The sequence below is a fragment of the Haliaeetus leucocephalus genome, unplaced genomic scaffold, assembly GCF_000737465.1.
Source record: "Haliaeetus leucocephalus isolate CR32 unplaced genomic scaffold, Haliaeetus_leucocephalus-4.0 Scaffold246, whole genome shotgun sequence".
NCBI lineage: Eukaryota > Metazoa > Chordata > Aves > Accipitriformes > Accipitridae > Haliaeetus > Haliaeetus leucocephalus.
Window position 1 is genome coordinate 1 of NW_010972682.1, and position 59,409 is coordinate 59,409.

At 45.8% G+C, this 59,409-nt stretch overlaps 4 protein-coding genes across 4 annotated transcripts; all 4 read left to right on the top strand.

The window, feature by feature from the left end:
* Positions 1-173: 173 nt before the first annotated feature.
* On the top strand, positions 174-1,302 carry LOC104832377 (keratin, type II cytoskeletal 60 kDa, component III-like; the record flags this gene model as incomplete). Its single annotated transcript, XM_010568525.1, has 3 exons — positions 174-394; positions 801-835; positions 941-1,302. Coding segments are annotated over 3 exons (618 nt in total), but the record flags the coding sequence as incomplete, so codon positions are not given.
* Positions 1,303-6,346: 5,044 nt separating this feature from the next.
* Positions 6,347-10,287, top strand: LOC104832360 (keratin, type II cytoskeletal 6A-like). Its single transcript, XM_010568493.1, has 9 exons — positions 6,347-6,912; positions 7,797-8,011; positions 8,206-8,266; positions 8,435-8,530; positions 8,707-8,871; positions 9,006-9,131; positions 9,363-9,583; positions 9,874-9,908; positions 10,016-10,287. The coding sequence occupies exons 1-9, from the start codon at positions 6,403-6,405 to the stop codon at positions 10,285-10,287; spliced, it is 1,701 nt and encodes a 566-aa protein (XP_010566795.1). The 5' UTR covers positions 6,347-6,402.
* Positions 10,288-26,358: 16,071 nt separating this feature from the next.
* On the top strand, positions 26,359-42,772 carry LOC104832378 (keratin, type II cytoskeletal 8-like). Its single transcript, XM_010568527.1, has 15 exons — positions 26,359-26,607; positions 28,005-28,222; positions 28,820-28,880; positions 29,499-29,594; positions 29,956-30,120; positions 30,210-30,335; positions 30,643-30,863; positions 38,863-39,019; positions 39,675-39,886; positions 40,085-40,145; positions 40,576-40,671; positions 40,983-41,147; positions 41,555-41,680; positions 42,385-42,605; positions 42,736-42,772. Exons 1-15 carry the CDS (start codon positions 26,359-26,361, stop codon positions 42,770-42,772), a joined length of 2,211 nt encoding a protein of 736 aa, XP_010566829.1.
* A 6,187-nt stretch (positions 42,773-48,959) lies between these two features.
* On the top strand, positions 48,960-54,503 carry LOC104832379 (keratin, type II cytoskeletal cochleal-like). Its single transcript, XM_010568528.1, has 9 exons — positions 48,960-49,481; positions 50,311-50,525; positions 50,852-50,912; positions 51,585-51,680; positions 52,284-52,448; positions 52,535-52,660; positions 52,938-53,162; positions 53,685-53,757; positions 54,025-54,503. Exons 1-9 carry the CDS (start codon positions 49,023-49,025, stop codon positions 54,501-54,503), a joined length of 1,899 nt encoding a protein of 632 aa, XP_010566830.1. The 5' UTR covers positions 48,960-49,022.
* The last annotated feature ends 4,906 nt before the right edge of the window (positions 54,504-59,409 follow it).

Here is a 59,409-nt window from a genome sequence, read left to right on the forward strand (position 1 = left end):
GGGTGGTGTGCTAAGGACAGCATGAGGGAAACGTAGTCATTGAAATTCAGGTCCTTTGGAGGAGATTGATGGTTCCTGCCTATTTTCCCTCCAGTCTGTGCCCTGAGGGCTGCTCCAGTGAGGGGTGGGGGTGTTGCAGAAGGGAACTGAGAAAGTTCTTTTTTCCTCTTCAGAACCAGCAGCTGCAGGCAGCTATTGCTGAGGCTGAGGAGCGGGGTGAGATGGCGCTCAAGGATGCTCGGATAAAACTGGAAGAGCTGGAAAGTGCCCTGAGCAAAGACAAGGAGGAGCTGGCTCGCTTGCTGAAGGAGTACCAGGAGCTGCTGAACATCAAGATTGCGCTGGACGTTGAGATTGCCATGTACAGGAAACTGCTGGAGGGAGAGGAGAACAGGTAAACTCTTGACCTCTGATTTGAGAGGGATGTTATGAACTATGCTGGATGCCTTGAGTTTTGACATTAATGGTGTAATCTCAGACCAGCTCTTTTGGTTAAAATGGGTGGATATGGCAATTTGCGCTCTGGGTGGTCAGGATTGATAATTGGCATACCATGTTCACTACAGGTGGTATAACTATTTCATGTCTGTTATGTGCAAATTTTTTAATGAACCTCAAATCTGGAAGAACCTCATTGTAAAGAGGAATTGTCAATGACTTCCTGCCTTAAATATTTTAGTGATACCAAAGTTGCTGATAAGGATGAAGCAGGAAAATGTTTTGATAATGAAAATACAGTGCTGAGTTTTTACAATGCCTCTTTTGTTTGGTAATTAAAATTTACCAATTTCCCTTCGCAGGCTGTGCAACGATGGCATGTCCAACGTCAATGTCTGTAAGTATCTGCATCTGTTTCCTTGAGACGTAGTAGCAGACCACGTCTTTTTGAGACACAGCCTGCCAGTGGACAGCCTGTATGTAACCTGTGCTTCTCTTCCAGCCGTGGTAGGCAGGACCAGCATCTCTGGAGGCAGAGGAGGCATGGGAGGAGGCTTCGGAGGCGGCAGCGGCATGGGAGGAGGCTTCGGAGGCGGCAGCGGCATGGGAGGAGGAATGGGAGGCGGCAGCGGCATGGGCGGAGGAATGGGAGGAGGCCTCTGTGGAGTAGGAAGCAGCATCGGAGGTGGAAGCATGGGCGGCAGCTGTGGAATGGGAGGAGGGATGTACAGCGGTGGCTTCTCTTCTGGAAGTGGAAGGCTGTGCGGCTCTGGAGGTGGCAACTTCGGCTCTGGTGGGGGATCGTCCTCCATACGGAGATGCGTCACGACCACCTCCGTCAAATCTTCAGGAGTGAGATTCTGAGCCCCCAAGCCAGCTTGAAAAAGGAAAGAAGCAGCCCCTCTCTTCTCCCGGCAGCAGCCCAACCTCCTGAAATCCAGCTCCGGTGTCCTGCAATGAAACGAACTGTGTCCCTCACGGCCCACCACATGCCAGCACGTCTACCTGGCTCGGTCCCATCAGGGGAGTCTCGTGGCAATGCCGCATCCCGTTAGCAGCCCTGGCGAGCTGCTCGTTAGCCCCAAGCCCAGTGATGAAATAACCGTCCAAGCAAAGAAAAGTCTCACGTGTGGATGCCCAGCACGGAGAGCTGATTTACAGGAGGGAACTGCTCCGCCTTTCTTGCTGTGTTGTACATTTCTGGCTGCCTCGTGGCAAATGTGTATAAAACTCCTCTTTCTTCCTCTGTCCTCATGTCCCTTCCTCGATGGCCGTATCCCTGGGGTGCTTCTGCATGCAGTACATCCCGCTGCTTCCATTCACTAGCCTTTGGGGTGAGGGTAGGTGTGGGGCAAGCGGGACTCGTCCCGTGGCAGAGCTGGGGAGGGAGCATCTTCTCGGCACGTGGCCAGAGGGATTCACTGCCCCAGGTTGGAGCACCTGGGCAGCTTTGCTCACCTGGTAGCCCCAGGTGGGCCCTAAGCAGGAGCTCTCTCTGGAGCCATGACTTCCAGTTCCGCTTGTCCTTGCTCTCCGTGACACCTGGTAAGACCTCATACACACGTGGACTTTCTCAAAGGAGAACAAAGCTTGCTCTTCAGTGCCTGGTCCCCTGTGACATGGAACGAGATGTACTGTCTCCACCTCCCTTCCTCTTCTGTTTGTGGTATGCCCTACTTCCTTGGGATGTTGCCATTCTCAATAAATTGCAGAGAACATTCATGATGTCTTTGTGTCGTTGCTTTGGAAGCCACTTCTAGGCAAGGAGGTTTCTGCTGTTGGGGAAGCGACTTGCTGGGAAGGTGTGGGTTGTTCTGTTCAATGTGTCGTGACTGTGCTTTGAGGGAACTGAACGGGTGTGTGAACGGAGCTAGGCAAGTATCCAAGCATGGGTGATGCCTCTTGACTCGTATCAGTCATCGCAGTGCCTGAAAACACGAGCCATACCTAGAATGGTGGGGTCCTGGATGCTCAGTTCACACAATGTGCAGTAAATGTGAGCAGGCAGGAGCACTGGGAGCCTAGGATGGAGGAATTCAGGAGGCCACTAAATTTTTGGGCAGGTCCTGATATAGCCCCATCCTTGGAACCGCATATAGTCGTTTCCACAGCTGATGGCTTCATTTAGTGTGTCTGGAAACCTCTAGCGCAGAGGGGTTCAGAACCTTCTGAATCAATGAGGAGGCTACAGGCTCACCTGTGCCAATATTTAGGAGTCAGCCTTTATGCAAACTGAGGCACTCAGTGCCCCGTTGCTCGTGTCACATCTTACTGGAGTGGTCTGGTAACATGCGAATTGCTGCGGCTCTAGGAAGGGGGCTTTCTCTATCTCTCTCTTGGATTTCAGTTTTTTAGAGCAGGAAGAACCTGTGTACAGGGCATGCTGAATCACTACCAAAAAGTTATGGGATTTATGCAGGAACGCTGACAGTGCATAGTGGCGAAACCAGTAGAGACCCAAACACGTTGATTGATGATGGAAATCGGCAGCAGCAGGGTGGGAGCAGACATCAGATCAGTCTGCTGTTGTCGGTTCATCTGAGTTTCCTGCCTTGGAGTGGACTTTGGTTTGTGGTAGGGGAAGGTGGCAATGGTAGGAGTCTTGTGGGCAGCGGTGGGAGGGCGGGTTTCCAGCTGCCTGGAAGCATGGGTATGGACGTTGGCCAAGCACCTACCCCCTGGTGTAGAAGTAGGATGTGGCCAGGCAGGCTGCACAGCTCGGCACCCTACGAGCACCAGGAGTGCTTGAGAACCACTAGCTCACCCTCCCCTTCCTTCACCAGAAGCGGGAACATAAAGGCCTGGGAAGGCGTGATTCATCCCAAACCCGTGGGCTCAGGTACCCATCAGCTCCCTGAAAAGTCGATTCATTCCCCCAGTGTCTCTTCTTTACGTGGAGAGCGAGAGGGAGAGAGTTGGTCTAGCTCCAGGAGGGGGGACTGGGAGAAGAATGCTGGCGTGTTTGATCTGTGCCGTGCTTCAGTTCCTCCACCACAAGAAGAGATCAAAGAGACAGAAACCACTTTCAGCAGTGGTTCAGGAGTCCCACAACAACCTGCTGTGAGCTGCCAGTGTCCCCGTAGCAGGTCAGGAAGCTGCAGACCTCAGAATAGGTCCAGGCGAGGCAGTGGGGAATGGTTACAGGGCTCCTGGAAGAGGGACGTTGACTTGCTTTAGAGCCCCGCAGAAGTGTGCTAGAGCTGGGGAACGTGACTGGGTTTGGCCCAAACAGAAGACGATGAGAAGGCAATGCCTCTGAGAAGCTGGGGCTGTGCCAAGAGCACTTTTGGGTTTGGCTTGGGGCAAGAGTCACCTGTTTTCATTCTTACTTTTAAGACTGTGTTTCTCCTCTGCTTTAAAATCTGAAACACGGCTTTGTAGGCATTGTTGTGAGAAGTCATTGCGACATCCTCCGCTATGCTCCCTCTTGAGTTTCATGCCAGAATCTCTTTGCTGCGTGAGATCCGAAGCTGCAGCCTGGCTTGGTCTCCATCTATATTTTTCTGCAGAGTTTACATTTTGCCTGGTGTTGATGATTTTGCTGCGTACAACCCTTTGTGTAAGAGATCTGAAGGAACGGCTGGAGCCTAGGCTTGATATTGAGTCTTACCTGGAGAAGGCTGAAGTGACTCCAGGTTTGGTATAATCTTCGCATCTTGTCTGAAGACGTCAGGGTGACTCAATCTGGGCGTCTTATCTGTATGTGCTGAATGTGGTCAGCATCCAGGCATTTGGCTGACTTAACAGATCTTCTCCCTTGTCGTGGAGCCGCCATGTGGGATGTTACAACCAAGTCATGCTGCTTACTGAGAAAGGCAGCTACCATGCATTTGGCAATCTGGAGAGAGGCCACGAGAAGAGATGACCTGCTTTCTCTAACCCAAAATGGAGTTACCCTACAGCTTCCCGGGACTGCTCACCATGAGCGAGTGCACTGGGCTGTAGAATGAAGTGGAGAACTTAACCCTCTGTCTTGGGGATGACAGCTGAGGAATAAGACCCTCTTCATTCAAGCTGCTTTTGAAAGGGCAGGTGTCCCCTCCCTGCTGTAGGGATGGCTGCTCATTCTCCAGCTGCAGCCTGTTGCATAGGGCAGGCCACACACATCTGGACTACCCTTGGCCAACCATGACTTGAGTCCCCCTCAAGGCTAGGATAACCCTTGGCCAACCGTGAATTGTGTCCTTCAAGGGTAGGATAACCCTTGGCCAACCATGACCTGAGTCCCCCTCAAGGGTAAGGATCTCCACTGCCCTACGCCCCATTCTGTGAAGAGTCTGTGGTGTCCAGCAGCCTCTGTCTCAGTGGCAGTCAATGGCATTTATGTTTCTGATTGCTCTGGTGGCTTTTGAAAGTGATTCTCTGGGCTGGTTGTGTCTGTGGCTGAAGGCTGTTACCTAGTGATACTTTCAAACAACATTTAGTTGCACAAGTGTTGTGGGTGATTCTGAAAATTCAAACATACATGTATAGTACAGTTTGTAAGCTTAAATATAGTATAATATTGGATTGCTGAAATGCTTAGAAGGTTTCAAATATATTTTCCTTGGCTTTTATTGATGATTTTCTGGAACTAAGCACTAGGAAAATACTGGTTTTTTTTTTTCTTAGATTTCACATGTGTAACTAAAATATATATTTGACTAATGAGATCCAGAAGATATCTACAAGATGTCTTTCAGCTGAACTTCCTACTTCATAGCCAGATAGCTTGTCCATGAAATTAATCATTATTGTTTTCTAGTTTGAAACAGCAGCTGCTGTCTTAAAAACACATTATTCTAACATGAATTTGGTCGGCACCCCTTCTCTCCCCCACCCCAAATTTACTGTGGTCAAAGGTGTGGGCAAAGTTGCCATACCTCTTAAAGCACTCTTCATATACAGCAATACTTTAACTGTTATTACTTAAGAAAGCATCAGATCTTCTTCCACCTTTTAGTTGTCCCTTATTTCAGAACGATCAAGTATGATGAACTCAGCCTGATCATTTTCCTACCAACTTAAATAAAAAAACCCCAACCATTTTAACAAGTCACTGTTATCCCTATTTGCATTTCTCTGCTATTTGTCTGTCTTCAGTCATCATTACCGCATCTAGTGCCTGAAGCGTCCTTTCAGTCCTCTGCAGGTTCGGCAATCCCTGTGGCCACCTGAAAAGCACAAGGAAGGAGCTTGGACATCGTTGTTCTCTTGCTCATTCCACTCTGGTGCTCAGAGTCTTGGTACGAGGTTATCTCAGACTCTGGGAGACACATTTTGCAGGAATGTGCACTAGAAGAAGGCACTCCCATCCCAATTGATGCTCTTAGGAAAGGAACTAAGCACCTCCTTTCCCGATAAAAAAAAATGCTGACCGTTGTTAAACGTTAATGTGTGGTGTTTTTGCTCCATACTGTGAAACTGTCTCTTGGAAAGCCATCAGCAATTTTCCGCTTCAGAAGGAAATTTGGGGTGTGCTCGGGGGAATTGTGAAAGTCTCATTCTAGTTGGTTTTCACCAAAATGCTTTCCTGACATTGAGTGTCAGTGCAAAAGATCTAGATCCAGACAAACAGCAAAATCATTAAGAACAGATAGAAAGGTGGGAGGAGGGAAGAACATGACTACATCACTGTAAAACATATTTTTCCAGATGCCATAAAGATATGAAAGTCCACTTACTCATTGAGACCTGTTTCCATGCTCTTGCTCTTTTATTCTCTTCTGCATTGCAAAGCGTATTTCTGGGTGGAGTCAACAATTTGGCAAAAATCTGTTAACCGCACCAAGCTGATGAAGACAGTAAATTTGTTTCCTCTTCACGCCCTTGTAGACCCAGCCCACCTCCAGAAACAGATAAAAGGGAATGCCTAAAGCCGTGGAACCAGAGAAGACTGTGCACACTTCTCTCTGCATTCATCCCTCAGCAGCACAGCTCCGTTGGTCTTTTTGCTCTCCTCGTCTCTGCTTGGAAGGAACAGCCATGTCTCGGCAGTCAATCTGTAGAAGCTTTGGAGTCGGAAGCAAAAGGGGATACAGCTCTTGTTCTGCCATCGGTGGTGGCTTTGGAGGAAGTGGGGGCAGAACCAGGATCAGCTATAGCTCGTTCTCCACATCCAGGGGAATTGGAGGCAGCGGACGTTGTGGAGGTTTTAGCAGCAGGAGCCTCCATAACATGGGTGGCAGCGGAAGAATTTCCATGGGTGGCTCTTATGGCAGTGGATATGGATGTAGAATTGGTGGCTTTGGTGGAGGCTATGGAGGAGGATTTGGCAGCATTGGAGGAGGTGTCATTGGTGGAGGAATAGGCAGCTTTGGTGGTCCTGTGAGAGGTGGTCCTGGGTTCCCTGGAGGCATCCAACCGGTCCAGGTTGACCCAACCCTCCTGCGGCCGGTCCATGTTGATATTGATCCTCAGATCCAACAAGTGAAGTGCCAGGAGAAGGAACAGATCAAGACTCTTAACAATCAGTTTGCCTCTTTCATTGACAAGGTGAGAGGCTGCAACTGTATTTGCTTGGGAATGGGGACTCTGAGGAACTTTTCTGTGCTGTGGAGAGGGAAATATTGTCCTTCTTAGCTCAGTGTTCCCAGGTCTGGAAGGCTGGTAGTGTTTCCATGGAGTCTCCTAAGGAAATGTAAAAATTTTCCATCTGCAGAGAAACCAAAGGAATTTCTCTAGGTTTAGTTGATCCAAATTATTCCTTAGGTTTTGCCTCTAGTGTTCTCTGTGCAGTCAGGCCAAACTGATCATGATATAGTCAGTTATCTTAAGCGGTTCTTTAAGTCTGTCCTTTTTCAAGGATAATTTCTTCTCAAGGAACTTAGACTGTAGGAATGAGCTTTCAATTAATTCCTGACTATTCCTTATTTCAGATCAAGTACAGATGAGTATTCTTTAGACTGTCTGCACTGGGAGAACATTGGTTATGAATGTGATTCGTAGTTTTTTAAATATATGGCATATATGCCATAAATATATAGCAGATACTTATTGTATCTGGTAAGAGGAATGTTCTCTGATACTGAGACATATGGGATTTCATTTACTGTAAGGTAGAAAATGATCTGATGCTTCTGCAAATTAATGTGGGTCAAAATTTGCAATTGGAAATGACAATATACTGCAAATCTGGAGTGTAATAATTCCAATACATAAAAAATGTAGGAGGAGAAAAGAGGAGAAATTCAAGGATAATTGAAAAAAGAGGAGAAAGAAGGGATGAATCCCTCTCTTGGAAAACTGGCTTTCAACTAGCCACAGTCCTGTTGGAGATTTGGGAAATGATTCCGTTGGCCTCCCAAATAAGCAGGAGGTTTGAGTAGTGTGATGTCTCCCTGGGTGAGTATCTCACACACCTCTTTGTGGGCTTTCAGGTCCGCTTCCTGGAGCAACAGAACAAGGTCCTCTCCACCAAGTGGGAGCTCCTCCAACAGCAAGGGCCTTCAGGGCCAAGGAAGAACCTCGATGTCATCTTTGAAAATTACATCCAGAACCTGAGGAGGAGGTTGGAGTCTCTCCTGGGACAGAGGGGACAGCTGGAGTCGGAGCTGCAGAACATGCGGCAATACGTGGAGGAGTACAAAACCAAGTAAGTGCAGTGGCAGACTAAGGAAGAAATGAGCACCAGGACAGGAGAGCTAAGGCAGCTTGGAGATTCCCACACTGTCTTCCCTTTGCTGTGGAGCTCTGTAGAAGTGGGGCCGAGGTTGCCATGGAGGGAAGGGGGGTTCCACCGGTTGACTGATGAAGAGTCCAAGAGACTCGTCTTGTCCCCTTCAACAGGTACGAAGAAGAAATCAACAGGCGCACCGCTGCTGAGAACGAGTTTGTGGTGCTCAAGAAGGTGAGTCACAGAGGGACCAGGAGAGAGGGGGTTTTGTGGAGACAGGCTGCAAAGACGTTGGAAGGCGGCAGCACCAAGACGGGCAGCTTCCAACAGGAGGCACTGGTTGCCAACAACTCTTCTGGGATGGGACAAAGTTGTTGTCTATCTGTGTGATCTTTCCTTTAGGATGTGGACTGTGCCTACATGACTAAAGTAGAGCTGGAAGCCAAGGTGGGAGCTCTGACTGATGAAATCAACTTCTTGAGGTGTATGTACGAGGAGGTAAGAGCTCTCCCTTCCCCTGGGCTGGCTGGCGTTGCAATGAGGTGTGTGGTGGCCAAAGACACTGAGGTTGGACATGGAGGTCCCAGGTGGATTTGGTCTGGAGTGGCTGCCTGGACTTGCTGCTCTTTTCTGCCCTTCTCGGATGGTCAGGCTAACTCATGCCTTGGTTGTAGGAACTGGCTCAGATGCAGACAATCAGCCGGGACCTGTCTGTGGTGGTGTCCATGGACAATAATCGGCACCTGGATCTGGACAGTATCATTGAGGAGGTCAGGCGTCAGTACGAGCAGATTGCTCAGAACAGCAGAGCTGAAGCTGAGGCTTGGTACCAGAGCCGGGTGAGTTGGGAAGCAGTCAAAGCACATGAGACAGTCTCTGCTGCGTAATGCCTTCCTTGGCACAGAACAAGGGAACCGCCTGAGTTCTGGATAGGTTGTGTCACTGATGGGTGCTTTTGTCTCCATGCCATCAGTATGAAGAGCTGCAGAACACTGCTGGAAGACATGGGGACAGCCTGCGCAACACCAAGATAGAGATCCAAGAGTTGACCAGGAACGTCCAGAGGCTGCGGGCTGAGATTGAGAACGTGAAGAAGCAGGTAGGGGTTGTTCAGCATCTTGTTGGGTAATGGCATCAGGCTGGGTCATGACTGAGCTGGGTGGTGTGCTAAGGACAGCATGAGGGAAACGTAGTCATTGAAATTCAGGTCCTTTGGAGGAGATTGATGGTTCCTGCCTATTTTCCCTCCAGTCTGTGCCCTGAGGGCTGCTCCAGTGAGGGGTGGGGGTGTTGCAGAAGGGAACTGAGAAAGTTCTTTTTTCCTCTTCAGAACCATCAGCTGCAGTCAGCCATTGCTGAGGCCGAGGAGCGGGGTGAGATGGCCCTCAAGGATGCTCGGAGGAAACTGGAAGAGCTGGAATGTGCCCTGAGCAAAGACAAGGAGGAGCTGGCTCGCTTGCTGAAGGAGTACCAGGAGCTGCTGAACATCAAGATTGCGCTGGACGTTGAGATTGCCATGTACAGGAAACTGCTGGAGGGAGAGGAGAACAGGTGAGACCTGCTGTCAGGTTGGTCTGGCCAAAGTAATGTCTCTCCTTGGGACAGGTGGAGGTTTAATCATCTCTCACAACCTATTTAATGTTGATATCTGATTTACTTTCATTTTTTCCCCAAGTTTTTAAGCCCAAAATAGAAATTAGGTCCCCACAGGGAATATTTCTCAGTGGTTTTGACTGATGTTAAATGAAACAGGAAATAAAAGCAGTTGTTAGGAAATTGCACGGAGCTTAATTGCTTTCTATTATATTAGATTTACAGCTTGTGTTCCTTTCCCTACACAGGCTCTGTGCAGATAACTTGTCCAACGTAAATGTCTGTAAGTATCTGTACATCATTTTCTCTGCAGAATGGCTTTTACCCTGGGTTTCATGAGGATTCCCAGGCTGTCACTTGATGTACAGTGAGACTGTCCTTCTCTTGCAGCTGTGGTAGGCAGAACCACCATTGCTGGAGGCAGAGCTGGTGGCTTTGGAGCCAGCAGTGGCATGGGAGGGGGAGTATGTGCGGTCGGAGGAGGAAGCATCATTGGAGGCAGCTGTGGAATGGGAGGAGGAATACTCAGCGGTGGCTTCTCTTCTGGAAGTGGAAGAATGTGCAGCTCTGGAGGTGGCAACTTCATCTCAGGGGGTGGATCCTCCTCTGTGCGGAGATGTGTCACAACCACAACGGTTAAATCTTCGGGTGTAAAATACTGAGTCATGACCTCAGTCCCTCCAAGGAAAGAAGCATATTTTCCTTTCTCCAGCCAGCAGCACAGCCCCTTCCATCCTGAACCGGTATTCAGCAAAGAAATGAACTGTTTCCCTTATAGCTCAAAACCTCCTTAAATCATCCTGCCTAAGGGGAGATTTGCAGCAAAACACCATCCTGTTCGCAGAGCCCAGCTCCTCTCTGAGCTCCACCAGCCTCCAGGGATGAAAGATCTTCCTTGAGGGTACCAGGGACTGCAGAGCTCGTCTGAGCATCTTTTGCTGCGCTTCTTGCTGCTACCCCTGGCTGCTGCACTGGCTGAGGAGGAGCGTGTATAAAACTGCTCTTTCCTTTCACTTTTTAAGGTCTCTTTTTCAATGGCCGTGTTTCCTTTGCGACTTCCGCGCGTCCTGCATGTTACCCACATGCTTGTTTCAGCTATATCAGGAATTCACGTAAGCAGAAGAAACATGATAATGTCTCATAGTCAGATTCAGGAGTGAGAAACAGGTCTTTGGAGATGTCCACCTTCCCTTGGTGGAGTAATTTGGCAGCTTTAATATTTTATAGATCACTTTCCCTCTTCTCCTTCACACCTGACATATGTATGGCCTTATTGCAAACCTTCTGTTGCGTGAACCCTACTGCATGGTTGCTTTCTACCAGCACCTCTTTCCTCCAAGTTCTTTCATTACCAATAAACTGCAGAGAGATGAAAAGATATCCTTGTGTTGTCTTATCAATTAATGGTCCCCAGGGGAGGGAAAATACACTTTGTTCTTCACCATAAGGAATGGCAATGCCTACCGTGCTCTGTCCTACGGTGCAAATCACTGAATGCCATGAACTGCCCAGCTGAGGTGAGGAGGAGGAAGATGGCCCTTCCCTCTCCTCTTAGGAGGTGTTGTCTTGTTCCTCCATAGTAGACTCCCCATCTCTCTGCTGGGTGGGAGGCTGTGAGGAGTGTGGCACAAGAAGGGAACATGCAATGTCAACCTGGTGACCATGAGGTGGGGCGATTGCGCTTGTCCCAAGCGTAGCAGGATGAAGTGTCCAGCCCTTAGTTGATTGGCACCTCAGCAGGTTGGGCCACCAGCAGGGACATTGTGGTTGGGACGTAGCAATGAATGGCAGCAGTTGGTACATGGTGGTCTGAACAGGGCAGTTGGACTGGGGTGGTTTGAATATGGCCATTGGGATGTGGTGGTTTGAACGGGGCTGTTGGGATGTGGCGGTTGGGCTGGGGTGGTTTGAACATGGCCGTTGGGCTGGGGTGGTTTGAGCATGGCCATTGGGATGTGACAGATGGACTAGGATAGGTTTGAACAGGGCTGTTGGGTTGTGGCAGTTGGACTGGGGTGGTTTGAACATGGCTGTTGGGATGTGGCGGTTTGAACATGGCTGTTGGGATATGACAGATGGACTAGGATTGGTTTGAACATGGCTGTTGGGATGTGGCCTTTTGATGGTGACAGTTTGAAAACAGCCACTGGTATGTGGCAGTTGGATGGTGGCAGTTTGAATGTGGCTGTTGGGATGTGGCAGTTGGACTGGGGTGGTTTGACCACTGCTGTTGGGATGTGGCAGTTTGAACGCAGCCATTGGGATGCGGCAGCTAGCACCAGTCCTCCACACAGCTGTCATCCCAAGAGGACATGCGGCCAACCCATCCCCACCACGCAGTGGCTCAGTCCTGATGGTGCCTGGAGTTTCCACCCAGGAGCCCTGGAGGCCTCGATGGGGGACGACACCCTTGACAGGCCTGCAGCGGGCGGTTAATGCCCCAATGAAGAGTGGTTTTCCTCCACCCTTGGCTGGCACAAGGGCAAGCAGCACCATCTATCTGACGAGCAGGGCTCTTACATGGGCACTGGCACCTCATACGTGAGTGGTGGGAAGGCCTGAAGACGCTACGTGGACAGAAATTACTCATGAAAAAAAAGCAGCGTGAAAGTATGAGACACAGCCTCAAACCTGCTATTATAACTCTAGATTGCCCAGCCAGGTTAGTCATTAGCCCTCTCTAAATAACATCCCATTGCAACCAAATTAATTTGATTAATGCTTGGCTGGATTCTTCTCCAGCATTGGGAGGAGCAAGAGCCAGAGCGGTAGGTGAATCAACCCTGGTTGTACTGTAGTGCGTGCATTACCCTGGTGCAGTCTCAGTGTTTGTCAGATAAAAGTACGGAAATGGAGAAGATCCATATTGCAGAGTCCTTGCCACCTAAATGAACAAAACAAATGAGAAAGAAATGATAGTTCTTATTTGAACTAGTGTTACTTTCATGCCGCTTTTCTTATTTCCCCAAAACGTTCTTTCAGTTGACACACTTGACTTCTTAATCTGATGTTTATACGAGGTTATAATATGCTTTATTCTCTTGTTTGAATAAACAATGACACTTTTGATTCTAAAATTTATAGGCTGGGGATGGGAGAGACCAAGAAGTCATCTCCTACTTCCTCATCCCAGCGAAGAGTCCAAGGACAGGTACAGACTGAGATGGCGCAAAGCCCTAGAGCGGTCCTGGGGACTTCCTTGGGAGGATGGCAGAGAGGGTGAAGATCTCCAGTGTCTTGAAATCCAAGAAGCCAAAGATGCAGGCTTCATCCTGCAGAAAACCACAGGCTTTTTATAAGTTCCCTGAGTTTTTCCTGGAGAGGGGCCAGGCTATAACACAGAGGTTGCAGAGTTTATCTCTCCCATCTGCTGTGCTCATGAAAAATGGAGTAATGCTAATTGCTCAAGTGCATCATGCTTGAATGAAAGATCATAACAGCCTTGTGGCGGGGCTCCCCTTCATCTGCTCCATGGGGCATTCTGATAGCTGCTAGCTCTAGTGTAAAAGTAGATCCATATTTGCAGCAAAGGGACCTGTTTTGCTTAAAATGAGTGGATTTACTTGTGAAACAGCTTCAGTGTGATCAAGCAATGATACGACTTCAATATTATTTGGTAGAGCTGTTGCCATTTTGGATACACAGGATAAAAAATACAGAATAAATATATTTCTTGTTGGTTTGTAAGTTCTGGTTTTCTACAGCAAAGGGCATGTGCCATCTGTGCTAATACAAAGTCTGCTCCCAGGAGTCTCCTGCAGGCTCTGCTTAGGTGTTTACAAGAACCCGCCTCCATTTTCAGATCATTTCTGGCTTGCAAAGATTGGAGTTCAAAGTGAGGTGGCAAATGTCTTACTCCTAGCAATTATCACTGAGTCTCTATCACTCAGTCCGAGTAACCTGGGGTTGTGAGATACAGTCTGGGATTGCTGGCCTGTCCAGTCACCAACTGGTTTAGTGCAAGACCATTGGTGGCTAGATGCCCTACGGCTCTGAGGACAGTTAGGTCCCAGCTGGTGGGACCCAGAGCACTCTTCCTTCCACCGAGTACTGTTGAGGTGGAACAGAAAGGAGATCTCACCCCCAACAAAGCCAAAAGCGAACTGGATGAAGTCTACAGAGCCCTCAGTGGAGCCAAAGAGGAGCTTGGCCAGGCACTGAAGGAATATCAGGACTCATTAAGTGTGAAGGTAGCCCTGGACATTGAGATTGCCATGTGCAGGAAGCTGCTGGAAGGAGAGGAGAGCAGGTAGATGTCTATCGTATAGCCTGGTTCAGGGCATGAGTGGTGCAATATTCTTTGCATTAGAACATGGAAAGAAATATAATAGGTGCAATATTTTATGAGCTTATTGGGGAATGAATCCAGGTGGCATTATATTGGCTGTAATTAGAGCTGTAATGAGTTTTTAATTGTTAGTAATCATGTTTATTATGGGAGGGCCTCAGAAGCTACCAAGATTGCTTCCCTTGGGTTGGTGACTGTGCAAATACGGAGGAGACTCACCCACTTTGTAGTTATATTGGATATGACAGTGAACAGCTGGTAAGCAGGAAACATTTGCTTTTATGAGTGGCACAGCTTTGTTGAAAGGATGGGAACATTGTCTCCTCAGAGGTGATCTGCCTCTGCATCTTTCATACTGTTATTTACATGGCACGTATCTCCTGAGCAGCTGGAGCCCTTCATGATCCTCAAGGATGAGAAATTCAGAGCAATGGAGCTGAGGTGCAGAGAGGTTATAGGAGATTAAATGTGGAAATCAGCATCCTTTGGTCCCTCATCTACACTTCAAACACCACCAGCAACACCCTCAGCTTCCTTGCCTCCAACTCGACTTGTTTAAGTTCAAAGCTAGCTGAAATACTCACTAGAAAACCTGCTGACCTTCTCAAGAGAGGCTGAAATCATACCATGAGAGCAGCAACAGCCACCAAGTATCCGGGTTTGTAAGGAGTTTTAAAACCCAACGGTTAAAGACCTGAAAGCTGCTGCAAGCAAACACATTGACAAACATACCTAAAGCTATGTAGCTACTGAAGAAATTTAGCTAAGGAGCAAAGCGGAGCTCTTCCATTTTCTTTTGCAAGCTGTGCTCCTGTTCTTTTCTTCTAGATGCTAAAACACCTCCTTTCTTGCCTCTTCGGATCCTGGCTGCTCCTGTCTTGGATTCAGCAGGAGTGAAACTGGTTCTGTTGTCAGTCTCCAGGGATGTCTTGTGGCAGCAGGGTGAGTCTTGCTGACTGGCTTACTGGGATCCAAAGAAGTCCGTGTCCTAGAGCATCATCTAGGGCTTTACAGGAGAATTTGGACCCTTCATCTAAGTTAATATTCACCTCAACTTTGATTGTAGAGATTGTGACAACAGTCAAGCGCCTTTCATCCCAGCCTTTTCTTCCTGTTTGATGTCAGCTCTGTTCCTCTGTGAGAGTGCTCAATGAACTGCAAGCAAATCACACGCTGCTCCCGTGTTACGTGTCTCTGAACAAAATATCTGCTCCCACGCAGTCAGGTGACCCAGATGAGTGCTGCCAGTGGATGCGGTGTACCTCCCGCTCCCTCCTGGCCCCATTTCATCCAGGGCTCTCTCAGCTAAAGGTGGGACGGGTAGAGCAGGATTTGCAGAACTTACAGCAACCATATTGTCTGTGTCTGGTGCTGACGACAAACCTTCCTCCTCTTCTTCCTCCCACCCACTCTGGTTTGGATGCTGGTCTTCTCTGCCCTTCATCTTGCTTCCACACTCACTAGCTCTTCCCTAAGAGCGGGCTGATATTCCTTTAGGTTTATACTTGCGACTCCACAATCCACATTTTCTGACCACCTCTATTGCTGGTGCCCATCAGGCCTAGCTGAAAGTCTACATGACATGACATGGCATAGCATGGCATGGCATGGCATGACAACATCCACTCTTAACTACAAGCATGGGTTGAAGCAAGTTGACATCTCCTGTTGCCTGCGGACCAGGGCTTGTTGGGTAGACCTGATGAAGATAGGGTAGACAGAGCCACAAAATGCCACCAGAGGGCTTGTAGCCTGTGCAAGGGACACTGCCGCGTTCTCTCACACACCTCAACCTGCTGTTGTCCTCCAGGTCGGTGACAAATTGACTTTCCCGTAAATTATCGGTCAGGCTGAGATGGGAATTTCAGGTTGTGCAGAAAACCACTACCTAAAGGAAGGACCGGCTCCATTCTTAGTGCAGTCATCGGTCACAAGTGACAGCCTGATGAAAGATGAAAGGAGAAGTGGTGTGTTGCATTTGCCAATAACCGTGTTTGTGGCAGATCTGTCTGAGCTGCAGGTCCTCTGCCTTGCCTGATCTTTACAGGGTTTGATATGGGTCCAGAATCAACAGAAACAGGAACCGGTCCTTATCTCAGACTTGGACAGCCACTTCACGCTGGTCCTGGAGGTGCTCAGACCAGCCTCCCTTCCTCCTCCCCGACAAAACCACTCTCTGAAGTCCCTAGAAAAAGTTCTCATATTTCTGTTGTGCCTCCACAGGTGTTTGAAGTCTGCTGGAGTAAAGGCTGGGCCGGCAGCCAAGGAACCAAGCCCTTCAGCTGGCTTGCATTGCTTTCTTTTCTTGTAGACACGTAAAAAGGAAATACACTGATCCTCTGTTAGAAGGTCTGTTTTTGTACCACAGCCTTGTCCATTTGAAGTAAAGCAGCTGAACAAGAGCAAGGGTAGCTCTAGTATTATCATACCTGCCAGCAGCACAGCCTGCTTGAAACCTTTTGGGCTGAGAAAGAAATGGCTTCTGTGGCTTTGCAGTATGAGCCTCCCCACAAATGGTGGGCATAGAAGTGTTTCCTACAGGCGGGAAGTTCTCAGCTGGGAGGGCACTTTGCTGCTGAGTGGTCCTAAGGTGGTGTGGCAAATCTCTTTGGTGAAAACAGGTTGTTTGTTGGAAAAAGATATGCTAGTTCCCCTCCATCACATCTGCTAGCATCCAAGAAGTCACCCTGAACCAAGGCTTCCCGGCACCTCTCAGTCTAGATGTTGACCCTGAGGTCCAGAATGTGCAAATGCTGGAGAAGGAGCAAATCAAGATCCTTGATGAAAACATTACCTCCTTTGTTGACAAGGTAGGACTTGTAATTTTTTCACTGTGACACTTGTAAAGACTTCTGGTGGGATGTGGCATTCAGGGGTAGGTAGGTAGGTCCCTTTTCTGGAATATTAGGTAGGCAGATTGGGCCTTGGACAGGGGAGTTTATCTTGTGCTTGGATCTGACAGGCTGTGATGGCTGAGGTTACTCACACCAGGCTACCAAAGCACTGGTAAATGCAATGGGATACTTCAGGCTCTGCGCATCCTTTGGCCACGCTGAGGGCTCAGTGGTTATTTTGACACCAAGGTGTGCAGCAAACTGCTGCTCTGGATGGTTTTTAAAGCACAGACTGTGGCAAGCACCACTAGAGGGCTCAGAAAATATTTTAAATGCATAAAACATAGATCTAAATTACTCTTTACGGCAAAGGGTTAGCAATCTATCTCCCTGCATGGTACAGAGCCAGCATGCCTGTGGCTCCCAAGGGCTTTTGGTGACAATGTGTGAATGGTTTTGTTTGTACAGCACCTAGCACAGATGATTGATGGCTCCGACTGAGGTCCCCAGTGACAATAAATAACTGTATTTAGAACTTTAGTATGTTATTGACTGCTTCTGGCATGGGAAGAATTGAAAGCGGTATGACTTGGGAAAGTCTGTGACCTTTTGAGTCGTAGGGTTACTTCTAGCAGTCTGCAACTCGCTTGGCTCTTCCCAGCGGAGGTGCTTTTGCCAGTCGTTCCGGTGTGCAAATCTGCCTCTGTTCCTGCAGACTGGCATTATTCTGCCTTGGTGACAAAGTGCAGCTGCAGTCCAGGATGGAAATGGCTGATGGATGAGATAATTCCCGAGATGCTAATACTTCAGTTCCAGCCCTCATGGGCCATGTAGCAACGTTGATAATTTCCTAACATGGACAAGAGCTGCAGCATGTCCCCTAACAGAGGTGAGTGCTAAGCAGATTTTTATTCTTCCTCCCCAAACCAGAGCTTGAATGTGGACCTGGGAGAATTTCCTTTGCTAAAGAACAACTTTGAGTGGCAGCTCATCACGGGTTCTTCTTGAGGTGCCAGGACTGCCCATGGCCATCATCTGAAATGCCCTATTCCTGTACCACAATACGAGCTTCACTATCTGGAGGTTTTGAGGGATCAAACCAGCCTTCATAGATTTTACAATACTCTCCCACCTAAGACAAACCATAATAAATGTTGCCCAGTGAAGCTTGCCCTAAATCTTACAGACTTATGTTGTGTGCAACAATAGCAAGACCCATGTCGTGCACTCCCATGACAAACACTGCTGCAGTGCAGCCTGGGCCCCTGGGCAAACTATTTTCCATCCCCAGCTCTTCCCTGAGATTTATAGCCAGCACGTTAACAGATCCCTTGGGCCATAAGACAGGGAGCCAAATACTGTCTCCTACCCAAACAGCTTTTCCAGAACTACAAACCCCTGGCTAGTGCTGCGCACAAGCAGGCACAAAATGTGCGTGGTGCTGAGAAGTGCTGGTGGGAGGCGATGGCGTGCTGCCCTCCCTGGGCCCATTGCCCCACCAGTTCGAAGGTGCACATTAGCAAGCCGTGCCCAACTTACCATGCAAAACCTGCTGGCCCAGACCCAAACAGTGCTCCGCAGCAGTGGCTGTGATCAGAAAGTGATCAGACGCTGTTCTGGCATGCAGCGAGAGCGAGCTGGCTGCCAGTCTCAAGTTCTTTGGAAAAAGCTGAATTAAGGGCTTGGCTGGCAAATTACGTTGTGCAGTTGCTGTTGTGAACTGGAGCTTTTAACTGGGAGATGCCATGAGACAGGAACTTGTTGGTTTGTTGGGGAAGGGCCAGGTCCTGAGTTTTGGACACCGTATGGCCTTGGGATCTGGTTAAAGAAGTGTGGATGTGGGACTGGGACAAAGTGTGCATGGTGGGATGGGTCTTCCAGGGACAGTACCATTTATGATGGTCTGAAGTGCTCCTTAGAGTAAGGTATCTCATGATGCCACAGGTCTCTTGAGAGGATGAATGCTGGGGAATCTTGTACCTTTGCGTCAAACTCAGTTGCTGGTCCTTGTCACATCCGCCGCCAATCAGACCATTGCAAACCCAGGAGAGACTGGTGGAATGGGGCTTGTTTGAAACTGTGGACATACACAGTATATCTGGCAGAACCCCTCTGATGGAGGAGTCCTCTTGGCTAAGAAATGCCACTCTTTAAAACACATTATCTGTAAGGTTGTGCTAAGACACTTTGAATAACTGCTATTATGTGGGGAAAGAAAGATTCAAGGATGGATTCTGCAGAGAGGGAATCACCTTCTGGAGGTGGTGGTCTCTCTTCACCGGCTCTGCAAAGAGCCGAAATGGCTAGATTAGCCAAAATACTTATCTTCAGAGTTGGGCATCAAGCGATGCCTACGCTAGGTGACTTTTCTTCAGGCTCTTCCATTGCTGGGCAAGAGGTCTAGTCTGAGAATCACCAAAGTTCTGGTGCTTTTTGTGTTGCTTTATCCTTTCTCCACCTGTTTTGTTGTCCTGTGGATGCTGTTGTTGCTGCTGCAGAGCTAATGACAGCAATTGAGGTTCCAATAACTCAAAAGAGTGATTTACTCAATTGATCACAAATTCTGACCTTGATTGGACTAATTATCAGCTCTAAGCCAACTGGGAGGCTAGCCCAGGTGATATGTAAGTGTGATTGGGTGTGGTGAACTTCCCAGATGTGATGACACTGCCAGAGAAGGCAGCACTGGGACCCACTTCTTTTGTAGGTTGGTAATCACATTGTTTACTGGATTCTGAACATCTGCCAGAATTATTTCCAGCTGTTTCAACTTCCTGTGGGAAGGGATGTTATTAAAATTGTTCTCAATCATAAACAGTGTCTTTTGATGCTTGCGATACCCCTCTTAGCATGTTCTCTACCTCTATTCTCTGACCAAGTGAGGTATTGTTTCCCTGTCTACCTAGGAAAGGCTGATCCACTGAGCATGAAAGGCTTTTCTTTGTCTCCTTAAATTTTGTAGAAGTGGAAAGGACTACTGGGGTGTTTAATGCCTTTGGCTGCTAAAAGAAACCTTGCAAACAGGAGGACGTGGCTCAGCTGAATGGGTTGAGTGTCACCTAGGAGAGGCCAGCCTCTCCCTCTCCATGGCTTTAGTGGGTCAGGTGAAGTGAAATGAATCCCACTACCTATTCCCTACTTGATCAAGAAGCTACCCTAATATTTTTCCTTTATTTATGTGATGGATGCCACATACGTTGACTATTTTTCTGCTGAAAAGCAGCTGCACATAGGAAAAAAGTCATGTTTTCTGATGACACCTGGTGCATTTAACCTACAGTTCAATCCAGTTTCCTCTTCATCTTCATTTTTCTCTTTCTTTTTTTTTTTTTCTCTGCAGGCCGTATCTCTCCTCCTCCTGAAACACTTTGGAGATTTCATCTCTGCCTTGCTCCAGCACCACATGCCCCAGCTTGAGGGCATCAGCTGCAGGTTTGCTGTGTGTGGAGGAACCAGGACTTGCTCAGCCTTTAAGAGATGCCAGGGATGAGCATGATATTTTGCATTAGGTTAGCCAATAAAGTAAAAAAAAAGCAATAAGCTTCTACTTTATCCACTCACTGCAATTGTTAATAATGACAGCAATAGAAAAATTACTTCACTCTTTTCACACATTATATTAAATTGATACTTTCACATTCTTGTAGGGGAAATAAGACATCAACAGATATCATAATTATGATTATTATTTTCTGAATAGATAATATTATAGGTGCTTACAAGTAAGTTATTGACTTGTTTACCTTTCTGCTAACTCAGAATAATTAGCAATTTATTAAAATAGCCATTAGTCAGTTGTTAACTGGATTGCAAGGTAAAATAATATTTTGTTTTGCATTAGAAGAATACTTGCTGGTCCAGATGTAAGACTAAAACCAAGTCTTAACACAGCCCACCTCTCTCCCCATTCAAAGTGCCTCAAGCGGGCAAGACAAAGATGGGAAGTGACCTACCCCACACCAGGTAGCATTCGTCCTGCCTAACTCTGACTTTCTGCAAGTCAAAGGTCTAATCTAAAGCCATCATGCAGGCTCCCCACACAGTCAAGGAGAGAGGATTGTAGCTCCAGGGACAGCTCTCCTTTGTCCTCATGGGCTTTCCACCACTTCCCACACTGTGTCTCCTTAGCTTGCCTTGCTGCCATTGCACTTATGAACTGAGCACTTGGTTCCAACCTCTTACAGGTGGCCACCTTGTTCTACTTGTTGTCCTTTCTCCACTCAAAAAAGAATCAATCACATGCAAGCAGAGATGCTCTGTTGCTTCTTACCATCTCAAAAGCTGTGGTCCACTGGTCCCTTCCTTATGTCCATATTATGGAGCAGCTCCTGATGGAGAAGCCAATGACAGGTACTGTGCCAAGTTCCTCCTTGTCTATCCATGGAGCTCATGTCTTTTGGAGTGGCCAGCTCTGCACCCTCACCTTCGGTCCTGGCCTCCACCCCGGTTCTGTGCAATTCAACCACAGCATTTCCAGAAAATACTTCTGTTTAGCAAAGACAAAAGAACATTTTCCCCCTAAAACCATTCCCAACCAGCTGAACTCAGTACCCTCTTATATCAGTCTATGCAGGACAAAGCCCTCCCATCTTAGGGGCTTCCCAGACCGCCTCTAATTATAGTTTCCTCATCAGGAAGCTTCACTTTTACTATGAAGGATTGACAGCTCATGTAATTCTGAACATGCCCTGATACGGGGCTTTTTTCTGTGGTGTAATAGCAACTTTCAGTCTTACCCAGATGTAGGTCTGGGTGAGGGAAACTTCATCTGATCTCTGGGATCATATTCCTGCTCCTACCTTGAAGTGTCTGTATAATCAGTACAATATATTTGTGCAGGCAAGGTGCTCTCCAAGCTGGAGAGCCTCAGAAGTAAAGTAGCATAAACCTTTGGTAGAATACCAGCATTTCACATTTTTTTTTTTCCTGCCATTACAAGGTTTTTGACACTTCTCTTCCTTTTGTTCTCTTCTCAGAATCTCCTGTTGCCTCCACTGACCACAGAAAAAGGTTATTTTTAGTCCCTATGACAGAAGGTGTGAGAAAATGAAAGTCTGTGGGATGAAAGGCATTTTTATTAGTGTGCCTATGTGATTTCAGTCCCATTTTCTAAGTGACTTAGGGCTCTACTTATGCAGGTATTTAGGCAACTAGTGATCAACATCTACTATTTCAATCCTATGTGTGTGTGTCTATCTACTTTATCTGGACAGCTATTAAATCTAAGTACTGTATTTATTAATGTACTACTGTACTACACTGCTGTGTGTCCACTTGTACGGGTGTGCAGGGGTTATTTAATAGTAATAAGTATATTACTGTACTTACTTATCTACCCTCTGCTCTGCCAATGTAAAGATCACTAGTTTATGTTTGGCAGTGATGAAAAGTAGCTAGATCTTTCTTCTGAGACATCTGCAGGATTTTAGTGGTTTAGGCTTTCTGTTTTGAGTCGATTAAAATGGTCCTGCAAGAATGTAGAGGCATTTCTTTGAGCATTAGCCTAGGTACAAGAATTTATTATTCCCATTTATTATTTGGGTTGACTGGACGTGGACAGAGATGGATGTGGGTTGTGGAGGTTGGCAGGTTCCTGCATCAGTTGCACTCAAAGAGCTAAAGCTTGGGTCTGTCTGTGAATTGTCTTTATAGTTTGAAAATGCGAAGCCTTGGTGCAGTTGCTGTGACATAGGTCTGATAGAGGATGGCTCAACTCACATTACTTTCACCACCTGAAATTCGGGAGCTGAGTGAGCTCTCCAGGTTCCTTTATGGTCCACAGAGGGAAATGAGACCATCTGGAAAAGCACGCTCATGCCACCTGTCTCAGAGGCTTTGCCAGATAGGAGGAACATCATCACCTGCTTCACGGACTTTTCTGGATGGGAGGAATTACACGTGGATGTTCTGTGCTTCCTCCAACAGCTATAGAAGAAGCCCAGGCAGTCAATTTTACATGAATAACTTTTGGGATGCAATTTAAATTTATCTTAAAAAATCCCCAACAACAAAAAGCCCGGTTTACCATGTGGCTATCTCAACAGCCCCTGAAGACTTCCACTCCCTGGTAGATTCTGTGATAACCCATCTCTGTGGTAAGGATGTTGGTTGAACCTGTGGTCCTTTTGCTCCATGCATGTTGGGAACAGTTTTGCTGTTTCTTTTAAAGGATCAGAGCAGAATCCACCCAGGTACATCCAAGAGCGATGCCAACTCATTGCAGGGAAGAGGAAGGTATCACAGGAAGCTCCCCCTTCATCTGCAGAATGCATGAACATCTCTCTGGGTGCATCATTCTTTCTGGAGCCAGCTCGACAGGTTCAGGTGTGGCTTGGTTTGTTGTGCCAAGGCTAGGCTGGTGCCAGCAATGATCACAACAGCAGCCTACATGCTGCACTCTGGTTTATGTGGCATGTGGGGTAGGTTGGCTGCTCTTCTCATGCAGGGTTTGCAGGAGGCCTCCTCAAGCAGGACGCAGCTGCCTCGGAGATCAGCGCAGTGGTTCTGTATGAATTGCCACCTGGTTTGCTTCATGCAGCGAGTTGATGTATGTATGTAGGGCAGTAATTTTGGATCAACATCTCTCTAACCATTGTTCCACAGGCAGCTGGCTTATTTGGTCTGTGGGTGTTCCCTCCCCTAGGTCATAACGCTTCCTTCCAAGATCCATGTGATGATCTAAAGTATTGCCTGATGCAGTGTGTGTTGGAATAAGCCACACTCAAAACTGAAAGAGTGGGGATGAAGATGAATTGCACTCAAAGTAGTCATTCATAAACTCAACAGACAGGCAGACAACAGCAACCCTTTAGAAACTCTTGTGTATGTTGCTGAGGAATCGTTAAGGCAAGCAAAAGGGACATTTTAGCTCAGATCTCACAAGGAAATCATGGGTCATGTCCACAGTCTCACCTCCTCCTGACGGGAAGTCATATATTGTCCTCCCAATCTTTATCTGAGCCTAATAATGGCTCCAAGGTCACACAGGAATTTCGGTCTCAGCATTGTTCAGACACAGTTAGTCCTACACAGAATTTTGCAGAGAGTGGATACAGTTCTGAAAGCATCTTTTAGCTTGACTGAAATATGGGAGTGAAGGAGGACAACTGACTTTGGTTTCTGTTGAGATGCGCCAGTGTCTAGAAAATATTGAGCCCAACTAAAAGAGAACAGGGAAGATTTTTGTGTATTATCCTAATGCTTTGGCAAACCTTACCCAGATGTGTTGAAATAGATCTGTTTCCAGATTTCCCCCCTACTCAATTTAAAATTATGATCATTACACATTTTTTCTGTTCACTGTAATTATTCTTTACAGCGGGACACTGAATTCACGATTCAAGCCAGATTTTTATATAGGTATATAAAAAGGGGAAATTCAGTCAGAAATTTGGTTGAAATTCTCAGTAAAATGTAGGTAACTAGTGAAGATTAATTGCAAAAACATAGCGCAAATGGAAGGTCTGGGTTACCAGTTGGCCATTCCTGGTATAAGGCTAGAAGAGATCCAGTTTGGTAGGGAAAAGTAGTACTTCTTGTCTGGTTGTCTGGAAAAACACTGTGTCTACTTCTGGGAAAACCCTTCATCTGGTCGCTGAGTGCCCCAAATCTTGTCCGCTTCTAGATATATCAGCTGGTCTAATAACAGCTGGTCTAATAACCTCTCCCTACAAACCTTTCATTTAGGGGATTTACGAGGTGCTTTCCAAGTGGAGCCAGAGCAAGGATTACAAAGCCCTGACCACATAACCTCTATATAACTGAAGGGTTCATAGTGTGGCTTTATCCAGCACCTTTGGAAGGAAAAACATCCCCTTCGGGTGAAGCCCAGCTTCTCCTAATGTCGTGTAGGGGACAAAGGGGAGGTTCTTGCCATGTGGAAATTGTTCCACCAGTGCTTTTGGGGACAGTGTATCAGATCTCAGTTATCTTCTAGAGCTACTAGTCAAGGCTGAAGGCTCTCAGTGGCATTGTCAGCAGCAGGATTTGGCTCCCAAATGTTTTTTAAATGAATTCATGGCCATTGAGTCTTGCACCGGAGTGTGCTCAGACTGGAAAGGTGGAGTCTTGCATGGAGATGAGGAGAGGAAAGAGAATCATAGACTCATAGAATGGTTTGGGTTGGAAGGGACCTTAAAGATCATCTAGTTCCAACCTCCCTGCCATGGGCAGGGACACCTTCCACTAGAGGGATGGATCAGGCAGATGCTCAGTAGGACAATCTGGGTAGAAAAGCCTGGAGCCCAGCACTGTATTTGGTATCTCAGCTATCCGGTGGCGCGGCCTTTAAAAACCAACAATCCACAAACAGGTAGTTTCAGTTCGTGGTCTAACTATTCCCACATGGAAGACCAGGAGCAGCCAAGAGCAGAAGGGCCAAGAGTCCTAATGTATGGAAGTGATGGGTCATCTGTTCCCTAAGGTGACCTCATCTTAATCTTTAATAGTCAAATGTCTACTTTAATTGATTAAAGTTTATCTCAGAGCTTTCTCTTTTACATTTAAAACTCTGTATCCATTTACTTAAAGCTAAAATGGATACTGAGAGATTCCATTTTTTCTGGTTTCTAGATGCTATTTCACCTTTATGAGCCAAAGGCAAATTTTTTTTTTAGGCATTTAGCAAGAAGACCAGATCTCAACACCTTCCCTCTCCCTGCAGCCCTGCAGAAGTAATACTTACTCTTGGGTGGATATACTGGGAATGACAGAAACGAGAGAATGGGAAGCTAAGGGAGCAATAGTCTTTGCTTTCTGTAGTAGGTACTCCTGATGATGTGGTGAAGCAAGGTGAGCTACCCTGAAGTCAATATGAGGACAATATCAAGGCCTTCTGTCTCATGAAATAAAATGCCAAAAGAGGTGGGGAAATTGGAGAGAGAACAAACCATGGTAATGTGCATGGATAACTGCATGAACTGTAATTAATGATGGAGGGCAGGCTAATGAGATAAGGAAATCTCATCTGAACAAAGCTCATGAGTCAAGCAGGATTTGGGGAATTTCACAATTCCTCCACTGGTGTGTGGTGTTTACTCTGACCTCTCTTCAGGCGGCCGTTAATTGCTGCCTGATGAACCAAACCCAATAACAACATTAACAGACCTGCTAATTACCACGGAATGGAGACTAACTCCTCCAGAACGTATAAAGGAGAACTTCTGTCACCCCCACCAGAGGAGCTGAGGATCCTTCCCTCTCATTTCTCCTCCTGCTTCAGAACCTACCGTGCCTGTGCTCTCGCCTTCTCTTAACGCTCTGAAAGCGACGCTATGAGCCAACATTTCTACCGATTTGGGGATGGGAGTTTCAGTTCTTTTTCTGCTCACTGTGGCAGACTGGGTGGTGGGAGAAGTCCATCTACCGTAAGCTATTGTGAAGACAATAGAGGAGAAGAAAGGTACAGTGGTTATGGGTATGGTTATGGCAGCAGGAGTCTCCACAACCTTGGTGGGTTTAGGGATGTTTCTAGTGGTGGATGCTATGGAGGAGAAGGAGGAGGATATGGGAGGTGCCTGGGATTTGGTGGTGGGAGACATCTTGATAGGGGCTTTGGTAGAAGAGGATATTTTGTGGGAGCTTTTCAAGGTGGTGAAGCAGGGCTTGGTAGCATGTGTGGCAGAAATTCAGGCAGGGAGGTTCTTGGAGGAGGCTTTGGTAGAAGTGCCTTTGGTGAACAAGGGGCTGGACAGGGTTTTGGGCAGGCTGGTGTTGGCAGAGGCATCGAGGCAGTCCGTGTCAACACCAACCTGCTGAGGCCAATACAAGTACAAGTTGATCCCGAGTTCCAGAGAGTGCGGTCAGATGAGAAAGAGCAGATCAAGGCTCTCAACAACAAATTTGCATCATTCATCAATAAGGTGAGTCCCTGTTCTCTTTTTTACTTGTTATCTGGAAGGGGGAAATATAAGGAGTGCTGCTCTGCCTGTGTGAGGCACGGGGACACCTTTACATTGCATATTCTCTCCCCCCAAACCACAGCGTTGGCTAGATTCCCTTGTGCTGGTGTGAAGTTTTTAATAGCTTGCTATAAACGCCGCTGCATGAATCACTTACATTTAGCCCTGGGATAAGTATCTCTGAGTCGCCTTTTGTGGCAGGACAATAACAAACTACTGGGATGTCACCGACACGTTAAGTGACTTCTCTTTTGAGGAAAAAGGTTTCTGCATGGCTAGAAATATTCTGGTGCCTGGGAATTGTTGATGCTACCATGAAAAATGGGTGATGGACTTGGACATCCTTGATGTGTTCTGTTTCTTTTTCTCAAGCAAAGCAAAATGTTGCATTTCTCTGAATTACAAAACAAATTGCTTCTTTGCTTGGAGGTCCTAGCCTCTTTCAGGTGGCCCGTGGCCCCCACATCTTTCTTCTTTACCTCTTTCTTGGTTTACACTACAATACTTCCATCTCTGTCTGCTGTCGTCTTCTCTTTCGTTTCTACTCACAGACACAGGAACAAAACAGCCACAAAAACACTTCCACCCACGCAGACCTGACATGTGCCTTTGAGTGGTGACATGTGTCTCTGCGTAGTGTGGAAGCTTGTATTATTTGTTACACGTGAAGACTTAATGGCTTCTTGTATTACCCTACTGAAAAGGTGTTGGTTACACCCAGAAGTTTTAAGTTGCTTAGTCCTGAAAAATAGGAGCACTTTTCCTTTAACTCCTTTTTTTTTTTTCTTTTTTTTTTAACTTTCTGGATGTCAGCTTCCAGGTTATAACCTCTTCAGTGTCCCAGCTGAAGAGATGCTTTCCCTCTGGTTTCCAAAAATACTAGCTCTGCATGTTAGAGGTTTTTCTGACCTTCTTCTCTAAGGCAAGGTATATCTAGGAAGAGAGTGGTCCCATGTGGTCTTCTGAGAGGGGGATAATTCTTCTCATGTATTTGGGTGTCTAAGGTACTTCAGAAACAGCTGAAGTCTCCCTCCACCCCAATCATCTCCCTAAATATTATGCATTTAAGAGATGAAAAGCCAGCAAAGATTTCAGTAGCAGCTTTGAGAAGCAGCAGTAAAATCATGCCCTTCATATGCAACATATTGGGAAAAAAGAGATGTGTCCCCTGTTAGTCTAAGCTGTCTCCTGTGTTGGTACCAGTGTTACTACAGTTGGTCCCACCTTGCAAAACCTTTAGATGTTACAGTGTTGGAAATATTACTTAGGATTTGTTTTGCTCTAGGGACTAATGCTGATGTCAGTGTTTCCCCCGGTGCTTTCCAGTGGCTGAGACACTCTTCTGCTTTGCCTTTCAGGTTCAATGTCTTGAGCGGCAGAACCAGGCTCTGCTGGCCAAATGGGAACTTCTGCAGCAGCAAAGTGCCCGACCGGAGGAGAGCAGAAATATCACCTCTTTCTTCCAATCTTACATCAGCAACCTGCAGAGGCAGCTAGAAATGCTCCAGAGCCAGAAGGAGCAGCTGGATCCAGAAGCTTATAATATGCTTCTGCTTGTTGAAGATTATAAAAAGAGGTGAATAATCACAGGTCTGGGAAAAAGCATACTGGAATTTTCCAAGGCAATGCTAATCATGCCCTGGGGTGGCATAGCTTAGCTTCAGACCTTCAAGAGTTTTGTAGCCTTTGTAGGTTCATTATGGGACTTGACTTTGACACTGGAAGACTAAAGCAGAACAATAAGAGGAAAATCAAAGGCCCTGCAGATCTACCCCACTCTTTTCTCCTCCTGTCCTCCTCCATGCCCCTCCTCCCCCAGGCAATGAGTAACCCAGGACTCCTTACCCATGGGGTCAAGTTGAGAACAGTCACTCCTGGTTTAGCTACACCCAAAAAATATATGTCCACAGTTCTGAAATAGGGGAAGTTTAGTTCAGAATTACAAGGCTGTTAGAACTGATGTATATCAATCTATATTAGCCACATTTTGTAGGCTAACTTAGCGTATAGTTCTGCAGAGGGTTTGCAATTGCCTTTGCAGCTGCCAGAAATTGCAGTTAAATGAAAACTTGACACATTCCCTTTCTGGATGATTCCCTCTGGTTTCTGGCCCACTTGACTGAAAAAGCAAGGCAGGCAATGAGCTACCTGTTTCTTTTCTCTGCTGTAACAGATTTGAGGATGAGATCAACAAGCGTGCATCTAAAGAAGAGGAGTTTGTGGAGCTTAAAAAGGTGAAGTAATCCAAGACATTAAGCTAAATCACAGCCTCAGAAATAAAGCAATAACTGGATGGTGTTGAGGTTTTCAAAACCAGGGTCTTTGCTTAACTTCATCTCACTCCCGTCTAACTGAAGTCATCGAAAACCTGAGCTTTTTACTGCAAGACTGGAGAGAAATAATTTCCTCTAGAGACTGAATCAGTCCTTTGTAAGATGAGTATTTAAAAAGTGCCAGTCTTTTTCTCTATTCACTCAATCACAATCTGGGTGAGACATTGTTATTAGGGGTTAAATATATAGATGGCTTAGATAGGAGAAGAGAAAATTTAGACAACTTTTTATGAGAAGAATTAATGAAGTCTATGTTTCTATGTTTTGCATTTTCTCCAGGAACACATTTATTGCCACAGCTATTTTGCTTGTTTCTAAGCCATTCTTTTCTTCTAAGAGTTAGAAACTTTCCCTTTGTTCCAATTGCTTTTCAAACGAAAGCTGAGCTTCATGGGCCGTTATTTGACTCCAGGAATGAAGGCTTTAAAGAAATGTACCAAGTCTTGCAAGAATTGCACTTCAGTGGAGAGTTTGCCAAGGATCAAAGCAATACAAATATGCCTTTGGCTTTTTTTACAGGAACTGGACAGTGCCTACATGGGAAAAATGGAGTTTGATGTTCGGGTGGAAATACTGAAGCAGGATCTTGAGTTCCTCAGATGCTTACATGAAGCTGTGAGTATGCTTCTCAGATGAAAAACTTATCCTCAGGTCTTGAAGGGTGAGTATCTTTCGGAGGTTTTCAGAAATTTCACCTGAACAGGACATTGCAGAGTGGTGTGGAGAGTGGATCATCCTTGGCCTTTGATCTTATAAAGTCCTTTTTCATCTGTGAGTGAAAAGGGGGTCTGGTGTGTCATGAAACCTGGAAGAGACACTTGAAAATTAAAACTGGTGGTGGAACAATAGGAGCTGGGGGATGCAGGTAGGGAAGTTCCAGTGGGTAACTGGCCAGAGGGTGCCATTTCTTTCCTCGTAACACAACCTGGGCTGCTCACATGAACTGTTAAAATCCAAAATTTTTTTTTCCTTGCAGGAGCTGTCCCAGCTTCAAACAGTAGTTGGCAACACCAATGTCGTTCTGTCCATGGACAACCATAGAGAACTGAACATGGATGGCATCATTGAAGAAGTCAGGCAGGAGTATGAGACAATTGCTCAGAGAAGCAAAGCTGAAGTAGATGCCATGTATCAGGGCAGGGTGAGTAAACATTGACAAGATGGGGACGCAAGTCTGTCTGCTCAGCGGAAAAGAAACCAAAAATGTCTGTTCTCTTCTCTGCACATCAGTACCAGGACCTTCAGAACATGTGGGTAAATCAACGTGAGCAAGTGAGGAACAGTTATCAGGAAATCCAGGAACTTATCAGGCAGATCCAAAGACTACAACAAGAAATTGAAATTGCAAGGAGAAAGGTAAAGCTGATACTTTCCAACATGACTAAACTGTTTAAGTCACTTTTACATGGGGACTCAGTGCAGTGCAACGTAGCCTATCCTTTGGAGGCAAACCTAGAAATGACGTTTTCTCTTCAAAATGAAGCAGATTTAGATTTTGGCTGTCTACGTTGGGATTTAATTTGGGTTAATTTACCCAGTCTAACACATCTTCCAAGTTCGGTCATTGAGGCAGATCTTTTAATTTCCAGGGACTGCCAGAAGGGTTTGAATATCCCAGTCCCGTAGAAGGGAAATGGACATGTTCTGTTTTTGCCCACTGCAGAATAACAGCCTCCAAGAAACCATTAAAGATGCTGAGCAGCGTGGGAGCTCTGCCATCACAGATGGCCAGCAAAAGCTTCAGGATTTGGAAAATGCCCTGCAGCAGGCCAAAGATGATCTCACTCGCCTTCTTCATGATTATCAGGAGCTCCTGAACGTGAAATTGGCCCTGGATATTGAAATTGCCATGTATAGATCACTTCTTGAGGAGGAGGAGACCAGGTAGGTACAAACTATTCATCCTGGATAGAGGCACCTGTACAAAGCAGTGCGTCCCATTCCTCAACCTATCACTTAGATCTCCAGGATGAATTGCTCCTTCATTGGCTTACTGATAGAGCCTAGCCTGACTTTTACTTTTATTGGATGCATTATCTCAATGTCACTTTCTCTTCACAGGATACAGGAAGGCTCACCAGCCACAATCTGTAAGTACCTCAAGGCTTTGCTTTGTTTTTTTTAACAAAGCACTGTTACCGTTTTGTTGTCTGTGGTACTTAACACCTACCATCAGAGCAACCTATCTTAGCTCCATTTTGAGCTCCCTAGGGGCATGAAGGAAATGGTAGTCCCTTGTGAGTGTGTGTGTGAATACATGTGTATATGCATTAATATGCCAACATTGAGCTACTGACCTTGGAACCTGTTGGCTATGTTCAACCAAATCTGTAGGAAGTGGGAAACACCTCACTTTTACACTATAGGTCTATGCGGTGCATGTCAGAACCGAAGGAAAAGAAATTGAGTCCTAAAACTGGTGGAAATTGGGGGCCAGCTAAAGGAGAGAGAAACCTGTACACTTGGCCTTCTTAAAGGAAGTGCTGCACTAACTGTTAATGTATGGAGTAGAGATGTAAGTTATGTTAAATATAAGCTAATAAAGCCAGAACAATATGAGAAAAGATTTCACAGGAAAATCTACTAATGAAGACCCTTGTTGCCTCTTTACAGACATATGACAAGGACCACTACAGTACATACAATGATGGCCATACATAAGTATTGTATCAGCAGTGCGTAAAATTTTTTGAGTAAAAAGAATAAGTAGGACATCATTTCTATTTCTTACAGGTGTCATTGACCACAGCACAAGAGCTAGAGGAATATTTGGAGTAGGATCTGGAAACTTGAAAAGTGAGAAGTTGGTGCAAGAAGGTGGACATAGCACTGGAGGATGGGGATCCAGCTCTGGCAGTGGCAGATGCAACCCCCACAGCGGAGGGATGAGCTCTGGTGGGGGCAGCAGCTCTGGTGGGGGCAGCAGCTCTGGCCGGAGAGGGTCCATCTCTGGTGGTGGAGGAAGCTCAGGTCATGGAGGAGGAGGAAGCTCTGGCAGTGGAGGCTCCATGTCTGGAGGTGGCCACAGCTCTGGAGGATGGGGATCCAGCTCTGGCAGTGGCAGATGCAGCCCCCACAGTGGAGGGATGAGCTCTGGTGGGGGCAGCAGCTCTGGGTGGATAGGATCCAGCTCTGGAGGTGGAGGAAGCTCAATCTCTCGAGGCAGCGGATCGAGCCATGATGGTATGTGCAGTTCTGGCAGTGGAGCGTATGGCTGTCGTTTTGGGTCTAGCTCTGGAGGAGAAGGGGTTTATAGTGGTGAGAGCTGTGGAGCTGGTATATATAGTTCCAGAGGTGGTCCTAGAGAATCCAGCTCTGAAGGAGGGTGGTCTTCTTGAAGGTGGGGTTTCAGTTTTACCTCTGGAAGTGGCTCAGGTGTTTCTGCAGATGCTTCTCACATGTAACATTTACTTTGCAAAGTCTGTCAACGGAATGGGAAGAAGGCATTCCCTCTGCTATTAGAGGCAAGGGTGGCTTTTGTGCCCACCACTGGGTCACTGCTAGTTTGAACGTGTCGCACATAATCCCAAGCTCTCTTCACCCTGCATCCATCTCTTGAATTCTCCAGCCACACACCTCTGTTTTATGACAATACTGTGATGGTTGCTACTGTTTCCCTAGGCTTTCTCTAAGCACTTCAACTCAGGGTGTTTGGAACCTTTGTCTTTGGCAACTAAAGGCTTGAAACCCTGTCTGTTGTGTGTGTATTGGTCTATGGGTGGGCACAAGTCTGATGTGTATGGTGAGATTTTTGTAATGACTCTTTAAATATATAAATCAGTTTATGGAGATCTGATCCAACCTCAAGAAAAAAATTAGTGAAAAAGTGGAAGAAGGTGTTTACAAAAGAATGTCTGTTGTGGGGGGCCATAGGCTGAACATCTGCTGTGAAAATGGGTTCCAGGCGACAAGTCCTATTGGCCTAATCTAGCCAGTCAACCAGGACACATGGCCACATCTCAGTTCCATCATTCCCTCCAGGAGTCACTCATTAAAGAACCAGGGGACAGATCAAATAATCCATGCAGATTTTGTTAGCATTGCAGTTGCAGATAAAGGACCAGAAAGTCTATGAACAACAATGTCTTATCTTACTTCTAGTCCCATTTTCCTCCCTGGGGTCCCAAATCAAAATTGGATGGTATGTACCCAAGTAAGCCTTTTTTGGCCAACATCTTATTCAATGGTCACTTCTATGCAGAAGAAGCAATATGTTTTCTAAGTTTCTCATAGAACCTCCTTTAAGTCCATTCAAAAGTTCTAATGAAGAGCAGAGAAGCTGACATTACCAGGAAAGTTTAAGAAGCTCAATGCAACTGTGTCACCTTAATTTAGCAACACTCCACTTAGATAACTGGAATGTCACAATCCCATCAGGAATATTTCATGTCTTTCGCCCAGTCGAAGGGAAGGTAGGATGCTCTTAACTGTTTTTCCAGGAAATCCAACTGTGAAGGGTCTTGGGGGTGGCAGCCAGTGAGTGAGATACTCAGCTTGGTGGGAAACCCACTGTGAAGACCCATTTGCAGATGGCCATAGAGCCATGAAAACAACTAGGGAACGTTGACAGGGAGCCACAAAGGGCTAAATCAAACCTTTATAGCATAGTCTGGAAGCAGTTATGAGTACCCTTCATGTGGGGAGGTCTAGACACTGTATTTCAGTCAAAACTAGGTTATCACTGCCCTCATCAAATGCAGAAAGCCCCACACACGCTGTGAAGCAGTCAGCTGTGGTAGTGAAAACTGGAGATTGTGTTAGCAAACCCTGCTGAGATGAGCCTGTGTTTTCATCCGTGCTGGCTCGCATCCCACAGGTTCAGTGTGTGGGTGGTATGAGTTTACCTTGGCTTGCAAAACACCATGCACAGCTACCCTTCAACAGTGGGGACAGTTTATTCACTGTTAATGGCTGCTTCTACATCACTTACGGAAACAGTTCAGTTCTTCAGGATCCAAGTGATAAATAAGCTGCACCATCACAACCCCATTTTTCATCTAAGACATTAGGTAAGACTTTTCAATCAAGACAAAGCCTCCTCTCTTACAATAAAAAGTGGAAGCTGTGAAAGGTAATTCTGCACACTACCAAGTACTGGTGGGCTTTAGTTTCATTGTTACAGGGTGCCTAGAGCTTCTCATCTCTAATCAGAAGAAATAAAGAATAATTATGAACACTGTGGTCAGGTCTGTGGGTTTTTTACTGATCTGTTTTGTAGAGTGAAAGGTCGAAAAGGAAGAAGGTAGAATCAATGGAGAGAAGTAGGCACTTTGGGAGGCAATTCAAAAGACCTAATTTGTGCATCTACCTTAGTACTGGGTGAGTCACCCGCTGGAGATCAGACAAACCATCTGTTTTGATTGACTATAACAGGAGCCTGGGAGACCAGCTTAGAAAAGAGATTGCTAACCCCCAACTCCTAGGAGAGGCTTGATCAGCACTTCCACTAAGTTGTTTGAAGTACTGTTTACATGCTGGTAGTACATAGCCTTAAGTGCTGGGCTAATTTAGTGAAGGAATGGTTTGGAAGGGTATATCAAAACCTGTTCTGCTTGTCAGCTAAGCTATAATGATATCTCCAGTTTCTGGAAATGAGTGTTCTGGCACCTCGTTCCATATAAAAGTATCTCTGTTTAAGTAAGAGAGAAAAATCTCATCCAGGATTTCAGTTGTCTAAAAAGATAATATTTTTTAAATGCTTAATTTTGTGGTTCCTTTCCTTCAGCAGCTATATGGTCCAACTTCTGCTAGTATCTGTAAGGAGCTTGTGTATTCAGCTCTGTTAAGACCGAGGCTGAGTTTCAGGTCTTTGGACCATACAGATTTGAGCTGAGATGATCAAGCAGATGATTTTCTTTCTACCACCACAGCACATGCAAAGTGTGGAAAGTGACTAAAAGAGGTCAATGTGGGGAGCATGGGGACATATCCACTGCTGATTTCTCGTTGACTCAACACTAAGTTGCTATTGTCAATTAGATATTGCCCATGCATTTTTGATGGAAAATGCCACAAGATAGACTGTCTAAGGCTGTGCCCAGAGACATTTTTAGTTTTGAGGTTCAGGGGCTGAGCTGAAGTCATGAGAAGAAGAAGATCATAAGGTGGGGCCTTCAGATTAATGTCAGTTAACGTACTGGGGCACGTATTATCAGTCATCACAACATTGTAAACATGCTCAGGATGTAACACTGAAAGCAGGTGTCTACTGACACCCTGTGCCTAGGCACAGCTTGAGCCTCCAAAGAGTATTGATATGATGAGCAAGATTTTAGGTATGAGGGGAGGACACCAAGGTGATGAAGAACATGGCAGTAGGTCAGTTGTCCTTAAAGCTGGTGGTAAGTCTCTATCTCAGGGTTGTTTTTCCTGCCAGAGGTTCATTACTGGATGCACACATATTTTACAAAACATCCCTGGCTCATAGTCAACCTTGGAGTACAAATCCATATGAAATCTCACCTTCTTGCAAGGACTGAGGACCTTATTGTTCCCATGCTGTCCTGGCTTCTAAATATTGCCCTCTACAGCTGTGAGCTAGCTCTTGCTAGTGGGACCCTGAGAGGTTTCTGAATGTTGAACTAGGTGTGAACAGGCTCATGTCACCACCGAGAACCCAACCAAGAACCCGTGTGGACAGGGAAGTTCACGATGCATTAGATACCACCACCTAGTGGGAGAAACAAGTTGTACTGTAGTGGTGTAGAGCTGGTCACTGTGCTGGCTTTCCCAGTCTCTCTCTGACTGGTGGAGTTTTGGGCTTGAGCCCTCTTTGCTGTACAGATGTGGCCGGAACAAGAAGTTCCCTCCTGATTTGCTCTGGCAAAAAGCTGTGAAATTAGTCAGGGCTACATTGTAGCACCATGAAAACTGTGGGCCTCCTATCTTCATTGCTGGGCCCCTTTCCAAAATTCCTGGTAGTTAGAAGTAAATGAATGAGCTGTGATTACCCTGGGAGCTACTCCCCTGGTGCCCACATACACGTACAACCCTCTCTCCCCTGAAAGGGAGCTGCAGCAAGCACAACTGCTCTGGCATGAATACATGAGTTCCATCAACGGGATGGAAGCAAGTGGAGAAGTTCTGTATTTTAAACCTGGAGACTGCTGTCAAATGACACTCAAAAACTTTGTCTCCTGCAGCAAGTTGGGTGGGATGAGATGAAGTTGGGAGAGAAAGGCAGAGCTGACCTTGCGTTCCTCTAAACTACGGCCCAAGCTGGGCAGATGAGAACAGCCCAAGGGTTGCACCAGGTGGCATCATATGCCTTTTGGGGACTCGGAGTCATCAGGGGACATGTAGACTCAGAGCCAGAGGTGAGACTGATCTGGACGGATGAACGTTTCGCTATGTCTGGGGATGTGAAAACCCAAGTTCAGAAGTTTTCCTTATCAAAGTGTATCTATGGGAGGAAAACTTTTGAAACCACCCATGACCCTGTAGGCTCTAGCCACAGCAAGGAAACAAAACCTCTGAGCTAACTCTTGCTTGAAGGAGTCAAACTTCCCTTGCTAGCAGCAGGACCAGGCAGAGTGCTCTGAGATCACCCACCCCTGCTCAGAAGGTGCGGGAGAACCATCGAGCATCGTGGTACCTCGTCACTGGGCCCACGCAGATGCAGCGGGGGCGGGGGGATTCAGTGGGAGACCAAGGAGAGACAAACTGGAAGCACAAAATGAAGACCGAGTCAGAGCAGCTCCAGGCCAAGAACCCTCCTCCCGGGCTCCAATCCTGCTCTTCCAGATGGGATTGCCATGGACTCTGCCTGTATTTAAGCAGCCGAGACACCCAGGACTTCAATCATTTCTGCTCTTCTGTGTGTAGGTGTAATTGATAGAGCTGTCAAGAACCTGCAATTAAGCTAGTTGTCTTTCCAGCTACTTCATACCATCAATTATCTCTCTTGCTGGGCTAAGGGCAAGCTGTTCCAGTGAAGAACATTTGCAAATAATGAGGTACAAGAAAACTTTTGGCATCAGCCACTCTCGGAGACAGAATACCAGCAAGGTTGCTGGTAACCAGTTTTGGTTTTCATCAGCCTCCTTGCGAAAGGTGGAGAAAAAGCCCTCCAGTGAGCCCAGGGAGTGAAAAAAAAATATTAAAAAATCCCTGCAAAACCAAGGAAAGACATGAGCACGTGAAATACTATCCCATTTCTTAGGAATTTGAAATGCTTAAATGTTTAATTGCCAAAAAAACACTGACCAAGGTTTGAGCCTGTTGAAAGAGTTAAGGTTTAGTATGGCATAATAGCAGGGGAAAACCATTTCTTTCAAATCATCTGAAATGAAACCCTTCACCTTTCTGTTTTGAAAGAGACTTTGGCAAGAAGCCGCAAGGACAGAGATGTAATCTTGGCTCCACCTCTGAGGTATTGTGAGGCTCTCAGCAAATATATTAAACTTATCAGCCTTTTCTTCCCCATCTGTCAAGCAATTCTAATAAATCTTTTTTATTTGCCTTGAGGTATTCCAAGGGTTTTAATTACAAACTCAAATATAAAGGATAGTAACAGAGAGTAACCATACAGCAGCTGTATTAATAAGGTATTTTCGCAGGATACTGGTTGCTGGTGCATTCATAGTCTGCCCACCAAGGCCAAGCCTACTGCAGTTTCCAATTAAATGATTAACAAGCATCCAGCTAACAGCCTTGTGGCTGAGCTTCCTATTTTCTAAGCTATTTATTGTCTTCTCCACACGAGCGCCATTTTTCAATGTGTTCTATACAACCAAAGCCAAAAACTTAACGAGATGATGTCGATACAGTAATTCATTCATCTAAAAGTTGAGCATCCAAGTCTGAGCTGGTCATTTTAGACTTTCTTGGACTCAGTGAAGAAGATAAAGGCTCTCTGGAGAGCAATCTCTCAGACATGCCTGTCTCTCAGCAGACCTAGCATCAAAAGTTGGAAGAGATAGGTCCTGCTCAGTCAGTTATGGTCTTTAACAGGGGATGGTGTGTGGAGGGCTATTTATAAAAAAGAAGTATTTTGCACTCTTGTACCACCACAAGGAAATTTGTGTGTCTGGACCACACTATGGTTCCCAGCTTCCAAGTACCGGGCTGCCTTTGGCTGTGCCTCATGGACTTATACCACCCTTTGTGAAGGGAGTGACTACAAAAAGAACAGATACTGCAAAAATCACTTCTCATTTGCTGTTCAACAGAACACTCCTTTACAGATTGTCCTTGACAGAGGGAGACACTCTTAAGGCCATTTGCTAAACTGTAATTCATGTAAGGAAGGAGGACAAACTAAAACAAAAGAAGAATCCTTACAAAACCCAGCCCAAGGGACCTTCCAAGCTCTATATGCAAATGAAGCAATTTAAAACCAGTAAAATTCCATAGGATTTCACAAATGTTCCATGTTATGCATTGTTTTGCATATTTAAACCTACCTATTTAAACCTTGCCAGCTAAGGCAAACCCCAAGAAAACCCCAAATTATTCATCTGCATCAACGAAGCCCCACTTCTGAGATGTGTATAAAGGACGCACCCAGGGCTGTCAGAGCAGAGGGGCCCCTTTTTGACTTGCATGCTCTGCTGTCCTCCAGCATCCTCTCCTCCATCACGACTGCCAGCATGAGCCAGCAGCTGTCAGCTGGAAGGTCTTTTCATGGAAGAAAGTTCTTCTCATCATCTTCTGCTGCGAGCGGCACGAGCCAGTGCCGAAGCAGTGTTTTCCCCTCTGCTGTGCTATTTGGAAGAACTTATGAAGCCTGGAGACACAGCAGCCAAAGCCTCCAAAACACAGATAGGTGCAAATGGCTTTCTTCTGACCGAAGCCTCGCACAGAGGGTCTGTGGAGGCTGGAGGTGCAGGGGCATCCCTGCCAACAGTGAAGGTGGGAGTCACAGGTTAGGCTTCCACAGCAGGAGCTGCAAAAGTGAAGGTATTTGTGAGGTGCACGTCAGTGAAAGCCTGCTGCAGCCTCTTGATGTGAAGGTCGACCCTGAAATCCAGCACATCCGAAAGCAGGACAGAGAGCAGATGAAGATCCTCAATAACCAGTTTGCCTCTTTGATTGACAAGGTGAGAGGTGAGACGAGACTTAAAGGAATGATGAGGTTTAAGTGTGAAGGAAACCTTTTTGTGCTCAGGTCTTTGATTCCTCTCCTCTCATCCTATCACCTGAGCTGTATGCTGGTTTTAGCATGTGTGACTCCAGTACTATGAGCTGCAAATGCAGATCTAGCTGATAATGTTATTTTAATCTGGTTTATGTGTTTATGTGCTTTGATAAGCTGCATCTGTTTTTATTATTCATAGTGAAAGGGAGCTGTTCCTCCAAGGTATCTTACTGAGCTTCTGCACTGTTGACTTCTCTCTGTGCAGCTAGACCTTGTAAAGTTGCATTGTCTCCTATCGGTAAACATGGTTTCCACTATCAGCCATTTGATATGCAGATTTATTTAAATATTCCATGGTTTCTGTAGCTGCCACAAAGGCTGTACTGTCTAGGGCTTCCCTGGAGAATGGGAGAGCAGCATGCCTAGTTTGCTCTAGGATTATAGGATTAGGAAGACTGCAATGCCCCCCTTTTGTCCTCTCATCCCCTTCAAACCACAATGAACCCCTGAAACACTGACTCAGAAGAAGCCTTGGTCCCCCCCCCCCATTCATTTGGTCCCCATACAATGCAGCTAAGCACGTGCCTGAAGAAGGTGGCTTTGCTTTCTGAATGCAGGTACAGCATCTGGAGCAGCAGAACAGGGTGCTGGCCACCAAATGGGACCTATTGCAAAAGCAGGTGCTGCCATCCCAGAAGAACACCAAGCACGTCTTCGACAACTTCATTTGCAGCCTGCAGAGGTGGCTGGACTCGCTGCTGCGTGAGCAGGGGCAGATGGAACCTGAGCTGAACGACACAGAGAAGCTCGTTGAAGAGTTCAGGTGCAAGTGAGTGAGCAGAAACCATCCACAGGGCAGTGAGCTCCAACAGCTTGTCTAATGGGACTTGAATTTTTGTCCGTATCAATAGACTTCTCTCTGAGGTCCAAGAAGCTGAGATCCAATAGCACCCTGACCTCTAAATACTCAAACAAGGTCTCCAGTCTCAGAATGACCCAGTAACCAGTCTTTTCTCTTCCCCAACAGATACAAGCAGGAAGTAAGCAGACGCACGGCTGCTGAGAACGAGTTTGTGTTATTGAAGAAGGTAAGGAATTGGTATGAATGGAAGGGTTGGATGCAGAGATCCAAGGACTTTCCTCTGATCTGCTCCTTGCAAGGCAAGGGTCAGGTCTTGAGAATGTTAAAAGTCATTGGACAAGTATGGATACAGAAAAACATGTCACAGAGTATTGCCAGAGAGCATTACACCTCTGCCCTTTAGCACAGAAAGGACATTTCATTCTAAACTGACAGCTTTCTAGTCCTAATGCCCAAGTCATGATGTCTTTCAGGCAAGAACTCAGCAGTATTGTATATGCTTTTGGGACCCCCTTAGCTGTTGCTGTTCAGGGGAAATCTGAGCTTCCCAATGACTTTTCCTCAACAAAATTTCCTACCCTAAAAATATAATTACATTGCCTTAGGTCTCTGTGTAGGTACCATTTTGACTTCTAACTGTCTGGAAACTCTTTTAGGATGTGGACTGTGTCTATCTGGCCAAGGCAGAGCTGGAAGCAAAGGTGGAAACCCTAAAGCAGGAGATAGAGTTCCTGAAATGTGTTTCTGCTCAGGTATGGATGCTCCTGTCCCAACCTTGCTTGATGGCAGCTATTCCTACCAGCTGCTTCTTGATTTAGGCCTGATTAAACCAATCCATCTGGCTCTTTTTGGGAGGCAATAAGAATCCCAGATAAGGAAGATTTTGCAATCTCAAAACCCCCAAACCCTCAAGCTGCATGTGTGACCAAATCTAGTCTCAACTCCTGGGCTGTGGCTCAGGTCAGACTCTCAGTGGTGGTGTTACTTCCACTGGAGTGTGAGATAAGAAATCCAGGGACAGAGACATACTGACACCTTACTGCCGCTCACACATGGCTTCTAGGAAATCGCTGAGCTGGTGAGAAGTCCCTGTGACACCTCTGCCATTGTGAAAATGGACAACAGCCGAGGCCTGGACACGGAGGGCATCCTCAGGAGTGCTGAGTGTTGGTATGAGGACATAGCTCAGAAAAGCAAAGCAGTGTTGGATGCGCTGTGCAGAACTAGGGTAAGTTGTAGCATCCAGTGACATATCCTTAATTCTCTCACTGTCAAAAGTAGTAGTGCAAAGGTGGTGATTTTTTCTTTCTGTCTTCACTGTATAACTTCTGGACCTAATTGTCCATTCTGCTACAATCTGTAAGTCTCAAAGTCAGGAGAACATCCCCAGACCAGATACAATGCAATGGGACAAGACTCAGTCATGCTGGGAAGGCTGTAGGTGGGAGGTTGTAGGTGAGTTGAACAGAGAAAACTGCAGGAGGAAAGCTCCACTTGCTGCTGAAAGTCTCAGGAGCTGTAAAGTCGTGAGACTTTTCTAAACCTAGTATAATTCACTCTGGAAAGAGAAGCAAGGCTTCTATACTAGGTACACTACCAACATTAATTGCCAGGTCTCTCTTTTCTTACTATCAGTTCCGAGAGCTGGAGGAGGCAAAGGGGAGAGATTGCAATGAAATGAAGTCCCGCCAGCAAGAGATTGAAGAGCTGAGTTTTGTGATCCAGAGAAGGCAGTGTGACCTTGAAAATGTGAAGAAGGAGGTATGATGGATCATATTTACTCACTGGATCCTAGGTGTAAGATTCCAAGTCATGTTTTCTACATCTCTGTGGCATTTCTTTCGTCTTTATAAGGAGCATTGCCTCACACCGGTTCCATTGGTCTAGAGAAGATCTTACCAGTGCTGAGCGGGGAATAAGGATTATCTGCTGGCCTATTTACTGTTGGATCATTTTGATTATTGCAAAGAACTAATTGCAGGAAATTAGATCATTGGATTAGCTACAGCCACTCGGAAAATTGCTAAAATTGGTCCAGCAGGAATTCTGGCAGGAGGCAATGCTTCTGACACAGGTTCAAAGCATCCAATAAGTAGGGTAGAATTATGACTCACCAGTAATTCAGCACCCATAGAAACTGGTATAATTTTCAGACCATCTAATTCATTATATAGTTTATAACGGGAAGTAATGGAAAACCTTAATTATTAGTTCCAATTAGAACAAGGTATTGGTATCCTTGAAACAAGACTTAAACACAGTCTGGCAGTACAAGGACAAGTCCAGCCTTTCTGTAGTACTTCAGAACTGATATTTGATTTTGGAAACATTTGGCTTTCCTAAAAGGAACCTCAATACTTCCCAATTTTCGACTCTCAAAAAAAAGTGAGAATTTCTCTTTCAAGGATAAGGATGGCAAGAAAGAGGGCAGGGAAAGTAATGACTTCTTGTGTCTCCCCTGGCAGGTGTCCTCTCTGCAAACATCAGTTTGTGAGACTGAGCATTGCAGGGACTGTGCCCTCAAACACATCCAGGAGAAGCACGTTGAGCTGCAGGATGCCCTCCAGAAGGCCAAGGATGAGCTGGCTTGCATGCTGCGGGATTACCAGGAGCTGCTGAATGTCAATCTGGCCCTGGATATCGAGATTGCAACATATAAGACTCTACTGGAGGGTGACGAGAGCAGGTGGGTACCACTACAACCACGTCTGGGCAGCGTTCAGTCCTTGGGACTCTTCGGCAGAGACAAGGAGGCTGGAAAAGGCTAGAAATGCTAGTTATGTGACGGATAACCCTGTGACCTTCTTCTCCTTCAGGATACGCCTTGGGAGCCCTGTGAGAGTGTGTAAGTAAGCTCCAGGTTTTCTGTTTTCCTTACAACATTCAACAGCCTAGTTCTGGTTTGCAGGGGGAGGAGGAAGGCTGAATCCTCCCCACGAGCGATTCCACCTGTGCTTTCCCATGACAGTGATCACCACCCCTTGCAGCAACATCTCTGGCTGCGAAGCCAACCTGGGATGTGGATCTGGTAGACAGGCCAGAAGATGCAAGTCCTCCTGTAGTGCTGGTAGAGCATCCCTACCCAAAGATGCTAGTGCCTGCCACAGAGGATTCACCTCCAGAAGCGTTGGCAGCTCTGTAGGCAAGCAGTCTACCTCTGGTGGTCCCAGCTGCATCCTTAGGAGTGAAGAATTTAGGGCCAGAGGTGGGGGCCATTCGTGCCAGAGCTCAGCCCCTCTGGGCACTGGTGGACTGTGCAGTAGGACTGCAGGGAGCTGTGGAGAGAGCTGCAGAGCTGCAAAGAGCATGGGAAACTCAGCTCACCCACAAGGGATGTGTTGGCCAGGGGTGAGGATTTCAGGTGGATCTCCATGCCCCAGGGCCACCTGGATCTAAAGTTCAGCTGTGAGAGTCAGGAGAACCAGGATGTAAGACCTAAAGTAGAAAAATGAAAGCCTTGCTCTACTTTCAGTGGTTAAAATGTCCTCAACTCCACCTTACACACAAGGAAGAGGCATCCTGGCTACAAGAACATTGTAGCCTCATGAAACCACATCAGAGAAACTCCACTGGGATCACATAAAAAAAGGGACACTTAAAACATCTTCCTTTTGATTTCTGCTGTTTCTTTAAAGGGCTGGGGGTTGTGTTGGGGCACTTATCTTATTATCACTCAGTTTCTGCTTCCTACCAGCCTTCTTTTTTTTTCCTGATTAAGCCTTTGCTATGTATGAAACAAGCTGTGACATTTAATTCAGAATCCTTTCCCTAGAGTGCTCTGGGAAGAGTTTCTGGAAATGAGCTCTCTAGGACTCACCATTTCATCAAAGTCTATCTGACGTAATTTTAGGCAAGTCAGTGGAGTTGTAGTGCTGAGACACACAGGGTCATGGAGAGGAGGGCCATGACTCCAGTGATGTTCTTTGTTCACTGACTTGGAGCAGTTTGGTCATCCATATGCAGGCAGGCAAGTCATAAAGGAAATCTCAATAAAAAAAAACACATTTCACCTTCTGTAGTCAGCAAAGAGTAATTACGTCGCTTGTGCTCCTATTAGCTTCCTCGCTTAGTGTCCTGATGTTTGCATAAATTACAGCACCCTCACTTCTATCTTGATGACTCAAGAGCTTTAAACTTTTTCTCTTTTTCCAGTAAATCTCATGGAGAACAAACGTATTGCCACTTGGTTTTTAGTGTTTGCCAAGAATACAGAAATGCCCCATTCCTAAATTGGTCAAGACATATCTGCTCATTAGAAGCCTTAACAATTAAGCAGAAGTGGCAGGGCTGCCCAGAGATTGTCATGTAGATCCAGTCTTCGGTTGGTGTAAATCATGGAAGCCTTTTAAAATCAGCTTATTTATGCTGATTTGCACCAAATTGGGCTCCTACCCAATGCTATTCAATGGCTGTTTTAAGATTCATAGAGAAGTCATCTCAGTCTCTTTGCATTTTTATAGCTTGTCTACCACAGAGGCGTGACGACAAAACACATTTTATACGTCTTCAAAATCTGCTGCAATAGGGTCATTATAGGGAAAAAACTCAGGAATGTGCTTGGCTGCTTTTTTTCCACATCATTTTAGAAATCCTACAACAACCAGTTTAGCATTTCAAAACAGATCAAAGGGAGATATTTTATTGTACATTCAAGCAGATTAAAAAAAGAAGCCAACAAATTAGTAACATAAATCAACCACCAAGGAATAAAGTGTTTTGCGATTAAACTGATGAAAGCCAATGAGCAGAACAAAGAAATGAACCATATAGAGGCAAGTTGGACAGATATGTGTTTTACAAAAGGGACAATCCAGAGGGAAGGTCTTTCCTATCTGACGAAATAATTGTGATTCAGAACTGGAAGACCTTTCTCTCCCTCCATAATTCTCATGTGATAGGAAGCTATTTCCCAATCAAATGAGAGGAGCAAAAAAGAAAACAGGCACAATCTTTAATGAAGAAAACCACAAGAAAGATTTGAGAAGAAAAGAACAATCAAGCAGCCATAAATATTCATCAAAAGGGGTTTAAGTATCTCATAAAGGTTATGGTGTTCCCATTGAAAATAGATGATCCTGTCACTTTTTACGCAACAGAAGAATAAGTCAGGGAAATGATGCAGAATTAGGGTTGCTTTCCCACTCCCAAAATCCCCCTCCTGCCCCATTTCAAGATCTGATAAGTTAATTTAGCAAGTGCTTTACTTTAAACCTGTGACCAGCCTCTCTGAACATCAGCGCTTCATGAATCAGCCAGGCATTTAATCAGAAATTCAGCAGTACATCACAAAGCTGCACAAATCAAAACATGGGCTTGGGCACTAAGGTTTTAGCATAACAAAAGGAAGAGCTTATCTCCTGCTGGCTGAATATGCTTCCCAGGAGGACCTGACCCACCTTCCATGGGCAATTCCTTACTTCTGTATGGCTCAGAGAACATCTTCCACCCAGGAAAACAGCTTCAGCTGGAAGGGATAAGAGCTTCTGTAGATTTATAGGGAAGTTGCTGTAACCAAATAACAGCTGCAATATTTTTTTTTCCTTTTCTAATCTTTTTGCTGTAACAGGCAGTGTGATGCCATCCCATTCAGGGGCCCGGATTCCCATACATCCCACATTCATTTCCACTGTGCAGTTCTGTGGGAGGAAGACATCAACATGAAAAAGATCAAACCAATCCTTTGCTTTGTTGCAAGCCTCAGCTTTACAGGCGCTAATCACTGCACAGAGATATGATATATGCATACATCAGGAACTGAGCAAATCTAGAGAGCGTGTGATGTTGTGTACTCTCATTAAGACTTCAAAGGTGCTAAAGAAATTTGGCGCCCAAAGGGTGGGACTAATTTCACCTAACTTTAACCATCCAGAAATGGGGCGCCTGGTCTAGTTGTCTGGTTGTCTAGACTGCCTCTGGTAGTCAATAAGAATAGAGGTAAATACCTCCAGAGGTGGATTCCTCCCACCTGTCTTAGCTGCCTATTTTAGGATGCAATGAATCACCGTCTGGAGATGCCTATCTCTTTCCATTAGCCATAGAGGGAGTCTCAAAGATGAAATTAGAATACAAGCCTAGTTTGATGGCTGAAGAAGGGAAGAAGGTGCACCCTGGCCCAGTGTTTGATGAATTTTATGAGGAACACCCTTGGAAAATCCCAGCCTCGTCTTCTAACATAGAGCAGATGTAGGCTAATGAGAAGAAAAAATACATTACCAGATTGAATTCCTTTGGACAGCTTTGGCTTTAGGATACAAGGCAATGAGGCTGCATTAATCAAATCAATTCTTTAACATCTCATGGATGTCGTGGACAAGAGTCTATACAGTCCAGGACATGTGTATAAAAATACATATTATGACCCAATCTTGCATCCATCAAATGGTGTTAGCATAGGTAGGTTATTGCCATTGTCGTATCTGAATGCAGTGAGTTTTCTATGGCTGTGGATAATTACAGAGATGGAGCATGGCTCTTTGAGACTATCGCATAAAACGTATTTTAAGAGCTAGTTCAGATTCATCTCCAGAGGCAAAAAACAAATTAGTGAACTTCACATGTTCTTATAATGAATTCCATTTTCAGCAGCACATTCAGGGAGACGAATGCTGACAAAGGGAGAGATTGCAAGTTGTCATAATGACTCATCCAACCCCTCATAAAAATATTTTCCTTTTTTGCTTCCTCAGACCTTCCCCTCCTTTTTTTTTGAGTCAAAAAGATGCAATTTTTCTTCAGAGTACTCTCCCATTTCCCATGTCCATACTCACAGTAACAAATTGTCAATTCTTGAGGTCTTATGTACCAACAGGCAAAACACTTGTTGTTCCTTGGAAAGACCTAAAAGACATTAAGTGAACCTTCTGCATAGCTGCCTTCTCACTGGGATTCAGGAGCAGTAACAGGGATTTGGCTAACACAGAAATTTTACCCAATACTGGGCAAATTATGCCCCAAATCTCTTACCTATCAGGAATCTGGTCACTCCGGTGAGGTGTTTTGGAACTGGGGCTGCTGCAGCACAGTTGGTTCACAGATGTTTAATTGAAGTCTGTGCTACGTTCCACGTGTCTCCCACACAGCCGACGTGTATAATGGGGTGCAGAAAGGGAGCAGTGGCACACCAGCCTTCAGTCTGAATTCTGGTCCAGGATGCAGTTTTCCTATACAAAGCTTGTAACAATTGCCTTTTGTACTCTTGTTTGGATTCAAATATGCATTTCACTTCTGATAAATCTTGTTTTAGAACTTAAAGGATGTGGGAAGTTACAAGCTTTAGCTTGAAGTCTCTAATATTTGTTTTAACTGATATTACCAATTGTGCTGGCAACCCAGTATGAACTGTGAGCCTAAAATACTATAAACAAAGGTGTAATCCAGAAGTCATGCTGTAAATATGTTGAACTATCCCATTTGTATAGAGCAAAAGTATCTGTTTAGGCAACTAATTTATACCACCAGCCCCTCAAACTCACATAAGTTGCAATTACATGTTCAATTAATAGCCTCGTGAATCTCAGTGCTGTAGTCACAGCCTATGGTTTCAGTGTGCATGTCTTCTTTTTAAGAACTTGATATTAGAAGGTTTAATGTTTTAAGGGGGTTTAGCACTGGTTTTATGATTTGCAGAGCCTGGTCCTAACTCTTGGAAAATGTTTTTGGAGGGGGTTAATGAGAATGAAGGAACACAGCTACCGGGTGTTTCCAGATACCATCATGTTGTACATATAACACGCAGACTTCTCCAGGCATCGCTCCCCTTCAGTCAGGAAAGGCTGAGGGCATTTAGTTGTTTGCACTATAATGTCTCTTTTTCTCCCAAACACTTTACTCTCAAAGAGCTGAAAGAAGCCTATTGTTTTGACTTTCCAAATGTCAGTTTGGAGAAGGCCCTGAGATGGTTGGCAGCTAGGTTCATTCTCTCACCTCCTTGGGCTGGTGATTAGGAGAGAGAGAGAGATTCATCTTGCCGATGTGAATCAAAGCCTTCTCTGGTGTCCAGTCTAATCCACTCATTAAGACTTCCTCTGTTGATGGAGAAAGACCAGTGCCTGCAGAGAGTGAATCACCCCAGTTCCCCTAAGCACAGACCCAGGGGCTGTTTCTCTTGGAGCTGTACCTCCATGGAGTGTCACGGACGTGTCTGGCAGTCACCCAGCTTTTAGCTGTCGCTTCTTGAATGAGGTGGATCTCACCAGGCTGAAACGTGCTACTGCTCTTTTTTTTGTTCCCTGTAGAGACTACCAGAAGATGGATCAAAAAGGTCTCTGACATCCAGCTTGGTAAAGGGTCCAATATAGCAAGGGCCAAAGATTTAACTGTGTCCAAATGGACTTCAGGTTAGGAATTTGCAGCATTACTCAAGTGAAAATGTTGCTGACTGCACAGAACGTAAATCTGGTAAGCAAACTGGAATATGCCACAGTTCCTGGACGCAACCTGCTCTGTTTCGGTGGTGTTTCATGATGGTAAAAGAAGGTCAGCATTGCAATGTTTTTGGGGGGCATTTTGAGTCCTTGCAGTTGAATCCAGACCCATAACTCAGTGAATTTGCTTGTGTTTCAGGTACAGAAATGATCCATCCATCACAACACAACTTCCACAGTGTTTTTCCATGGTTGACTTTTTTTTTTGTTACTTTTCCGCACCCAAAGATTGTGAAATTACCCCCACAAAGTGCAAGTCTGCAAAACATGCCATCATACACAAAAACCCATGAGACACAAAACCCCAAACGACACACTGCAAACAAATCACAAAGAGTTTCTTCAAAAATGTTTGCTAAACTATAATTAGCGTAAGTTAGGGGAACACTTCAAACCGTAATATATTCTAAGCTAACTTGCAAACAGAGCACATTTAGATTCCTTTTTATTTCCTCAGTAGTTAGTATTTGCTGGGCTGTTTTGCATTTTGAGGAGCATTTATTGCTGCCAGGCAAACCAAACCCTTAAGCGCTTTAAATTAATGTCCTGATCCTATCAAGGCCAGCTTCTCAAATATATATAAGGGGTAGCATCACTGTGTCACTTCAGCGGGATCTCTGTTCCTCTCCTGCAGAAGAGCTTCCCCTAAACTTTCATATTCCACCTTCAAATAAGCCACGATGAGCAGACAGGCGCCTACAGTGAGATCTGTCCTGGGACGAAGAGGCTTCAGTTCAGCTTCGGAGATTTGTGGTCGAAGCTACGCTGCCTCTGCCTGCCAACCTGTCCGATGTGGAGCTGGTGCCTATAGCAGCAGGAGTGTCTGCAACCTGGGTGGAAACAGGAGAATTTCCTACGTGAATGGAGTCTGCGGTACTGGATGTCTTGGAGAGTTCGGCTTTGGAGGTGTAGGCTACGGTAGTGTTGGAGGAAGGGTTGGCCTTTGTGGCCCCAGGGGATATAGTATTGTGAGAGGTTACCCCGATCGCAAAGCTGATGGCATCCAAGGTATCTGCATCGACGAACGGCTTCTGAAGCCCCTCTGCGTTGGGGTCGACCCACTGGAACATGAAATACGCTGTCAGGAGAAGGAACAGATCAAGACGCTCAACACTCAGTTTGCCTGCTTCATCGACAAGGTGAGTGCAAACCTGCTCTGTACTTGTGCTTCTTTGAGAAAAATAAAACACAACGAAACCCCTCCAAAACCCCAGTCCAGCTGATGCCATGAATCACTGGGTCCAAGCAAGGGTCCAGATTCCCACAGCGCCATGTTGGTTCGGACTGGGATCTTCAGTACTGGGGAAGGGCTCATTTCAGCCACATGCCAGTCCTAGTATTTGCTGGTGTTTGTATCGTGGCCACGGTAGCACTGGACTTTCTTGCAGGTGTATCCTCTCTGGACAGCCTCGGTTCAAGGCTGGATTTCTCCTGGCAGCCTTGTTCTAGCTCAGCTAGAAGTTACAGCCCTGACGGGGTCATCTTTCTGTCCTCCATTAGACCCTTTCCCCCCTTTTGTCTTTAAATATAGCGACTGTTCCAAAAAACATTCCTGAAGGCAAAGGAGGTTAATCTTGATTCAGGCACCTAAACCTTAGATATCTGAGTTGTCACCTTAGGATCCCTTCGTAGAAAAAACAGAGACAAACAGGTTCCACCCTCTGTGGACTCAATCTCATCCTAAAATACATGAGAAGCACCATCCAGAGGAGCCTTATTTCTATTCATTGGTGAGAAAGGCAGATTTAGACATGTGACTTTTAGATTTCTAAATAATTTAGACATGTGACTTTTAGATTTCTAAATAAGGGCAGATAATTTTATGATCATTGTGGCATATCACCTCTCACTTCCTGAAAATCCTATTCTTCCACCTGCAGTTTCACAGTGAGAGCAGTCAGTTAAACCAGATGTCGAGTTATTGCATTCATCTCTTTATTTGAAGAATTGCTATTTTATGGCCTGCAGGTCCGATTCCTGGAGCAGCAGAACAAAGTGCTGGAGACCAAGTGGGGCCTCCTGCAGCAATACGTCCTACCAAAGAAAGGGAAAAACCTTGAACTCTACTTTGAGAATTACATCTGCGACCTGCGGAAGCGCCTGGACTGCTTGCTATGTGAAAAGCAAAAACTGGGCAGCGAAGAATGTGCCACAAGCCAGCTGGTGGAGGAGTTCAAGTGCAAGTAAGGACCTTCAGGTCTCCTCTAGCTCTTGGCATTTCACTTCTCCTCTGGTTCATCTCAGGCAACATCTTCCAGACATGTGGCATATCCCCTTTGGGGATGTCACATTCTTCTGTCTCACTTGCAAACTCTTTGCATTGTTAATGTTGTTGTTCATGAAGAAGCTTCTGATCTTGGGATGGTCTAATGTTTGGTTTCCAGACACTGATCTTACAGTGCCTGGTGGCAGTCTCTGAGCAAGCGAAGGTTGTTATTTATACCTGATGGTTAATGTCTGTGTGTCTGATAGTATTGCTTGCCTCAGCCCTTTTCTCCTTTTCCAACAGATATGAAGAGGAAATCAACAGGCGTACAACTGTGGAGAATGAGTTTGTGGCACTCAAAAAGGTGAGAAGCTCAAAATACATGAATTATTATACCTATAATAGTTTTATTTGGTGTAAAGCTTGGTTGAAAAAGTGCATTATTAGGAAATGCCTGGCAAAAGTGTTACAATGTGCAGAAGGAGGGAGGCCTGTAAAGAGGCACAGGGTTAGAAAAAAAAGGGAAATGCAAGTAGAAAGTAAAAATAATGTATCCTCAAAGCTTACATCATCAGCACTACAGCAGTAGTTTTGTTACCCCAAGCACATTCTTGAAGCGTAATGGGAGGGTGCATTTGTGGCAGGGGGACAGAGTGGGAGAGGTCACACCGGAATACCTGGTGTCTAAGACGCTGGTTATTTTCTGACTCTGTCTTCACATACTTTATACTTGGACATCAGAAAAGCAGAAATCATTTGAACAATATTAAAAAATTATGTTTAAATACTCGTTAGTCAATTCTGAGTTTGTAGCTAGGTCCTAAGTAATAAATAAACTAATCCCTGTAAGTCACGTTGGAATGGTTTTGTTTTCCTTTAGGAGACACCAGGGCATCTTGACTCACCCTCTCACACCTTTCTGCTCTTGAAATCTTGTTGAAACATGTCTCTGTTTTATTGGCGCTACCTCTGTCTTCTGTGTGTTTCTCCAATGTTTTCAGCGAGATTGGGCTGGAACGTATCTCCTCTCTTTCAGGATGCAGACTGCATCTTTTTGAACAAGGAAGAGCTGGAGGTGAAGGTGGATCTGTTAAGAAGGCAGTTGGAGTTGCTGAAATGTGTGTTTGAGGAGGTGAGTTTCTCTGGTCTGTCCCAGGAGTTTGGTGGTGCTGTCTCATCCTTCAGGTGCTCCAAATTTCTACAGCTTGAAACCCCTCTTTGACATGTCTCATCCCAAGCCCTGAATACTTGAAAGCATGGAAGTATAAGGTTGATACAATATTAACATGATTATGCTGGAAACAGGGTGGTTCCCCCTTTCTTAATGCAGCTCCAGGTATGAATTGGCTGTGTCCTAACCCTACCCCTGAGAAAAGAGATGCGTCTGTCTAGTTGCTCCGGATTGCAGTTGTCTGATTAGAGCTAAAGAAACTCCCAGCTTAATCCTGTCATTAACATCAGTAAAGCAGCTGAAGATGACAGGATACCAAGGGTTAAGTCACTCAAATTCCTTGCCCTTGATGTGGACAGAATTGCTGCAGGTCAGCATGTAGGTCAGCAGCTGACATGTGGCAACTCATCCAGCAGGGAGGATTTTCTGCTGAGCCAACCTGAGGGACACTTCTTGACTTGTTATATCCATCAGCTGAGCAGCGTGGCTCTTTGTCCCAGCCCTTCCTTCACTATAAAGTCTGAGAATTTCTAACAGCTGACTAAGCCATTCCCCGACCTGTAGGAACGAGCTCAGGTAGATCGCCAGCTATGCGACACTTCAGTCATCGTGAAAATGGACAACAACCGAGACCTGGACATGGAAAGCATCATCAAGAACGTTGAATGCTGGTACCAAGAAATAGCTCAGAAGAGCAAAGAAGAAGTTGATGCTTTCTACCAAACCAGGGTGAGTAAGAGGCAACCTGGCTGTCTGCCTGGCAACTTAACAGGCTGCAGGTCAAAAACGATGATTGTCTTGTTTCTTGGTTCCAGTTTCAGGAGCTTCAGGATAAGAGAGGCAAGTATTGCGATGATCTGCAAAACAACAAGTGTGAGATTTCAGAGCTAACCCGGATGATACAGAAGCTGCAGTGTGAACTGGAGAACGTGAAGAAGCAGGTAGGAGAGGCCCAGAGGTGATGTTTCCAGAAAGGGCAATGTCTTGGAGGACAGCTCAGATATGGGGGAAGATGACGCATTGGCCTTTAGTAGTCTTAAGACCTGCCCTAGGCTGTAGTTGGAAAGTATATTGTTGAAAAGAGGATAGAGAGAAGGGAAGCTGGTGGTTTTTTCTCTGTTTGCAATTGGAAGAGCAGATTAATCCAAAACCAGAATGTCCAGGAATTAGGAAACGAAGCCTTGAAGACATATGCACTGTTATCCTCCCCCCTGACAGGTCTCCTGCCTGCAAACCTCCATTTGTGACGTTGAGCAGCGTGGGGACTGTGCTCTCAAAGATGCCCGGGAGAAGCACGTTGAGCTACAGAATGCCCTCCAGAAGGCCAAGGATGAGCTGGCTTGCATGCTGCGGGATTACCAGGAGCTGCTGAATGTCAAGCTGGCCCTGGATATCGAGATTGCAACATATAAGACTCTACTGGAGGGTGAAGAGAGCAGGTGGGTGAGAGAGACCTTGTCCCTTTTCTCCTGTATATCAAAGTCCGGAACGATTCCAGCTCCCAAGTGAATTTTTCAGCTCCAGGATCCTTTCAGGCTCACAGAGACTGGGGCTGGAGAGATGGCTGGAGGCCATACAGGCCACCCTTTTGCCAGCAAAAACAATTCCTGTCCTAGGGATAGTCAGACTTGTTAAAACAAGGGCTTAAGTGGGCTGGTTGTACAGCTGGAAGTTATGAGTAACGTCAGGTTTCTAGATGTGCATGCAACTGGTTAAGAGGATAACGTGCATTTCTCTTATCTCCCCTAACAGGATATGTGTGGGGAACCCGGTGAGCGTGTGTAAGTAACCTGAAGAATTACAGCCATGAGGGTTTCTCATTTTAGGAAAGACAGTTTATGGAGTAGCATTACCTGTCTGCCCCAGCCCCCTCTGCTTCTGCCTCCCTTTCCATTTCAGACCAGGCTGATGTTGAAGGTTTAGTCCCAGAAATCTCAAATACCCCTGAATTTCAAAAAAAATCAGCTTTTAGATGGAGGGGGAGAAGGTCAAATTCATGACCCTTTTCTACTCTTGGAGGCAACAGTGAGCTGCCCTGGTGAACCCGCCAGGCAATGCACTGATGTGCATTGAACCTGGGAAAGAATATGCCACCAGCCAGATGAGCCGTGTGGGAACTGGGAGAAACTGTGAGGGGACGTGTTGGGACATGGGGGAGGAGTTGGAAGGAGCAGGGGCTCAAATATGTTGGATAAATCTAGAGGAAATCAGGTTTGGTCGGTTCTGTCACTCATGAAACAACTTGCCTTGTGAGAGTCCTCCAGTTTTCCTCTCTGAATAATTAATCCCATGGGCTGTCTTGCAGCTGTGGTCAGCAGTGGCTACAATATCCCCGATGACTGCGGGATGCTGGCTGCAAACGGGGCTGTGTGTGGCTACGGCTCCCTGGGGAGACGATCCGGACGACACAGCTCCCAGAATGGAGGATTCAGCTCCCGGAGCGCTGGGATCCACCCCAAGAGAGTCATTAGCTCGGTGGCCAAGCAGTGTGTCCCAGAGGTGTATTGCCAAGCCGGAGGGGTCAACTGCAAAAATGGGGGATTCAGTTCCCGGAGCGGGGGGTACCCAGCCCGCACCGTCATCAGCACGGGAAATGGGGGCTTAAATGCTAGGATGGGGCCTTGCCAAGCTGGTGGGGTGGTCAGCTTCGGAAACCAAGGCTGCGTCATCAGGCAGCTGGGGGGCTCTCCGGTTGTCGTTGCAAACAGCCCTGAAGTTGTGGGGTGCAACAACGGTGTGGTGGGGAACTTCGGGGTGGTCAGAGACCCGTGTGTTGTCCCATAGGGGCTGTCAGCCGGGGAGGTGGCACAGCCAGCAACGTTGGAGAGCAACACCGAGACACGCAGTTCCTAACACTGAGATGATGCAGGATAGTTTCTCTGCCCACTAGTAGCAATATTTGTCACCGAGCCCATTCCCACATTTATTAGCATCAGATATATACCCCACCAAGTTATGTTTTCAGAGTCCCCAACCCTAAAGACGCATCTAGCAAGCTTCTCCAGCAGGTGCTCAACACAGTATTATTTCTCTGAGTTTATACTGTCTAGATTATCACAGCTTTAAGGGTTTGCTTGTTGCGCTGCCTTTGCTGGCTTTTCCCATAACGAGCAGATTCATTAACAATGTTCTTCCTTGCAAGACACAAGCTGTTCTTCCAGCTCCTCCCAAAGCATTTCAGAAAAGAGAGTGATGATTTAACTTTCCCAGGAGGCACTGGGAGAACACACCCCTCCCCCCCTGCTTTTTTTTTTTGGTCAAAGAAGAAACCCTGAGCTGCAAAATTAAGCTTAAATTTTAAACAAGGTAATTTCAACTTTCAAAGCACCTGCTAGTTACACTGCAGCCATAGGCTTTTTGTGGAATTTGCTTACAGATGAATACGTAGTACTTTCATTTGCTTCTGCATGTTAGGGGTGGCTAGTTCAAAGCGTGCTGATTTTTAGAAGAGCTCACCCCCCATCCCTACCCCCAAAATGCCAAGGGAAGTTATTGGTGCATAAATCTTCTGAGCTGACATCTTATACTCACATGAACAGAGCTTCTTTCATTGACTGCTCAGACTTCCCAGCTTTCCACTGCGCCTTCAATAAACTGCATTGAAAGTACATGTTTCGTCTCTGCATTTTTCCATAGATGGTATTTAAAGAAATTACAAAATGGGTGAAGAAGTACTCTTTCGCAGTTTATGGGGGGAAGAAAGAATCAAACATATTTTGATTCTCTTTAGGCAGTTTGGAGCACAGTGGCACTCAGATGCCAGGAGAGTCCAATGGTGTTTATTCTGTTTTATTTACCTCCTTATATCACACCACCTATAAGATATTTTATAACTCAAGTAGCAACTGATGTCAAAGAAACCTCCAAAATAATTCTGAGCACCGTAAGATGTCCTTTATGACAAGTTTGCCATCCTGTAGCTTCATTCACTGCCGCAACCTCAGAACAACGTATTTGTTCAATCCTTCCACGTCACAGCGGTTGAATGAACACAGAAGCCAACGCAGACCTGGGCTCAACAGGCTTGTGATGAGGGCTGTGCACTGCCAGAGTCATACATATTTCAGACATAAAAACTTTTGCTTCAGTGGTGTTAGGGCTGACAGAGTGTGACATTTATCCCGTATGACTTCAAAGGCAAAGAGATATGTTGTGAGATCTCTTGGCCATAACGGGGTGGGATTGACTTTGTCTCAGTTTTGAAGTCTCCCATGTTGAGCTCAACAAATGAGCTGGTTGCCGGGGGCTCATTTCGTGGAGAGAAACCAACATTTCCATGGGGTTATTCATCTGACCAAACACAGGTGCCTAATTTAGCATGAAATGCATCAAGCTCTAGACTCTACTGACTGCATCAATTAGATCTCTCCTGGCTCTGCAGGCAGCCTCGGGCAGGCGTATTAGCGCAAATAGAGACATCACCATGCGAGACGCCTGCATGTACTCAGACGAATACACCCTGCCTGTCATCCGCTGGATTAGCAGACGTTATTATCAGAGTGAATGTCTTCTTGTCTCCAGCACATGAAGTATTACAGGTCACACGGCACCACTCATCTCCCCGCTGTCACAGGGCAAAATTCTAATTGCAACCTAAAAAAAAAGTGAATATTAAAGACTGATGCAAGGAAGAAGATAAGCACCTCTGGGGAAGGGCATGAGATGTCATTTCTATGCTGAGAGTAGAAACTGTTTCATCTAACCTTGACCATCTGCGTGTCAGCGACTGGTTAGGTGAGGTGGACAGTCCTCCACCTGAGCCCCTCTCTCAAACGAGAAAACCCAGTTCAGCAGTTTATATTATTTGTAAGTGAGCTACAATTAGATAAGATGGAGCCCACCTAGGTGGGTAACGTTGCATCTGAGCTTAATGCATTCACCGCTTGCAAGTGTCATTTGGAAAGGCGGCAAGCCCAATCCTTAAAGACCCTGCTGAGATATTAGGCAGCTCCAGTTAATTGCCTGAATGTCGCCAAATCCCTGCGCAGTTTTGAGATATCACTGTGGGCCATGGCCAGGCGGTGTGCGCAGGACGGCTCTCCAGGAACTGCTGTGGCTCCAAGTTTGGGTCTTCCTTGTGGCTATGAGGACGCATGGCCGTCCCTTCACAATCCATAGCCAGAACAACTCGGCTTGGCTTTGTTTCAGAGGCCATGTTTTGCTGTTGCTAAAAAAGATGGTTGCTTGAGAAAGAGGAGGTGGAGAAAGCCACAGCTTTGTGACCTGGGGTTAGTCCTCACCAGCTGCTGCCGGTTGACTCCACCAGTTGGTCTTGCCCTTGCTCGCTCTCCCTCCATGGTCCGTCGAAACAGGGACTGGCTTTGCATGACGTTCCCAGCCTCGGAGGGGTGAAAGCCCAGCAAGCCCCAGGTTTTCCAGAGCTTTCCCCTCCTGACCATTAAAGTCAGGACCAAGGTGTCCCCGTATAAGAGAAGACACAAGCCTGGGCTGTCAGTGGCGGTGCCTCATTCTCTTGCTTCGGGGGTGAACTGCAGACAGGAGTCTAAAATAGCTTCCTAACATTAGCAAGGGTGACTTCTCCCATCCCAACCGAGGAAGCAGTAGGCGACTGCCTAATTTCAGTGGGAGAATAATTATCTTTTAGTGGACTGAATAATAAAGAGAAGAAAGGAAGATGATACTACCTCTTCCAAAACAAGGGCAGCTCCTTTCCTCCTCATGTTTGAGCCAACACCCAAATATTCTTAGCTAAAATTTTAGCAAACAAAAGAGGAAAATGAAGGCTGCATTTATTTTTTCTCTATAGCCACAGCTGAATGGGCTAGCTCTTAAGATTTTGTCACAGTAGCAAAAGGAAAAGGTTCATCTCAAATGGTTTTCAAACTATTCATTAAAGCTTGTATGACAAGATCAGGAACATTTCCTGGTAAGTGATTGCTATTTTTCCTTCCCACTTTTTTTTTTTTTTAAATCTTGAGGATTGTTTTGATTATTTTTTTGCTTTTCTTTCTAATAAAAATTATCTTAAAAAACCAATTGTTTTAAGTTGGGGAACTGGATTTTCTGTCAGTTGAAAATAACCAGAGAAAACTGTTTGATAATTGAGAAATGTTTCCATTCAGTTCTTTCAGTAAAAAATATTAATAATTTTACAATACCATTCCAGTAATTTTATTCTATGAAATGTTTTGGTTTTGATGTTTTGCCTGACCAATATAAGCACTCCAAGCCAAAGCCTATGACAGTCAAGGAGATGAAGAAGAAAGTGGGAAGAAGCAAAGCCATCTAGACTAAGTGCATGGTCCAGGTCTCCTCCATCATCCATGGAGACAGATGGGCAACTCAGAGGGTTTCCCCCCTCCAAAAACTAAGCATGTCTTGGGTGTGTTGCAGAAAGAGCAGTATGAAGACAGGGATGACTCTACTTCTGTGTCAGGCAACCTCCTGCAAATATGTCACCACCCTTTGTAACCAGCATTTTCCATTTCAGCAACCCTGTCCAGGGTGGAATGCTTCTGCCATAAATTTGGCTTCAAAAAAGACAGCCTTATCACACTGACCCACTCACTCTGGACTTAATTTATAGACTAGAAAGGGCAACTCACCTTCTCATAAAGCATCTCTCTGCACTAAATACACCAAGACAAGGATGTGGGAAGAGGAGGAAGAGGTGGGACTCTGACAGGAACAGAGAGAAAGTAATCTCCAAGAAAGTCATCTCCACAGCATGTCCCTGCAGTACGAGGCAGAAGAGATGGCACAGCTGCAGCAATCAACTGAAAGAACACACTTTACAGTAAATATTTGAACTGGTAATTAACCTGAGTGCAATACATTAAACAAGGAGATGTTCTTTGAGCCAAGATTGTCTTAATTAAGCTTTTTCACTTGCTCATTATTCTCTGTGTGTGTGTGATAGTTACTACAATGTTTTTTCATGTCAAAAGCAGATACCAATTACCAAACAAACCCACGCAGGCTCAAAAGACATTAATCCCATCCAGCCATGCCCAACGCAAGGGATATTTTCAAAGTCTGCCACTAGACGGGCTCTTTCCCTTCCTGCTCTGCCCATTTCTTCTCTCCCTACCTGGAACGAGCTAAAGATGCTAGACCTCTGTGGTCTAGCATTGGACGATGGGTCTTTGGAGCCTTTTTAGCTGAGAAGCAGCAGAAAAGGCAGAAGCAAATTCATCCAACCTTTGAATCAGTAGCAACAGCAAGAAATTTGAGCAGCTTTGCTGAAACAAGAACCCTCTTTGGTCTCTGTGCATGTCTATGGAGTCCTTTGTCGTGGACCACACACAGGATGCAGCGAGGGTGGTACAAGATGTGGACGTATGTACCGTAGTTTTGGCTTTAAAGATCTCAGAGATTGCAGGGACCCCGGTGAGTGCGGAAGGTTTGGAGTTTGTAGCCAGAGAAGAGGTTGCATGATGAATCATCGCAATGGTGAGCCTGGTCCCACTCATTCTGCAAGCAGTGAAAACAGCCAAAGTATCAGCAGAGATGAAAGGTCCCAGTGATGGTACAGCTATGGGGCTGAATCATCTGGGACTATGAAATACACAGATAAGGAAATCTCAGGAGAAAAATCTGCCTGCTTTGCCAATAAGGTAGGAGCAGTAATTTTGCTTTATTCTGCAGTGAATTCCTTTACAGAGCCAAACTGGGAAGTCCCCAGCCACACCAGAAAGATATGGTTTGGAATACCCCACTTAAAAAAAAA

Coding starts and splice junctions, on each gene's coding strand:
- LOC104832360 (XM_010568493.1), top strand. CDS start 6,403: ATGTCTCGGCAGTCAATCTGTAGAAGCTTTGGAGTCGGAAGCAAAAGG. Junction 8,531..8,706: donor TGAGGTGTATGTACGAGGAG/GTAAGAGCTCTC, acceptor CCTTGGTTGTAG/GAACTGGCTCAGATGCAGAC. Junction 8,872..9,005: donor AGGCTTGGTACCAGAGCCGG/GTGAGTTGGGAA, acceptor CCATGCCATCAG/TATGAAGAGCTGCAGAACAC.
- LOC104832378 (XM_010568527.1), top strand. CDS start 26,359: ATGTGTGGCAGAAATTCAGGCAGGGAGGTTCTTGGAGGAGGCTTTGGT. Junction 28,881..29,498: donor AGTTTGTGGAGCTTAAAAAG/GTGAAGTAATCC, acceptor CTTTTTTTACAG/GAACTGGACAGTGCCTACAT. Junction 39,020..39,674: donor TTGCCTCTTTGATTGACAAG/GTGAGAGGTGAG, acceptor TTCTGAATGCAG/GTACAGCATCTGGAGCAGCA.
- LOC104832379 (XM_010568528.1), top strand. CDS start 49,023: ATGAGCAGACAGGCGCCTACAGTGAGATCTGTCCTGGGACGAAGAGGC. Junction 51,681..52,283: donor TGAAATGTGTGTTTGAGGAG/GTGAGTTTCTCT, acceptor CCCGACCTGTAG/GAACGAGCTCAGGTAGATCG. Junction 52,661..52,937: donor TGGAGAACGTGAAGAAGCAG/GTAGGAGAGGCC, acceptor CCCCCCTGACAG/GTCTCCTGCCTGCAAACCTC.